The sequence below is a fragment of the Lethenteron reissneri genome, unplaced genomic scaffold (genome assembly GCF_015708825.2).
Source record: "Lethenteron reissneri isolate LAM-NWPU_2019-01 unplaced genomic scaffold, ASM1570882v1 scaffold_101, whole genome shotgun sequence".
Taxonomy (NCBI): Eukaryota; Metazoa; Chordata; class Hyperoartia; order Petromyzontiformes; family Petromyzontidae; genus Lethenteron; species Lethenteron reissneri.
Genome location: NW_026890684.1, coordinates 1,072 through 73,160, shown reverse-complemented (window position 1 = coordinate 73,160; position 72,089 = coordinate 1,072). Strand labels below are relative to the sequence as shown.

Below are 72,089 nucleotides of genomic sequence, written 5' to 3'. Positions count from 1 at the left end.
GAGCGCCTCCTCCGCAAAGGTGAACTGGCCAAAGTGCGAGGCGCTGGTGTCTGGGCCGCGGGGGACGATGCGCGCCGTGACGCTCCCAGGGGGGGTGGAGTGGGGCACGGAGGGCACCAATTACCTGGGGGTGTACCTGGGTAACCCGGCCACTGTGGCCAGGAATTGGATGTGGCGGAGAAGATTGGAGGGAGGTTGCAGGCGTGGACCCGTTTCGCTCCGCAAATGTCGTACAGGGGACGGGGTCCTCGTCGTTAATAACCTGGCGGCGGCCATGCTGTGGCATAAGGCCAGAGTCCTCCACCCCCCAGACTGGCTGTTGACGAAAGTACAGAGGGCTTTCACCGCCTTCGTCTGGCACGGAAGGCACTGGCAGAGGCCGGGGGTCCTCTGTTTGCCAGTGGAGGAGGGAGGCCAGGGCCTAGTGAGCGTCGCCAGCAGGGTGATGGCGTTCAGGGTCCTGGACATAAGGCGCCTGCTGTACGAGCCAGAGGAGCAGCCCTGGAAGGCCCTGGCCCTCGGCTTGCTGAGACAGGCCGGAAGGCTTGGGTACGGCCGCGAGCTCTTCCTGACGGACCTGGGGCTGGTAGACCAGTTCGCCGCTGCCGAGGGTATTATCGCAGCCTGCTAGTGCTTGGCGTAGTCTTGAATGGGAGAGGGCGCCCGCGGACTATGATGCAAACCTTTTTCTGCGGGAGCCGCTACTCGCTAACGACCTCTTCCAGGGCCTGAAGGGGGAACGCACCCTGGCCGCGCGGTTTGTTGCCGGAGGGGTGAGCAGGGTCAGCGACCTGGTGGACCCTAGCCGGCGAAGGTTGGAGAACGGCTCCGGAACTCTCAGAAGCGGCCGGGCTGCGCTCCATGCTCGCCGGGACCAAACTGTTGCGGGAAGTCCTGCGGGCGACGAAGAGACTCGGAGTGGGGCTGGGAGAGTCGGGCGACAGGGAGGGACCCTCCTTCCCCCAGCTGACCTTCTCCTGTGCCGTCCCCTCTGATCGCGAGGACGGGGGAAAATTATTAAAGATGGAGAACAGCAGGAGTGTCTCGCTGGCGGAAGTCCACAAGAAAAAGCTCTACACCGCCTGCGTAAATGCGCTGCACTTCCAGGACTTGGAGGAGCTGCCAGACATGAAGTGGAGGGGATATTTCTCTGGCTGACGGACGCTGGCCCCCAGTGGCGTGATATGTACCGGCCCCCCACTGCCAAAAGATGTGGCGACCTCCAATGGAGAGTAGCGCACTGGACTGTGCCGTCGGCGGTGTGGGTCAGCCGGGCCGTGCCGGGAGCTCCGGACACGTGCGCATTGAGTGAGTGAGTCTATGTGTGAGTGAGTTTATGGGTCTCTGTGTGATGAGTCTGTGGGTCTCTGTGTGGTGGGTCTATGGGTCTCTGTGTGGTGAGTCTATGGGTCTCTGTGTGTGAGTCTAAGGGTCTCTGTGTGGTGAGTCTACGGTCTCTGTGTGTGAGTCTAAGGGTCTCTGTGTGGTGAGTCTACGGGTCTCTGAGTGGTGAGTCTGTGGGTCTCTGTGTGGTGAGTCTGTGGGTCTCTGTGTGGTGAGTCTGTGGATCTCTGTGTGGGTCTCTGTGTGATAAGTCTGTGGTTCTCTGTGTGGTGAGTCTGTGGGTCTCTGTGTGGTGAGTCTATGGGTGTCTGTGTGGTGAGTCTGTGGGTCCTCTGTGTGGCTCTCTGTGTGATGAGTCTGTGGGTCTATTTGTGGTGAGTCTATGGGTGTCTGTGTGGTGAGTCTGTGGGTCTCTGTGCGAGTCTTTGGGTCTCTGTGTGGTGAGTCTGTGGGTATCTTTGTGGCGAGTCTTTGGTCTCTGTGTGAGTACCGGACATCACACAACTAAAAGCTTGAATAAAAAGTCGGGGTGAGGGGGGTGGGTGAGAATAACTTTTCACCATCAATATAACAACAGCAATAAGGACGGTACTACTACAGTGGCCGCCTTGCCCACAAACACACAAACTTCCGACTCCGACTCTTGACACCTCATCCTCCACCTCTTCTCCTCTTACACCTCCGTCCTCCGCGTGCCGCTCCGTCATCCGCGCCGTGACGGCCTCCTCGTCGCTGGAGGGAGCGGAGAAAGTAGGCGAGGGTGATGCGCCACGTACAGGGCAGCGCGTGAGCGTGCACGGACAGTGGAACTTATTCGCGCCCGTTTCGTAGACATAAACATTTCTAATTCGGGAAGACGTCCAGCGACCACCGAATAAACATCGGCGGGCGTCGTCAAGGGTGGGGATCGAACCCACGACCTCCTTCGTGCCAGGCGAGTGGTGGTCAACCATCTCTCAGTGTCTGGGATTGAACCCACGACCTCCTGCGTGCCAGGCGAGGTGTTCAACATCTCTCAGTGTCTGGCATTGAACCCACGACCTCCCTGCGTGCCAGGCGAGGTGGTCAACATCTCTCAGTGTCTGGGATTGAACCCACGACCTCCTGCGTGCCAGGCGAGGTGGCAACATCTCTCAGTGTCTGGCATTGAACCCCCGACCGCCTGCGTGCCAGGCGAGGTGGTCAACATCTCTCAGTGTCTGGCATTGAACCCACGACCTCCTGCGTGCCAGGTGAGGTGGTCAACATCTCTCAGTGTCTGGCATTGAACCCACGACCTCCTGCGTGCCAGGTGAGGTGGTCAACATCTCTCAGTGTCTGGGATTGAACCCACGACCTCCTGCGTGCCAGGTGAGGTGGTCAACATCTCTCAGTGTCTGGCATTGAACCCACGACCTCCTGCGTGCCAGGCGAGGTGGTCAACATCTCTCAGTGTCTGGGATTGAACCCACGACCTCCTGCGTGCCAGGCGAGGTGGTCAACATCTCTCAGTGTCTGGGATTGAACTCACGACCTCCTGCGTGCCAAAAGAGGTAGTCAACATCTCTCAGTGTCTAGGATTGAACCCACGACCTCCTGCGTGCCAGGCGAGGTGGTCAACATCTCTCAGTGTCTGGGATTGAACCCACGACCTCCTGCGTGCCAGGCGAGGTAGTCAACATCTCTCAGTGTCTGGGATTGAACCCACGACCTCCTGCGTGCCAGGCGAGGTGGTCAACATCTCTCAGTGTCTGGGATTGAACCCACGACCTCCTGCATGCCAGGCGAGGTAGTCAACATCTCTCAGTGTCTGGGATTGAACCCACGACCTCCTGCGTGCCAGGCGAGGAGTCTCAACATCTCTCAGTGTCTGGCATTAAACCCACGACCTCCTGCGTGCCAGGCGAGGTAGTCAACATCTCTCAGTGTCTGGCATTGAACCCACGACCTCCTGCGTGCCAGGCGAGGTGGTCAACATCTCTCAGTGTCTGGGATTGAACCCACGACCTCCTGCATGCCAGGCGAGGTGGTCAACATCTCTCAGTGTCTGGGATTGAACCCACGACCTCCTGCGTGCCAGGCGAGGTGGTCAACATCTCTCAGTGTCTGGGATTGAACCCACGACCTCCTGCGTGCCAGGCGAAGTGGTCAACATCTCCCAGTGTCTGGGATTGAACCCACGACCTCCTGCGTACCAGGCGAGGTAGTCAACATCTCTCAGTGTCTGGGATTGAACCCACGACCTCCTGCGTACCAGGCGAGCTGGTCAACATCTCTCAGTGTCTGGGATTGAACCCACGACCTCCTGCGTGCCAGGCGAGGTGGTCAACATCTCTCAGTGTCTGGGATTGAACCCACGACCTCCTGCGTGCCAGGCGAGGTGGTCAACATCTCTCAGTGTCTGGGATTGAACCCACGACCTCCTGCGTGCCAGGCGAGGTGGTCAACATCTCCCAGTGTCTGGGATTGAACCCACGACCTCCTGCGTACCAGGCGAGGTAGTCAACATCTCTCAGTGTCTGGGATTGAACCCACGACCTCCTGCGTACCAGGCGAGCTGGTCAACATCTCTCAGTGTCTGGGATTGAACCCACGACCTCCTGCGTGCCAGGCAAGGTGGTCAACATCTCTCAGTGTCTGGGATTGAACCCACGACCTCCTGCGTGCCAGGCGAGGTGGTCAACATCTCTCAGTGTCTGGGATTGAACCCACGACCTCCTGCGTGCCAGGCGAGGTGGTCAACATCTCCCAGTGTCTGGGATGGTGGGGGTGGTGGTGATGATGGTGGTGGCGGTGGTGGCGGTGGTGGCGGCGGTGGTGGCGGTGGTGGCGGTGATGGTGGCGGTGATGGTGGTGACGGTGGTGGTGATGATGATGGTGGTGGCGGTGGTGATGGTGGTGATGATGATGATGGTGGTGGTGGCGGTGGCGGTGACGGTGGTGACGGTGGTGGTGGTGGTGGTGTTAGTGTTGGTGGTGGTGTTGGTGATGGTGTTAGTGTTGGTGGTGGTGTTGGTGATGGTGTTAGTGTTGGTGGTGTTGGTGGTGGTGGTGTTAGTGTTGGTGGTGGTGGTGTTGGTGGTGGTGGGGGGGGGTGACGGCAGGTGGTGTTGGTGTGTGGTGGTTGGTAGTGTTGGTGTGGTGTAGTGGTGTTGTGTTTGGGTGGTGTGGTGGTGGTGGTGGGTTAGTGTTGGTGGTGGTGGTGGTTAGTGTTGGTGGTGGTGGTGTTAGTGTTGGTGGTGGTGGTGTTAGTGTTGGTGGTGGTAGTGTTGGTGTTGGTGGCTACCTGCACTCGGCAAGAGGACGGCATCTCTCTCGGGCACCAGGCTCGGGGAGCTCCCTCCTTGCTCGTCCGCTGGGGAACGAGAACATCGCGCAGAGTGCGGAGAGCAAACTCCAAATACACAGCAGCAGCAGCAGCAGCAGGCGTCGTCAGGGTCGTGATCGAACCCACGACCTCCCGTGTACCAGGCGAGGCAGTCAACATCTCATAGCCACCACAACGCCACCACAACGCTCACCGGCATCATCTCCGTAGCCACCACAACGCCACCACACGCTCACCGTCAACATCTCATAGCCACCACAACGCTGACCGGCAACATCTCATAGCCACCACAATGCCACCACAACGCTCACCGTCAACATCTCATAGCCACCACAACGTCACCACAACGTCACCACAACGCCACCACAACGCTCACCGTCAACATCTCATAGCCACCACAACGCCACCAGAACGCTCACCGTCAACATCTCATAGCCACCACAACGTCACCACAACGCCACCACAACGCTCACCGTCAACATCTCATAGCCACCACAACACTCACCGCCACGTTTGCCGGCACTCCGTGTGCCCCACGCGGTGCACACCACGAAGGGGAGGATCGCCAGCACCGCTATGGCCGCCATGAAGCTGATGGGGGCGCTACCGCCACCGGCGGGGAGCGTCGCCTCGTCTCCCGTAGACACCGCGGACGAGGGTCGGGAGGAGCGGGAGGTGGTGGTGGCGGTGGTGGCGGTGGTGGTGGTGGTGGCTACGGGATTGGGGACACACGCGGGGAGATACGGTGAGACGCGGGGAAACAGAGAGACACAGTGAGACAGATACAAACAGAGAGACAGAGAGAGACAGGGAGACACAGACAGAGAGACAGAGAGAGACAGACACAGACAGAGAAACAGAGAGAGAAACAGAGAGACACAGACAGAGAGACACAGTGAGACAGATACAGACAGAGAGACAGGGAGACACAGACAGAGAGACACAGTGAGACAGATACAGACAGAGAGACAGAGAGAGACAGGGAGACACAGACAGAGAGAAACAGAGAGACACAGACAGAGAGACACAGTGAGACAGATACAGACAGAGAGACAGGGAGACACAGACAGAGAGACACAGTGAGACAGATACAGACAGAGAGACAGAGAGAGAGACAGGGAGACACAGACAGAGAGACACAGTGAGACAGATACAGAGAGACAGGGAGACACAGACAGAGAGACACAGTGAGACAGATACAGACAGAGAGAGAAACAGAGAGACACAGACAGAGTGGGATGCTGAGCAGTGTTGTTGTATGAGGTTAGTGATGAGGTTTTGGTCTTCATCACTTTTCTGTCTGTCTTGTGTGCGTCTCTGTGTGTCTGTGTTTGTCTGTGTGTGGCAGTGTCTGTCCGTGTGTGTCTGTGTGTGTCTGTGGCTGTCTGTTTGTCTGTGTGTGTGGCCTGGCACAAGCGTCGTGGTGATGTCACCACCACTTAGTGGCAAATGGCGGTTGTTGTTGTCTGTGTGTGGCTGTGTGTCTGTCTGTGTCTGTGTGTCTGTATGTGTGTGTCTGTCTGTGTCTGTGTGTCTGTCTGTGTGTACCGTTCCGGCCTTCATAGGTGCTCGCTAACAGCACTTGCCCCTACAGTCTGTTAAGGCTATACGGGGGATCTTTATCTGCCTGTGTCTGTCTGTGTGTGTCTGTCTATGTGTGTCTGTGTGTCTATTCAACATCGCCTTGCCAGGCACACTGAGGAGAGGCTTGCGTAGCCCAAATGTGGTTTCAGGAAAGGGCGGTCCTGCACAGATGCCATATTTTCTGTCCGTCTGCTACAGCAGAGGTGGAGGGAATTCCAACAAGACCTACATCTCTGCTTTATTGACCTGGTCAAGGCCTATGATACCATCAGTAGGCCTGGGCTCTGGGTCATTGTTCGTGCTTTTGCAGTCCCTGACCCTCTGCTCACGATTATTAAGGACCTTCGTGATGGTGAGCGGGCCCGGGTAAAACTACGTGGCTGGGTGTCAGAGCCATTCCCTTTTTACCTTGGGGTGCAACAGGGATGTCCTCTAGCTCCCACATTATTGAACATCTATTTTGACCACGTAGTTCGTGAAGCCTTCGATGGCTGTACCAGAGGAATTTCCATCTGGTACAGATACAATGGGAGGCTGATTGATGCCCAGGTGCGGTCAAGGGATGGCTCCCTATTGCTCAACCATGTTATGTATGCCGATGATCTAGTAATTGCTGCTCACTCAGAGGAGGATTTGGAGGCGCTGCTGATGAACCTGGAGCGTGCCACTAAGAGGTGGGGCCTTACCATCAGACCCACCAAAACTAAGCACCTGCCTTGGTATTTTGTACCATTGGACACTCCACCCCCACATCACCATTTGGTGATAGGGCAGTTGTGGAGAGAGTGGAGAGTTTCCCATACCTGGACAGTGTGATCATGGCCGGCTCCGGTTTAACAGCAGAGATCTCACTCCGAATCAGTCGAGCGGCAATATCTTTTCATTGGTTGTGTAACGGTGTGTGGAAGCTACCTGGTCTGTCGCTCTGCACGAAGCTTCAGATCTTCTCGGCCAAAATCATTCCCTCCCTTCTCTACGCATACGAAAAGTGGACCCCCCTAATGGAACATATTCGCCGCTTAAAAACATTAAGGCTGGCCTGCCTACGATCCATCCTGGGTTTAACCAGGCTGGATTGTGTGAGGAGCTCATAAATCCTTGAAAGATCTGGACAAAGTCCCATCGGTGAGCTCCTCCGGCAGGCAAGGCTGCGTTGGCTGGGTCATGTAGACCGTATGCCCAGCCACCGCGTGCCTAAACAGCTTTTGTTCGGCCGGATAGAGGGGGCTAAATGGGTGCGGTACTCATCCACCCACTCACTCACCCACCTACCCACTCACTCACTCACTCACCCACCCACCCACTCACTAACTCACTCACCCACCCACCCACTCACTCACTCACTCATCCACCCACTCACTCACCCACTCACTCACTCACTCACCCACTCATTCACCCACCCACTCACACACTCACCCACTCACCCACTCACTCACCCCCCCACTCACCCACTCACCAACCCACTTACACACTCACCAGCTCACCCACTCACCCACCCACTCACCCACCCACTCACCCACTCACTCACTCACCCACTCACCCACTCACACACTCACCCACTCACTCACCCGCCCACTCACCCACTCACTCACCCACTCACTCACCCACTCACACACTCACCCACTCACTCACACACCCACTCACTCACACACTCACCCACCCACCCACTCACCCACTCACCCACTCATTCACACACCCACTCACTCACACACTCACCCACCCACCCACCCACTCACTGACACACTCACCCACCCACTCACTCACCCACCCACCCACTCACCCCACCCACTCACCCACCCACTCACTGACACACTCACCCACCCACCCACTCACCCACCCACCCACTCACCCACCCCACCCCACCCACTCACCCACGGCGCTGTGTGGTGGAGGGACGGAGACACACGACAGGGGAGACCACTCCCCTGTCTTCCACCGCGGGTAGTTGACTACGACTCTCACGCGGACGCAGTAGTCAGCGGCGCCTGCAGGCTGAGGCAGCGCGTGGCGGTAGCGACATCCCAGAAAGCGCTCCTGGCAGGAGCAAGCAGAGGGTCTCAGTGTGCTGGGTTACGTGGATGACACATCGGTGGTCTGGGCCACACGGCAAACATGCACTGAGCGCGTTTCTAAATCATCTCAACTCGCAAAACCCATCCATCCAAACACACACACATGTACATTGGCCACGTTCTGTTTACGTGACAACCCTCACGGTTGGCTGTGTCGGGTGGTCGCGGGTTTTAACGACACATCATTTATATATTTACGTGATCTAACCCAAAAACCTCTTATGGATGATATTGGTCGCGAAGCCTGCTACGTGTTAACCTGAGTATCATCATCAACAGTAGTAGCAGCAGCAGCAGCAATAGCATCATCAGTAGTAGCAGCAATAGCATCATCATCAGTAGTAGTAGCATCACCACCCACCCACTCAACACCCACTCAACCACCCACTCAACCGCCCACCCGCCCACCCACTCACTCACCCACCCACTCACTCACTCACCCACCCACCCACCAACTCACCCACCCACCCACTCACTCACCCACCCACCCTCCCACTCACTCACTCACCCACCCACTCACTCACTCACCCACCCACCCACCCACTCACCCACCCACTCACCACTCACCCACCCACTTACCCACTCACTCACCCACTCACCCACCCACCCACTCACTCACCCACCCACCCACCAACTCACCCACCCACCCACTCACTCACCCACCCACCCTCCCACTCACTCACTCACCCACCCACTCACTCACTCACCCACCCCACCCACCCACTCACCCACCCACTCACCCACTCACCCACCCACTTACCCCACTCACTCACCCACTCACCCACCCACCCACTCACTCACCCACTCACACACCCACCCACTCACCCACTTACCCACCCACCCACCCACCTCACTCACTCACTCACTCACCCACTCACTCACCCACCCACCCACCCACTCACCCACTCACTCACCCACCCACTCACCCACCCACTCACCCACCCCCCACTCACTCACTCACCCACCCACTCACCCACCCACTCACTCACCCACTCACCCATTCACTCACTCACCCACTCTCTCACCCACTCACTCACCCACTCACCCACCCACTCACCCACCCATCCACTCACTCACTCACTCACCCACCACCCACCCACTACCCACTCACCCACCCACCTAACCACCACCCACTCACCCACCCAACCACCACTCACCCACTCACCCACCCACCCACTCACCCACCCACTCACTCACTCACTCACCCACTCACCACCCCCACCCACCCACTCACCCACCCACCCACCCACTCACCCACCACTCACTCACTCACCCACTCACCCACCCACCCACCCACCCACTCACTCACCCACCCACCCACCCACCCACTCACCCACCCACCCACTCACCCACTCACCCACTCACTCACCCACTCACCCACCCACTCACCCACCCACCCACTCTCACCGTGCTAGTGACACCCCTCCTTGTGGAGACCTCGGCTTGCAGATGGTAGCGCACGTCACTCTGCGCCATCCTCCTCCTCCACACGCTGCTCATGGAGACCCGCACGGACAGCTCCCACGCCTTCCGCTCTCCCTCGCTGTCGTCGTCATCGTCGTCATAAAACTCATTGTCGTCGTCATCACCGTCACCGCCATCACCGCCATCATCATCATCAGCGTCACCACCATCACCGCCATCATCATCATCACCATCACCATCACCGCCATCACCGTCACTGCCATCACCGCCATCACCGTCACCGCCATCACCGTCGGCCCCATCACCGTCGGCCCCATCACCGCCATCACTGTCACCGCCATCACCATCATCATCGTCATCAGCGTCACCGCCATCACTGTCACCGCCATCACCCTCATCGTCATCATCACCGTCACCGCCATCAGAGTCACCGCTATCACGTTCATCATCATCATCAGCATCGCCACCATCACCGTCACCACCATCACCCTCATCATCATCGTAGTTATCACCGTCACCGCCATCACCGTCGGCCCCATCACCGTCGCCACTATCATCCTCATCATCATCCTCATCATCATCCTCATCATCATCATCACCCTCATCATCATCATCGTAGTCATCATCGTCGTAGCCATCGTCGTCGTCATCTTCGTAGTCCTCACCCTCCTCACCACCACACTCCTCCCCCTCCTCACCACCCTCCTCCTCCTCACCACCCTCCCCCTCACCACCCCCCTCCTCCTCCAGCGTCACGTTCTTGTGCAGCATCAAGGTGACAGTCGGAGCACTCAGCACGGCTGAGACACGGGGGGGGGGGGGGGGGGGGGGGAGAGTCACGGGTGGGGAGGGGTGAGGGAGATGACGTCATCTCACTCACCTGGTGAGATGACGTCATCTCACTCACCTGGTGAAGATATGACGTCATCTCACTCACCTGGTGAAGAGATGACGTCATCTCACTCACCTGGTGAAGAGATGACGTCATCTCACTCACCCCCCTAGCCTGAACAGACTGTTGGTGCCAGAGCAGCACACAGAGACACCCACACACAGACACACTCACACAGACACACACACAGACACACACAGACATACACACAGAGACACACAGACACACACAGACACACATACAGAGACACACACAGACACACACAGACATACACACAGACACACACAGACACACACACAGACACACACACGGAGACACACACACACAGACACACACACACAGACACTCACACAGACACACACACAGACATACACACAGAGACACACAGACACACACACACACAGAGACACACACAGACACACACACGGAGACACACACAGAGACACACAGACACACAGAGACACTCACACACAGAGACAACAACAACAACCGCCATTCGCCACTAAGTGGCGGTGACGTCACCACGACGCTTGTGCCAGGCCAAGTGCACCATGAGGCTGCCACGTGAAGTGTCGAACGCCCGCTGGCAGGAGGTCACGGGGCAGACCCAGCAGGTGCCACGGGTCGACTGACCGAGATGACCGAGATGACTGGCTGATGCACCACCTGTGCCCCCTACTGTACCAACTTGCTGTGCTTTAGCCACCCGGCGCTCCGCTCGTTGTTGTGAGCGTCGCTCCTCCACCCTCCGTTGTTGTTGGAGGGCGACTGCCTCCAACTGCCCAGTAGCGTCCTTCACGAGCCTCCTCCACAGAGGCCGATCTTGACACCGCTGGTACCAGTCATCGGCAAGTCCACTCAGCTCCACGTCCTTTTGTACCACATCACCCCATCTCTTCTCTAGCCCGTGCCGCACCCGTTTAGCCCCCTCGATCCGGCCGAACTAAAGCTGTTTAGGCATGCGGTGGCTGGGCATGCAGGCTACATGACCCAGCCAACGCAGCCTTGCCTGCCGGAGGAGTTTACCAATGGGACTTTGCCCAGATCATTCAAGGATTTGTGAGCTCCTCACACAATCCAGCCTGGTTAAACCCAGGATGGATCGTAAGCAGGCCAGCCTAAATGTTTCCAACCGGCGAAGACACACACAGAGACACACACACACAGACAGACACACACAGAGACACACAGAGACAGAGACACACACAGAGAGAGAAACATAGACAATGCCACTCACTTGTCTTCAAGGGTAACACCTCAACCACGACCCAGGGTGATGATGATGGTAGTGATGGTGGTGGCGATGGTGGTGGTGGTGATGATGATGGTGGTGATGTTGGTGGCGATGAGACGGTGGATCTGACGCGAAGGTGATAGCGGTCGCCAGGATGTCGCAGCGCTGAGGAGACATCGCACCGTGTCTCTGCGGTGGCAGCGCAGACGGTCCGCCAGCGGGCTCGTCCATAGCTGCACAGACAGAGACACGGGGAGGAGGAGGTGGTGAGGAGTGGGTGAGTGAGTGAGTGGGTGAGTGGGTGGGTGAGTGGGTGGGTGGGTGAGTGGGTGGATGAGTCAGTGAGTGAGTGGGTGAGTGAGTGGGTGAGTGAGTGAGTGGGTGGGTGAGTGAGCAAGCGGGTGAGTGGTCGAGTGAGTGGGTAAGTGGGTGAGTGAGTGGGTGAGTCAGTGAGTGAGTGGGTGGGTGAGTGAGTGGGTGAGTCAGTGAGTGAGTGGGTGGGTGGGGTGAGTGGGTGAGTGGGTGAGTGACAGAGTGGGTGGGGTGAGTAAGTGGGTGGGTAAGTGCAGTAGTCAGTGAGTGAGTGGGTAAGTGAGTGAGTGGGTGAGTGAGTGGGTAGTTGAGTGCGTTAGTCAGTGAGTGAGTAGGTGAGTCAGTGAGTGAGGGTTGTTGGGTGAGTGAGTTATTCAGTGAGGGTGAGTGGGGTGAGTTAAGTGGGAGTGGGGTTGAGGGCATTAGTCAGTGAGTGAGTGGTGAGTGAGTGAGTGAGTGAGTGGGTGAGTGAGTGAGTGGGTAGTTGAGTGCGTTAGTCAGTGAGTGAGTGGGTGAGTCAGTGAGTGAGTGGGTGGGTGAGTGAGTTAGTCAGTGAGTGAGTGGGTGAGTGAGTGGGTGGGTGAGTGCATTAGTCAGTGAGTGAGTGGGTGGGTGAGTGGGTGGTTGAGTGTGTGAGTGGGAGAGTGAGTGGGTGGGTGCATGAGTGGGTGGGTGAGTGAGAAAGTGGGTGGGTGAGTAAGTGGGTGGGTGAGTGGATGGGTGGGTGAGTGGATGGGTGGGTGAGTGAGTGGATGGATGAGTAAGTGGGTGGGTGAGCGAGTGGGTGAGTGGGTGAGTGGATGGATGGATGAGTGAGTGGATGGGTGCGTGAGTGCGTGGGTGAGCGATGTGAGTGGGTGAGCGAGTGAGTGGATGGTTGAGTGAGTGGATGTGTGAGCGAGTGGGTGAGCGAGTGGGTGGGTGAGCGAGTGAGTGGATGGGTGAGTGAGTGGATGGGTGAGTGAGTGGGTGGGTGAGCGAGTGAGTGTGAAGTACCGGTGAGGACGCTTGACACCGAGGTTGAGGCACACGTATATTTATTTCACAATACGACAGTGGGCATATAACACTCGAGGGGGTATCGGCCCCCTCACCCGTATAACTCGGGATACACCCCTTGATAACTCTGTCCTAGCCCCGAGTCCTCCACTAATGGGCTAGGGGAGGCTATCTGGCCCGACACTGGTAAGTCGGGCCCGGTACCCGGAGTTCCAGACCAGCTCTTACAAGAGCACCGGCTCTGGCTTTCGGGACCACGCCACTGGCTCAGTCCTGTCCGGCCCTGAAAAGGACATCGAACTAGGGGAGTCCAGGGCTCTATCTAAGACGTCTTCAGTCTTCTTCCTTTAGCTTAAAACATAACTCTCGAGCCCTTTGAAACATCCCCTTTTATACCCAACCCCTCCCTGAGGGGTGGGGCCCCGGGGGATCATAACGTTCGAACCAGCCCCCCCCAGGGTGTCTGGCTCGGACGTCGTAGAGGGCACCTCCTCGTGCACTTACGTAGCCCCGCCCACTGTGTTTGTTTTCCATAGGCTGCCATGCATAACGGGCCCTCTCTTTAACACCCCTACAAGTGTATGGTTGAGTGAGTGGGTGGGTGAGCGAGTGAGTGGGTGGGTGAGTGGGTGGGTGAGCGAGTGAGTGGATGGTTGAGTGAGTGGGTGAGTGGGTTGAGTGAGTGAGTGGATGGTTGAGTGAGTGGGTGAGTGAGTGGGTGAGTGAGTGAGTTGGTGAGCGAATGAGTGAGTGGATGGTTGAGTGAGTGGATTGGTAGGTGAGTGAGCGAGTGAGTGGGTGGGTGAGTGAGTGGGTGGGTGGGTGAGTGAGTGGGTGGGTGGGTGAGCGAGTGAGCGAGCATCTCACAGTTTGCTGTCCACCCTGTAGGCAACGTCCAGGAGCTTTGAGCTGCTGCTGGTGGCGACGTCCACTTGAGCGTCGTGGTCCCAGCGGAGTTGCGTCAGCAGGTCGCGAGACTCCACGCGGACATTCAGAGGGGGAGTCGCAGCTGGGGAGATGGGCAGTGTGCGCTAACCACTGCACCACCACTCCCCACACACACACACAGTGCGCTAACCACTGCACCACCGCTCCCCACACACATACACCACAGTGCGCTTACCACTGCACCACCGCTCCCCACAGTGCGCTAACCACTGCACCACCACTCCCCACACACACACAGTGCGCTAACCATTGCACCACCGCTCCCCACACACATACACACAGTGCGCTTACTACTGCACCACCACTCCCCACACACACACACAGTGTGCTAACCACTGCACCACCGCTCCCCACACACACACAGTGCGCTAACCACTGCACCACCGCTCCCCCCCCCACACACAGTGTGCTAACCACTGCACCACCGCTCCCCACACACACACAGTGCGCTAACCACTTCACCACCGCTCCCCACGTCCACCACAACCTGGTACCCGATGTATCAACCACCTCTGGCTGGGCTCACCGTGTGTACACGTGACGAGGACGGAGAGGAAGAGTAGGCCAAGTCTCGAGAAGAGTTCTTGCACCGCCATGACACCCACCTGGGACCCACGTGTTTCAGTTTCTCAAGTCACGTGGTGCAGAGAAATTCGATTCCCGGTTCGATTAACTTTACTTGCGTCGATTCTTAATGGGATAACATTAGGAATCGATTCCTGTAGCGTAGTGGATGTATAGAGTCGATTTCTATTGGGATAACATGGGAATCGATTTATAGTTTATTAAGCTAATGGAATCGATTTCCGTTGGGATCACATGGAAATAGACTATCGCGTGTGTGTGTCCATGTGTGTGTGTCACTCCATGTGTGTGTGTGTACTTGTGTGTGTGTGTAAGTCGATGTCTGTGTGTGTGTACTTGTGTGTGTGTGTAAGTCGATGTCTGTGTGTGTGTACTTGTGTGTGTGTGTACTTGTGTGTGTGTGTAAGTCGATGTCTGTGTGTGTAAGTCGATGTCTGTGTGTGTGTACTTGTGTGTGTGTGTACTTGTGTGTGTGTGTGTAAGTCGATGTCTGTGTGTGTAAGTCGATGTCTGTGTGTGTGTACTTGTGTGTGTGTGTAAGTCGATGTCTGTGTGTGTGTACTTGTGTGTGTATAAGTCGATGTCTGTGTGTGTGTACTTGTGTGTGTGTGTAAGTCGATGTCTGTGTGTGTGTACTTGTGTGTGTGTAAGTCGATGTCTGTGTGTGTGTGTACTTGTGTGTGTGTGTAAGTCGATGTCTGTGTGTGTGTACTTGTGTGTGTGTAAGTCGATGTCTGTGTGTTTACTTGTGCGTGTGTGTAAGTCGATGTCTGTGTACTTGTGTGTGTGTGTAAGTCGATGTCTGTGTGTGTGTACTTGTGTGTGTAAGTCGATGTCTGTGTGTGTGTACTTGTGTGTGTGTGTCACTCCATCTCGGTCAGTCGACCCGTGGCACCTGCTGGGTCTGCCCCGTGACCTCCTCCTGCCAGCGGGCGTTCGACACTTCACGTGGTGGCCTCAAGGTGCACGTGGCCTGGCACAAGCGTCGTGGTGACGTCACCGCCACTTAGTGGCGAATGGCGGTTGTGTGTGTGTGCGTACAACGAGCGGAGCGCCGGGTGGCTAAAGCACAGCAAGTTGGCACAGTAGGGGGCACAGGTGGTGCATCAGCCAGTCATCTCGGTCATGTCGAAGTGTGCGGTGCAGGGCTCTGTCTGGGACAAGTGTCTGCGGACACGCCTGGCTTGAAGCGATTGCATTCAGAGCCTTGACCCTCCAGCGAGGTAACTGAACGCCGGTTGCGAGTGCACACATCGCCGAGCCACTACGGTGCAGCTGCCGTGCGCATCGAGGCATTCCGGCAAAGCGACTGAACCCTCGACAGAGCGCGACGTGCAGAGCAGATTGTCAGCACCACCACCGACGATGATGTCAATGATTCATCGCGGACAGATCGCAGAGTGAAGTGCGCTTCTCATAAAGACGTCAATAACGCAGCTTAAAGTTTGCACAAATGTCTTTTATTACAAAGTAGTACAAGACGAGAGACCGAGAGTGTGTAGTGACTCCGTCCTAGCGGCTGGCGCCGCCGCCGCCGGCCCAGGCGATGCATCGCCGGCGCCGCACCAGCCGCACGGTGCGCGTCAGGACGGCCGTCTGCTCGGCGCTTGCCAGGCCGGCGGCCGCCAGCGCCGTGTGTTGCTCACGCGCCAGTCGGAGCAGCGCCGTCAGGAGCCTGCCAGAGAGGGGGGGGGGGGGGGCGGTCACGTCAGCGTCGTCACGCACGGAGCGCTCCACACGCACGGCACTGGCACACGCGCACCGACTCGCACAAACACTAGCGCACACACGCACACACACACGGCACTGACACACGCACCGACTCGCACGCAAACACAAGCGCACACACGCAAACACACACACACGCAAACACACACACACAAACACACACACGCAAACACACACACGCAAACACACACACGCAAACACACACGGCACTGACACACACACCGACTCGCACACAAACACAAGCGCACACACACAAACACACAACACGCAAACACACACACACAAACACCACACACACAAACACACACACGCAACACACACGCAAACGCACACACACACACACGCAAACACACACACACGCAAACACACACGCACACACGCAAACACACACATGCAAACAACACACACACGTAAACACACACACACACGCAAACACACATACACGCACGGCACTGACACACGCACCGACTCACATGCAAACACAAGCGCACACCCGCACACACACACAAACACACGCAAACACAAGCGCACACAAACACACACCCGCACACCCACCACACCCACAAGATCCCCCGTGTAGCCTAACAGACTGTTGGGGCTGAGTGCTGTTAGCGAACGACACGCGAGGGGGTGGGTCTCTGTGGGTGAGTCTGTGGGTCTCTGTGTGGTGAGTCCGTGGGTCTCTGTGTGGTGAGTCTGTGGGTCTCTGTGTGGTGAGTCTGTGGGTCTCTGTGTGGTGAGTCTGTGGGTCTCTGTGTGGTGAGTCTGTGTGGTGAGTCTGTGTGTTGAGTCTGTGGGTCTCTGTGTGGTGAGTCTGTGGGTCTCTGTGTGGTGAGTCTGTGGGTCTCTGTGTGGTGAGTCTGTGTGGTGAGTCTGTGTGGTGAGTCTGTGGGTCTCTGTGTGGTGAGTCCGTGGGTCTCTGTGTGGTGAGTCTGTGGGTCTCTGTGTGGTGAGTCTGTGGGTCTCTGTGTGGTGAGTCTGTGTGGTGAGTCTGTGTGGTGAGTCTATGGGTCTCTGTGTGGTGAGTCTGTGGGTCTCTGTGTGGTGAGTCTCACCTCTCCGTTTCCTGACGCTCCGCCTCGCGCAGCATGGCAAACTGCTCGGCTTGCCGAACTCGCCGACGCAGCTCCGTCTCCTCCCCCTCCCGCTCGCCGCCGGGCGCCACCACCGCGGCGGGGGGACCCACGGCCGCGATGGCGCCGTCTAAGGGCGGCGCCCGGAGCCGGTCGGCGTTGTCGGCGGGTTCCGTGGCGCGCTGCTGCTGCTGTTGCTGTTGCTGCTGCTCCACCGTCGCCAGCATCTCCGGCCTAGTCAAGGTGAGGCACCGGCGCCGGTGGAGACGACGGCGCTGAGGGGGGGGGGGGCGGGTTGGGGGGTTAGAACGGGGCGCCGTGTCGGTGGAAGCGTCGCGGTGGAAGCGTCGCGGTCGAAGCGTCGCGGTGGAAGCGTCGCGGTCGAAGCGTCGCGGTCGAAGCGTCGCGGTCGAAGCGTCGCGGTCGAAGCGTCGCGGTCGAAGCGTCGCGGTCGAAGCGTCGCGGTCGAAGCGTCGCGCTTCTGTGATTCTCTCCGAACCCGCCGACGCCGTCGCGATTCTTTATACCCAAACACCCGAGAACGTCAATTCGTGCCGCGGCCACGAAACCTTCGGGTCGAGATCCCCCCCCCCCGCCCCCCCCCCCCCCCCCCCGCCCCCCCCCCCCCCCCCCCCGCGGTGCGTCTCTCTCACCCGAGCGGCGACGCCGTCCGGGTCGGCTGCCGTGGCCACCGCCGGCGCCACTCGGCGCGGCTCCTCCGCGTCGCGCCGGGGCTCCTCCTGCGGCTGCTGGCGCCGCGGTTGCGGCAAGACGACGCAGCGCGGCACCACGAGGCAGCGGCGCCGCAGTCGCCGCGGCGTGAGGAAGGCCGAGGTGGTGGCCCTGGAGGTGGGGCCCCGGGTAGCGGCGGGCGCCGTCGCTCGTGTCCGTGGGCTGACGGCGAAGCCGAGGGGAGGGGGGGGGGCACAACAACAACAACAAGAGGCTGTCACTCTCTAAACTAGCGCTGGGCGATTTGGGGGAAATACCTAATTGAGATTTTTCTGACAGATATTGCGATTTGATTTGATATAAAACAATTTGTTCAAGTCAAGCTTCAGTTCAATATTCACTGTGTAATAGATTTACAACGTGTGATGTGGCATTGCCACATGATACCGTCAACATATGAACTGATACATATATTCTAATGGAAGGATGAGAACTTAAAAATATGAATTGCTTCCAACATGTATTTATAAAAAAAAAATTTAATAGAACAATCAAACATAGAACAATTGTGAAGTGAAATCAATAAAGTTATAATAATAAGTAAGAAAACAATTCCAATAAGTAATCGGCATTTTACAAATCGCAAAAAAAAATCGATTTCCTAATCGCATTGCTTCAAATTGCGATTTCAAATTGATTAATCGTTCAGTCCTACTCTATACCAGTGGCTCTTAACCTCAGAAGAGGGGCATCTTGCACAGCCCCAGGTTAAGAACCACTGCACTAAACGCTTTGTTCCCAAATATGTTATTAGGGGAAACCTCAAGGACCCGGAGAAAAATCCACGCAAGCACGGGGAGAGATGCGTCTCTCTCCTCACTCTACACGAGACACACGGGAGGAGGGGAGGGGGGTAAAGACGTGTCGCTCACCACCACACAGCCAGGCAGTGGTTCACTAGTCCCCACAATCAGCACTACCAGGCTGGGGCCTGCTTGGCTTGTGAGACACACGGGGGGAGGAGGAGAGGGGGTAGAGACGTGATGCTCACCTGATCGGCATCCACCTGGCCGGGCACGTCTGCCATGATGTCTTCTGTGGTCTCCTGCGAGCTCATCTTGGTGTTCTCTACACAGACAGTACATACAATGGCCGTGAGACACCGATATAGGCGGATGGTGTAGATAGACAGAGACATGCAGCAGACTGAATGAACATTTCCACTTGAGGAGAGACAAAGGCGGCCGGGCGTGGTGCTGGCCACCCACCCTTCCTGCTAGCAGCACTTGCCCCTACAGCCTGCTACTACAGGCTACACGGGGCATCTTTGTCTTTGCCTTCATAGCTGCTGCTGCTACTCGCTAACACCACTTGCGCCTACAGTCTGTGCGAGGAGCGGCTTTGTCTGTGTACCGTACAATGATTCGCGTCTGCTAACCGCTATTAAAACATAAATAACAATTTCGATTTAAAGCTTTCGTGACTGCAGGGATTCATCTTCTTGGTTCTTTTGGTAAAGTCACGTAGAAGGGAAGTAATAAAATAATAAAAATAACACATAATAAAATATTTTATTGTTTTATAAATTATAGAAATAAAGCAATACAATATTTAATTGGTTTATAATTTATTTTATGAAGTTTACATTTTATTATTTTATTATTTCCATTCTACGTGACTTTACCGAAAAAAACAATAAATTATTTAACATAATAAAGTCTTTTTTTACGTTTTATTATTATTTCCATTCTACGTGACTTTACCGAAAGAACCAATCATTTATTAAACATAAAGTATTTTACTATGTTTTATTTTTATTTTTTCCATTCTACGTGACTTTACCTAAAGAACCAAGAAGATAAATAACAATGTTTAAAGCACGGCAACGTCACAATGAAAGCTTATAGCCCACGAGTAACACAAACAAATCGTTGCAAGTGCACCCATGTGAACGTGAGAGGGCGAGACATGATGGGTAGTCACCAGGCCTCGCCTCACGTCGGGGGACCACGGCCTCGCCTAGCGACTCCGGCCCAACGAGCCGGGCCTGAGATCCAGGCGAGCGCCCAGGCTGAGGCCTAAACAACCCCCTCACCAAGCTCCCAAAATGAATCGTTAAATAATTATTAACTCTTTAACGATTATTTTTTGCAAGCGAACGAAATCTAATTTTCTAATCGATGCGGGAAAGTCACGAAGGTTAAAAGAATAACATTAATAAAAGTAATAATAGAAATAAAATAATAAATCACGACGTGTCGTCATCAGCTGGGCCCGTCACAGCTACATTCGCTGTATTTCTACTAAAACTTTTATTAAGTTTTAATTTTATTTTTTACCCTACGTGAAAAAAAAACTTAAAGAGTACACACACACAACATTTACACACACAACATTTATACACACAACATTTATACACACAACATTTACACACACAACATTTATACACACAACATGTATACACACAACATTTATACACACAACATTTACACACACAACATTTATACACACAACATTTATACACACAACATTTACACACACACATTTATACACACAACATGTATACACACAACATTATACACACAACATTTACACACACAACATTTACACACACAACATTTATACACACAACATTTACACACACAACATTTACACACACAACATTTACACACACAACATTTATACACACAACATTTATACACACACATTTACACACACAACATTTATACACACAACATTTATACACACAACATTTATACACACAACATTTATACACACAACATTTACACACACAACATTTACACACACAACATTTATACACACAACATGTATACATACAACATTTATACATACAACATTTATACACACAACATTTATACATACCTAGTTGAAAACCCCACCGTTTCTGCGTGTCTCTCCGTGTGATGATGGAAGCTTCTGTCAGCTGATGGGAGCTTCTGGAAGTCTCTAGAAGTCACTAGAATTCGCTGTAAGTCACTAAAAGTCGCTAGAATTCGCTGTAAGTCACTAAAAGTCACTAGAAGTCTCTAGAAGTCACTAGAAGTCACTAGAATTCGCGGTAAGTCACGAGAAGTCGCTAGAATTCGCTGGGAGCTACAATAAGATGCGTCACCTTGAATCGAAATGTTGAGAAAATGGCGGAACGCGTCACCTGGCTTCACACAAAGATGGAGCCCCGCCCACCCACTCAGCCAATCAGCAGCCCCCCTCTCACACACCCACGCCTCAGCCAATCAGCAACCGTCTTACTCAGCCACTCAGCCAATCAGCAACGCCTCACACACCCACGCCTCAGCCAATCAGCGACCGTCTTACTCAGCCACTCAGCCAATCAGCAGCCCCTCTCTCACACACCCACGCCTCGGCCAATCAGCAATCGGCTCACTCAGCCACTCAGCCAATCAGCAATCGTCTTACTCACACACCCACGCCTCAGCCAATCACCAACGCCTCACACACCCACGCTTCAGCCAATCAGCAACCGTCTTACTCAGCCACTCAGTTGTCAGCTCCCCCCACCAAACGCTTGGATTACGTACAGTGCCGAGTCTCTCGCACTCTGTGTGTCTGTGTGTGTCTGTGTGTGTCTCGCAGAAGAGAAATAATAAAATAATAAAAATACAACAAAGTCGCGTACAAGGGAAATGATAAAATAGTAACAATTAAACATAAAGTCGCATGGAAGGGAAATAATAATATAATAAAACATAAAGTCGCGTAAAAGAGAAATAATAAAATGATACAAATAGAACAAAGTCGCATAGAAGGGAAATAATAAAATAATAATTCACTATAAAGGCACGTAGAAGGGAAATAATAAAATAATAACAATTAAACAAAGTCGCATAGAAGGGAAATAATAAAATAATAATTCACTATAAAGTCGCGTAGAAGGGAAATAATAAAATAATAAACAATCAAACATAAAGTTGCGTAGAAGGGAAATAATAAAATAATAAAAATACAGCATGATAAAATAATTATTTTTATACGTAATCAAATAATTATTTTTATTATGTTTTGTTTTATTACGTAGAATGGAAATAATAAAATATTTTATTATGTATAAAAATAAAACATAATAAAATAATTATTTTTTTAGGTCGCGGGTTCGATCCCCGCATCCTCCACGCAAACAATAGTTTTCAAAAAGGAAACTCCGTTTTTACTTTCACGAGCAGAGACCCCGTTGCGCTGAAGGTGATGAACGTGTTTCAGTGCGACAACAACAACAAGCCGCCAAGAGGCTTCCTCGGGGTGCAGCTCTCAGCTGGCGCCTCTCACCAACAATAACGCTGGCGCGTTACATTTAAAATTTGATTAAAAAAATATATTCCCCGTGAAGGATGCGGGGATCGATCCGGCGACCTAAACATCGAAGAGTTTAGTGTTGTAGTGGCGTGCTCACGCTACCAACGACACTAAACTCTTCTTGGCATCGCGAGCGTCCTAGTGTAGTTACTAGTGTGCCAGTTGTGTGTGTGTTAGCGAGCTCTGTGTTCATTTTATTATGTTTTATTTTTATTATAAAACATAATAAAACAATTATTTTATTATGTTTTATTTTGATTTATTTTGTTTTATTTTGATTTTTGTATTATTTCCATTCTACGTAATAAAAATAAAACATAATAAAATAATTATTTTATTATGTTATAATTTTATTATAACATAATAAAATAATTAATTTATTACGTATATTGAAATAGACGACACTTTTGTCATCTGGCCACATGGCCGGCCTGCTCTAGACCAATTTCTCGACCACATCAATTCCATACACCCAGCCATCAGATTCACCATGGAAGTCGAAAATGATGGCAAGCTACCCTTTTTGGATGTCCTAATCAAAAGGAGACCTGATGGTTCAATGAGCCACTCTGTCTACAGGAAAGCCACCCACACGGATGCTTATCTAAAACCGGATTCCCACCACCATCCATCCCAGAAGAATTCCCTCATCAAGACTCTATATCATAGAGCCCAATGCATCTCCGACCATGAACACATTTCCAGTGAACTCAAACACGTACGCCAAGCTCTTAAGGCAAATGGTTACTCCGACTATACAATCCGCAAAGCCATCACTCCAACCATCAAGAAGGATCCTGTTGAGGAGCCTTTCAAGACCATCACCTTACCCTACATTGCTGGAGTCACAAAAAGATCTCCAAAATCCTGATTAAACACAAGATCCAGGTCCGATTCAACACAGTACATAAAATCCGTGATCTGGTACCGTCTGTAAAAGATGTGGTTCCAGACATACAGTACCCTGGCGTCTACAAACTAAGTTGCCTCTGTGGTAGCAGTTACATTGGGGAAACCAAACGACATGTCTCGGACCGCATCCGTGAACATAAAGCTGACCTGAAACACGGTAGGACAAACACCTCAGCCGTGGCAGATCACTGTTACAACTCAGTGGGCTCACATGATATCGACTTCTCCAAGACAGAGGTTCTCTGCAAGCCATCTGGCTATCATGAGAGATTCGTTCATGAGGCGATCCACATATACAAACACAGAGACAATTTTAACCGAGAAGATGGATTCTGGCTCAGCAATCATTGGAAGGACGTAATAAACCATTTCGATACACATTAGGGTGTGTAGAATAATACATAGTGTTATATTAAATGTATAAGATATAGGTTGGTTTACAGCAATACAGTATATAATTTAATGTTGGGTTTATCTATGGCAGTATATAGTACGGTATATGCTCGTGTGATATAAGAGAATAAGGTTTAGATGGAAGCATATTATAGAATTTTCACGAGGTAGAATTGTAATGTATTACTTGCTGTTAGTAACTCAGCTTATTATAGAGTATAGTAAGTATACTGATGGTGTGATGCAGTTTATACTTTAGTTTTTTATGTAGTTTATACTTTAGTTTTCTACGTGGTTGTTGAGTAACTGCAGCTACATATCATTAACATTCCTTTCCTTTGTTACTGCTAATCCCTGCACCCCCCTTGGTTGCTGCTGATCCTGCATAATGCATGGGCATAATATGACTTTGACACCCCCCCGCCCAACGCCTACGCATTTTCCATGAATATGCTAAATTCCTCTTCACATGCACATTCTTTTTGTTAAGGCGCTCTTCAACCCCCAATGCAGCTTATATATAAGCTCCTAGTTTGGTAGTGTCTCATTCTTCACCTGAAGACGGCTGCTTGCGTTGTAGCCGAAACGTCGTGAGAATTGTTTTATTATGTTTTATTTTTATTATTTTATTACTTCCCTTCTACGTGACTTTACCGAAAGAAACAAGAAGATGTTATGTTTTATTTTGATTTTTTTATTATTTCCATTCTACGTAATAAAAATGAAACATACTAAAATAATTATGTTAGTATGTATAATAAAATTATTATTTTATTATGTTTTATTTTGATTTTTGTATTATTTCCATTCTACGTAATTAAAATAATTATTTTAGTATGTATAATAAAATAATTATTTTATTATGTTTTATTTTGATTTTTTTATTATTTCCAATCTACGTAATAAAACATAATAAAATAATTATTTTAGTATGTATAATAAAATAATTATTGTATTATATTTTACTTTGATTATTTTATTATTTCCATTCTACGTAATAAAAATAAAACATAATAATATAATTATTTTAGTATGTATATTTTTGGAATATTTTTTATTTCTCGTCACATCTCATTCGCCTGAACAGGGGCTTCAAAACAGCAAAATCGAGGGCGACGAGAGGTCAAGCTGGTTCACCAATGTGAACATGTCACCAACAATAACGCTGGCGCGTTACATTTATAATTTGATTAAAAAAAAATATTCCCCGTGGAGGAGGCGGGCATCGATCCGGCTATCTTAATAACGGAGTGCTCAGTATAATTAGCAGCATGCTCACGCTACCAACTACGCTGATCACTCCGTAGCATCGCGAGGGTCCTAGTGAAGTTGGTAGCGTGCAAGTTGTGTGTGTTAGCGAGCTCTGTGTTGAATAAATGTCAAAACAAATATTCGCCTGTGGAGGATGCGGGCATCGAACTCGCCACCTCTCTCAAAGTTCCCTCGGAGGATGTGAGAGTCACGTGGGGTCTGTGGTGCAATGGATAACGCTGCTGCCTGCGGATCAGAATATTGTAGGTTCGATTCCTGCCAGGCTCGATATATATTTTTTATAATAATTTTTTTTAAAAATATTGAACGTGGGGAACGTCTTCTCGAGTCCCTTATCTGAGACACCCTCTCATCAAAATCGAGGGCGACGAGACGTCAAGCTGGTTCACCAATGTGAACATGTCACCAACAATAACGATGGACGTAATATTTAAAATTTGATTTTAAAAAAAATATTCCCCGTGGAGGAGGCTAGCAGCGATCCGGCGACCTAAACATCAGAGAGGTCAGTGTACTTAGTGGCGTGCTCACGCTACCAGGTACGCTGATCTCTCCGTAACATCGAGAGGGTCCTAGTGTCGTTGGTAGCGTGCAAGTTGCGTGAGTTATCTTCTTGGTTTTTTCGGTAAAGTCACGTAGAATGGAAATAATAAAATAATAAAAATACAACTTAATAAAATAATTATTTGTGTATGTATAATAAAATAAACAATTTATTATGCTTTCTTTAGATTTTTTTTATTATTTCCATTCTACGTAATAAAATTTAAAACATAATAAAATAATTATTTTAGTATGCGCTACTCGCCCAGGGCGTGAAGGTGTCACGCTCTGGGCTCCTACACGGTGACGTTCAGCCACATCCATGATGAGTTCGAGATTTGAAGCTTTCGTGACTGCAATGATTCATACTCTTAGGCTTTTTCGGTAAAGTGACTCATTAAAGCATAAAACCCACGACGTTTCGATCTCAATACATTAACATAATGTATTAATGACGTCACTTAGAGTCGCCACTCGTTGTGGGAGGGGAATGTCTTGTACCCCGGGAGTGACGTCATGTCACCTGCTGCCGCGTGACGTCATAAGCTGCAGCTTCGCGCGTGCAGTGAAATCCGAGGTGAGAAATTCTCATCGCTGTTGTTGTGGTTGTTGTGGTGGTGGTTGTTGTGGTTGTTGTTGTTGTTTACCAAGGTAGAGCCTCGCTCTCTCTCGTAGGGATGCCACTAGAGCAGCAGCAGCTTGTGAATCGATGTCCAAGTTGGAACTTTACAACGCGGGGCCTAGACACGCGGGGCCTTGCCTCCTGCCCTCGCCTGGTCGCGTTTGCTTTAATTCCCTCCCTTAAGTTTAATTTGTCTTCACGCGGCTCGCTACTTTGTCACTTTGGTTTACTGTAGATATTAACGCAGTTTTTTTTTCAGTTTTTTTACAGCCCAAGCCCGCCTGAGCTGCTGTACCGCTCTTGTTTACAGAAGCTACCTGCCCACAACACAAGGTATGGGGGGGGGGGTGTCAACGCGTGTCTCGGTGTTTTTACTTAAAACTTTCGTAACTGCAGCAATTCATATTCTTGGTTCTTTCGGTGAAGTCACGGAGATTAAAAAAAATAACAGATAATAATGTTAAATAAAATTTAAAAATTGCAAATAAAGAATAAACCCACGACGTTTCGATCGCAACACAAGTGGTCTTTATTTTATTTTATTTCATGATCTGTTATTTTTATTTTCCTATCTACGTGACTTTACCGAACGAACCAAGACTACGTGTGTCAATGTCTGTCTGTCAAAGACGCTGAATGTGGAGGGGAAAACCGGGCAGTGTGTGACAGTGTAAAGTATATTAACTCTGTTGAACACGGAGGTTGTAACAAAACAATAGTTTATTTTAGTTTTCCTCTGGAACTCTTTATAAGAGTGGAAACAGGAAGTTAGCACAGCACACACACGTGCAGCAGCTGACGTCAGATCTGTTCATCCCATCATTCAAGGACATCTGAGCCTGGCTTCACACCGCTAAGTTGCGATTGAACACATTCCTGCTGCTGCGGAGGGAGCTGCTAGGAACGTCGGGTTGCTCGGTCAATGGCCTGCAGGGTCAACGGCGGCGTGGTGTATTCCGCAAATATGCCGACTGTGAGGGCGGGCACAAGCCGGCGTGATTAGGTTAAACGTTGAGTTTTATAAGGGCACCACGGGGTGACCAGCCCCTCTCCACCCAGCCCCTCCCTTCACGACGGACACAATAATCCCCTGTGGGCTGGTGTAATCAGGAGGTTCCTACCAGTATTAATTTACGCATTTCTGCATAACACAAATAGGATTGTTTTCAACACCCTTTGCTATGTCAGCCGAATTTAGCTCTTATAATTATTTATTTTGTAGCCAGACAGCCGAAATTGTGTGCTCGGAGTTTTGGGTTCCCATTCATTTTGAAGATACGAGGGCTTCCAGGCATATTTATGACCATTCACCCTCTCATTGTGTGCCATAACAGCCCGTGTGATGAATTTGGGAAACTTTTTCACTGCATCATAAATATCTATGAATAAGTATATACGTGTAAGACACGTGTGACTGTGTATATGCATTCCGCTGTGCCTCGATACTGACGTGTAGATGGTGTTGCTTCCTCTGCAGAATTGGTCTGATGGAGCAAAGGCACTCGGCGCGGCTTGGTGCAAAAAGGCATCAATGCGACCGGTGTGCATACAGCACGGATTGTCCTGCAAATTTTACACGGCACCAGAGAACTCACACGGGAGAGAAACCCTTCAAGTGCAGTGTGTGTGGGAGGGCGTTTGCACAGTCATCTGATCTTGTAATACACCAGAGAACTCACACGGGAGAGAAACCCTTCAGGTGCACTCCGTGTGGGAAGGCATTTGCACATTCATCTACTCTTGTAAAACACCAGAGAACACACACGGGAGAGAAACCCTTCAAGTGCAGTGTGTGTGGGAAGGCATTTTCACAGTCATCTGCTCTTGTAATACACCAGAGAACACACACGGGAGAGAAACCCTTCAAGTGCACTGTGTGCGGGAAGGCATTTGCACAGTCATCAAATCTTCATGTACACCAGAGAACACACAAGCATCAGAAGATCCACCAGGAGTGGAGTCTGAAATCAGCTTGTGAAAGTCAAAGTGCTGCAATGAGCCCATCCCTCATCAAACAAGAACCGGAAGAAAATCCCAGCTTGGACACTTTTAAAGGTAACGAGGTGAAATATGAAGAGGTGAAGGTGAAATTTGAAGAAGTGATAGTGAAGAGTGAAGAAGTGAAGGTGGAATATGAAGATGAAGATTCAACTCCAAAATGGGACCTTCACATCGATGGAGGCAACGTGAAGCTGGAGGAGAATTCTGACTGAGGCAGAGCGAGGCAACTCCCAGCAGTTTGTGGAAGTGGAGGTGTGGGTGGACTTCCGAAACAATATAAAGTTAAATGATTACCCGGTAGATGTGTAAGCCAGAGATGATGTCGCTCCAATAGATGCACCTTTGTCACAGGCCTTTAATGACAAGAATGTGAAGTTGAACACTCAGTTCCTAGGTGCAACCTGCAGAGTAAGGGCGGCCAGTCTTTGTGGACCTGTGTGTTGGGTCGATCTCTCACCAGGAGCGAGAGCCAATAAGCTCCCAAGCATTCACGATGTTCTCATCATAATTGCTGTTGCATGGCGCTTGTCTGAAACACTTGAAGAGCATCTCCAAGTAGCAGCTGCCCCTGTGTGACAAGAGCCTGTCAGTAGGGGCGATGATTGATGTGTAATCTCAGCTGTGTCGTTTGTAGGTAATCTTGACTTGAAGCTTTCGTGACTGCAGGAATCCACACTCTTTAGTTCTTTCGGTGACGTCACGTGGGTCGAACAATGATAGATCACGGCGTTTGGATCGCAACACAAGCGATCGTCATCAGGTGTGACAACCACCATCACCATCACCACTTTCACCATCACCACCATCACCACTTTCACCATCACCACCATCACTATCACCACCACCATCACCACCATCACCATCACCACTTTCACCATCACCACCACCATCATCACCACCACCATCACCACTTTCACCATCACCACCACCATCATCACCACCACCATCACCACTTTCACCATCACCACCATCACCACCATCACCACTTTCACCATCACCACTATCACCATCACCACCATCATCACCAACTGAGGTAGACGCCAACTTCAGCAGTTATTGACGTGGTCCCACCTGATGGCGATTGCTTGCGTTGCGATCGAAACGTCGTGATCTATTATTTGTAGGTAATGTTTAGAATTTGCTACGTTTTGACCCAGACGCCAGCATGCAATGGACTACTCGTTTTGAATGACACAATAGTATGTGTTAAAATAGCTTCTTGTTAATACGATGTTACCTGATGCAGTATGTTTCGCTGCAGTAATTCAATTTTGTTAATATGCCTGTCAATAATTTAGAATGAATACTTGTCTGATTGTGCATGTACATGTAACATTTTGTCTGTGAGGGTCAAACATGAAGTGTTCAAATCTAGAGTGATTAAGTGTGTGTGTTTAGAAGTAACCTGTACAGATCACTCGGGCGAGATCATTCATCAGTTACAAGGCATACCACTTAAAAGTTACACGTAGAGGAGATACATTCTCGACAACACGAATTATAATTTTGCATTCACGCAAGCACCCGATGCTCCGTTTTGAAGTTTTAAAATGAAACGTCTTCGAATTGTGTTGTGTTTTGAATTGTATTTCTTAATTAAAAGCTTACATCGTTTTACATCTGGAAGACTTCGTTGAAAAGGACATTCCGTGTGAATTCCTCTCGTCATTTCGCCGCGGACTGTCACCTGCTTGGGATCGCGGGATCGAGAGAAGGCGACACGGAGCTGCTGGCCGTGCGACAAGATTGCGGATCGATTTCACGGTCGAGTGTCTGTCCCTGCGCCTCCGTTGTCCATGCAGGCGGCGCGTGGAGCAGAGGTCACACACGGGGTTTGATTCCTTACCCGTACCCGGCCGCACCAGGGTTGAAAACGGCCGGGTATGGGTAGCCGGGTATCGGGTAGGGTACGGATATCGGGTACCCGGTTGCGACCTCTGGGATGAAGCCATGTTGCAGGCGCGGGTGGGTTGATTCTAGGAACTTGAATTGTGAGAAGAGACAAGACGTTGGGAAATTAGTGACAAACGGTGACTCACCAGTGACTCACGTCCTTCCCGTACCCGACCGCACCAGGGTCGAAAACGGGTACCCGTACCCTACCCGATACCCGGCTACCCGTACCCGGCCGGGTATTGGGTAGGGGTATCGGGTACCCGGTTGCGACCTCTGGGATGAAGCCATGTTGCAGGCGCGGGTGGGTTGATTCTAGGAACTTGAATTGTGAGAAGAGACAAGACGTTGGGAAATGAGTGACAAACGGCGACTCACAAGTGACTCACGGCCTACCCGTACCCGGCTGCACCAGGGTCGCAAATGGGTACACGTACCCAGCTGGGTACGGGTACCCGTTCCCTACCCGTACCCTACCCGAAATGAGTGACAAACGGCTACTCACCAGTGACTCACTGCTACCCGTACCCGGCCGCACCAGGGTCGCAAACGGCTACCCGTACCCGACTGGGTACGGGTAGCCATGTATAGGGTAGGGTACGGGTATCGGGTACCCGGTTGCGACCTCTGACCTGGAGGTTTGAAGCGCCCCGTGCATGTAAAGGATGGACAGTGCAACGTCCATCACGGATGAAGGTTGTGCGCTTGTAATTATAGATGTGAAAGTCACGTGGGTGAAACAAATTAGAAATGAAAACAGCGAAATGAAATGACGTTTCGGGTGCAGCACAGGTGTGCTGAGCTTATAACGAATTGGCACGCTTTGTTTACGTGACAAACTTTGCTAATTGGCGGGCGGTGACGGGGTGGTTTAACGAGACATGTATATTAAAAAACACCGTCAGAAAAGATTGTGTTAACAGTTCAAAGAGAGTTGTTTTTATTGTCAAAACTTGTTTAAACAAATCAATACTGTGGCTATTCCAGGGAATTGCGCATTCGAATTGAACGTTCCCATGCGCTGTATGCACCTGGTACCAGTTTACATGAAAGGCAGTGAGTGCTACAAAATATAAAGCACATTGCAAAACGTACAGGTGGTTTTGGGCTCCGTATGCAAACTCAAACATTGGATATATTTTTTCCGAGTGGTTTATCCAGAAAAACAATTCCTGAAATTGTACTTTAAAGGTTTTTGCTTTTAATCAAAGCTCAATAATATCAACAGCCCTTGTTCAATCCACTCCAAGATGCAGGCGGTGACCAGACGGGTACTTCACCAGTGGTCAGCGCCCAAACAATCAGCAGTTCGGACGTCACCCTCAAACTCGGGTTTCTGAATCCATAGCACAATCACGTTCCTTCACAGCGGCCAGCTAGGAACTTGGTTGGGCAGAAAGCTCGCGGTCACGTGACGTACTTCAACCAATCGGGAAGCGTGCTACACGGTGGGAGGGGCTATGCACGACAGACACATAATCCCTGGTGGGCGGTGGGGAACTGTTATTCCTACCTGTAACAAAAAATTAACCCGTAAAAACAAAGTTTTTCACTATAAATCCTTTATATGCGTGGCGGCTAGAGTCCTCTCGTCCTCTGGCTTGAGATGGCTGCCACCTATGGGTCAGATGATTGCCTGCCACCATTAAGCAATTGGTAATTAAATATTTTTAAAAAAATTCCCTAAACAGTGTAAAATTTTGGAAAAAATGTTTCACGAACATTAATTGTCACGCACAACGAGTCTGTGCAAAATGTCAGCTCGATTGGATGACGGGAAGTGGGTTAAAAAACGACTGAAAGATTTGCACGGTCGTAAGCAAGCAAGTTAACTTAATATAAAGGATTTTAAAAAACCCACTGCATATATACGCTTAAGACAGTTCCATGAACACGAAGTGTAGACAGGTGTTGTTCTCTCTACATCTGCTACCAGCAGCAAAGTCTATAAAACTTTGCAGAATGGAACATGTCACAAATCAACTTTATTTAGGCATTTTTGGGGTTTTTATCAAGTAGGTGAGAGCAGACAGGCCCCGTACAACAATCTTCTGGAGTACGAGAACATCTGATTTTGCAAAAACCTTCCCACTTCGTGTTCATCCTTCCAATAGATGCAAATTTGAAACGATCTTTGAACAGTCGAGCAAATGCAACACAACAAAAAAGCACATTGCTCTGAACATGGCTATCTCCTCTGCATGGAAACAAAACGTGTTGCATATTTCAACTCCAGATGACTTAAACGGCACGTTTTATCTTTAGACGTGACTTTACCGAAAAAAACAAAGAATAATTCCTGCAGTCACGAAAGCTCCAAAATTAAGAAGGAACAAAACTGACAAGTCAGTCACTTCTTTCTTGGAAGAGACAAGTTCCTGCCTTGGGTAGTAAAGCCAAGATGCTGCTTTATATTCTATTGACTGCATTCTGTAAAAAAAAAAAACTATGCAAGCAAGCTCAAAGGAATTTCGATTTAAAGCTTTCGTGACTGCAGGGATTCATCTTCTTGGTTCTTTCGGTAAAGTCACGTAGAATGGAAATAAAATAATAATAAATAAAAACAGACTCTGTCTTCTCGACAGACCTGTTCTTCACCTGAGGACGGCTGCTTGTGTTCTGGCCGAAACGTCGTTCTTTCGGTAAAGTCACGTAGAAGGGAAATAATAAAATAATACAAATAAAACATCATAAAATAATTCTCACGACGTTTCGGCCACAACGCAAGCAGCCGTCCTCAGGTGGAGAACAGGTCTGTCGACCGTGACTTTACTGAAAGAACCAAGAAGATGAATCCCTGCAGTCACGAAAGCTTTAAATCAAAAGACACCAGCTTATTTACCCCAAGGGCTTTTCATACAAAGTGCATCCCACGGCCCACACAACCTCCCACCATCATCCATCTATCGCTACCCCCCTCCTCTCCTCACTCCAGCCCCTCTTCTTCTTCTTCGATGTCAGAGCATGAAGACAATTTTGGCATCTTGCTCCTGGGCACCTCCAGGCTGCTACTGCCTCCCCAGCTGCCAGCACGAGGAAGGGCAACGGCTTGGCGAGCGTGCGCTCGCAAATTGTATTTGGCAATGCTGCTTTTGCGATACCGATTGCCGACAGAGGACAGATTCCTGCCAGAGGGCCGCAGCGCTGGGAACACTTTGGCACGGATGCCGTCCTTGGTGTCGATGCCGTCATCGTCGTCGTCTTCGGAGCTGAGGTGGACTGTCTCTTCACTGGACGAGCGCTGCAGCGTCGTCTCGCTGGAGATCGTGGTGGACACGCCATGCTCTTCGATTCCACTCAATAGCAGTCGCTTTTTGGCTTCTGGGACTCCCAGTTCATCCAAGTCCTAAAATCCAGCGAAATACAAAAAATATGCACACACACACACACCAACTTGTGTTCAGCGATACAACATTGATAATTGTTTTTTTACCCTTCTATCTGGCAACAAAACTGACACCTTTTTACAAGGAGTCATGTTTGCATAGACCGCAATACCTTGCAGTCATAATACAAACAAAAGACATAACTCTGATAATGTGCACTGTCCCTGAAGTTGATTGGTCCACACCCGAGACAAGTATTGTGGTCTATACAAACATGACTCCTTGTAAAAAGGTGTCAATTTTGTTGCCAGATAGAAGGGTAAAAAAACAATTATGATATTTTTACTGGCAAATGAGGTTCCCATAGTGTACGATACAACATTCTTCAAATTTCTGACGACGTGTATTCCTCAGAGTAATGTACAAAATCAGTCGGTAGTACTGGTAGGAACCACCTGGTTCCACCAGCCCACAGGGGATGATTGTGTCTGTCCGTCGTGCATCCAAAAATGGGAGGGGTGGGGCTGGGTGGGGAGGGGAGGGTGGGGAGGGGCTGGGTGGGGAGGGGAGGGTGGGGAGGGGCTGGGTGGGGAGGGTGGGGAGGGGCTGGGTGGGGAGGGTGGGGTGGGGCTGGGTGGGGAGGGGCTGGTCACCCCGTGGTGCCCTTATAAAACTCAACGTTTAACCTACTCACGACGGCTTGTGCCCGCCCTCACAGTTGGCCATTGACCGAGCAACCCAACGTTCCTACCCACTCCCTCCGCAGGAGGAATGTGTTTTTTTTGTACCCACTACTGGATCAGGACTCCTCAGTCTCCTCACTCGAGCTATGTGACCACGATCCATCTATCAACGACACACGAACTAATCTTCTCACAACTCGAATCTCTGTGGTGGTCATCCTCTTGGTGATGTGTGCTCTACTTTGGATGCCACTCCAACACCGGTCTTGTTTCCCAGCCACAATGCAGTCCAGTGATGTGCCCTTGCCCAAGCCCATCTACTTTTTTGCAGTTGTCAATGTTTCTTATTTGCATGTTTCGGTATCCACGTGTAATGGGTTCCGGAGACACTTGTAGAGGTAACTTCTTTATTACAATACAACACTCCAACAGTCCTGATACTCTGTTACAGCCTAGGTACACAGCCTAGATACACAGCCTAGGTACACAGCCTAGGTACACAGCCTAGGTACACAGCCTAGGTACACAGCCTAGGTACACAGCCTAGCGACACAGCCTAGGTACACAGCCTAGATACACAGCCTAGCGACACAGCCTAGGTACACAGCCTAGGTACACAGCCTAGGTACACAGCCTAGGTACACTGCTCTGGCTACGCTCTGGGGTCCTCCGGCTACAACTACCCTAGGGGAGGCTACCTGACCCGACCCAGCCAAGGTGCGGGTCTGGACTCTGGCTTCCTCGGAACTCGCCCTCACAAGGACGTAGAGCCGGGAGTCCCAGAGTCCCACCACTGGCCCTCACAGCGCCCCGGCCCTTACAAGGACAAGCGGGACGAGGGGGTACAGGGTCCTAAGCTGGCTGGCTGGCGGGTCTTGACCTGCGACTGGCCCCAATCGGCCAGGGAGCTGCCCTTTTATGCCTCGTGCCCAACGAGGGGTGGGGTTGTGTGTGCCTCCAGATATCCCACAGAGCGCACACAGCCCCCCCCCCCCCCCCGTTGGTGGCGCCAAGGGGTTTAACTGTCTGGGGTGCCTGGGATCCTAGCGCCTGGCGCCAAGGGCTTCTCTGCCTAGGGTCCCAGAGCCCCCTCTTGTGGCACGACAATCCTCACTACTCACCACTCACCCTCACCACTCACCCTCACCACTCACACTCACCCCTCTCCCTCACCACTCACCCCTCTCCCTCACCACTCACGCTCACCACTCACCCTCACCACTCACCACTCACCCACACACGTATTAACTCTTTACAAGTTTAATTCCAACCTTCCATCTTCTCCAAGCTTCTTTGTGCATTTTTTATGTTGCAGAAAAACTTGCACAACTTAAAAATAAATCCCAATCCTGTAAACGTTAAAAAACACGCGTAGTTTGCATAGAAGCGTCCGTAGGAACTTGCCTGTAGAGTAACGTCCATCAGCTGTTGGACACTCGACAATCCACGTGAAGTGAAATTCTCCAAAAACTCCAAGCAGTCGATTTGTTTCAGGAAGCTTGAGACACGAAAAAACAACAACACACAAGCACGAACAAGTACTTTGTACGGCTGTATTACATTAACTTGCACATTTTTACTCCGTCAACATTGCGATTAGAAATAACATGTGAAGCAACACTTACATTGCTTGTACTGTATATCCCTATGGAAAATAATGACATTTTTTATTGGAAATCCAAGTGCAAAAATCAGCCCAAACTGCATTACGAACTTTGCGTTTCGATTTAAAGCTTTCGTGACTGCAGGGATTCATCTTCTTGGTTCTTTCGGTAAAGTCACGTAGAAGGGAAGTAATAAAATAATAAAAATAAAACATAATAAAATAATTCTCACGACGTTACGGCTGCTTGCGTTGTGGCTGAAACGTCGTGAGAATTATTTTATCATGTATATTATATTATTATATTATTTATTATGTTTTATATTTATTATTCTATTACTTCTCTTCTACGTGGTGACTTTACCGAAAGAACCAAGAAGATGAATCCCTGCAGTCACGAAAGCTTTAAATCGAAAAATGACGACGATGTTTAAAGGTGGCGACGATGATGCACCTAAAGGGCACTTACTTGTAAAGAGCGTTGCCAGGCTTGCCGCTGTCCGGCAGGGTTCCAAGCCGGGCCCGTGGGTTGTCTCCGTCCGGTGGCCGTGGGGGACCATTGGATCCACTCGCTTCACCCGTCACAACATCCTGTGCAACGCCTGCAACCAGTGGATGAGCATTCGCAATAAAACCATTTACACCTCAAGACATATACGAGTAATATTGAATTCATCCTCTTGGTTCTTTCGGTAAAGTCATCACGTAGAAGGGAAGTAATAAAATAATAAAACATCATAAAATAATTCTAACGACGTTTCGGCCACAACGCAAGCAGCCGTCTTCAGGTGGAGAACAGAGCTGTCGGAAAGACAGCGTCTGACAGACCTGTTCTTCACCTGAGGACGGCTGCTTGCGTTGTGGCCGAAACGTCGTGAGAATTATTTAATGTTTAATTTTTATTATTTTATTACTTCCCTTCTACGTGACGACTACCGAAAGAACCAAGAAGACTGCGTATCACTTTGTGGCAAATTGTGTCACGTCTTTCAATTCTACCGCGTGCCGCCACGTTCCGTGCAGAGAAATGTGCTGTGCCGAGCAGGGAGAGCTTGCGTCACCTGATGAGGAACCTTCGCCGGCACTGGAGGGTCCCTGGCTGCCGGCCAAGACTTCCTGTGAACACTCGCTGCCGTGTCGGCTGAGGTTGAACGGCCTTCCACGCAATTCCGTCACGTATCTGGGAGGGAGAAAAAACCCAAAAAATTAACCCTCTTGATGTGCAAATTATTTTGTCAAGGCGCCCTTCCCCCCCCTTCCAACCCAGCGTATATACATGCTCCAAGCGCGTGTGCTGTTTCATTCAGACGCTGTCGCCTCGACAGACCTGGTTTTCACCTGAGGACGGCTGCTTGCGTTGTGGCCGAAACGTCGTGAGAATTATTTTATTATTTTTCTTTTTATCTTTTTATTACTTCCCTTCTGTTGCTACCATTTAATTACAGCAGCAATCGGGAACTTCTCTCGTACGAGCAGCGATTGTCTATTTCGTGTTCACGTACTGTTGTTGCTGCAGGTTGCGCAACACATTGACATCCGTGGGCAGCGTTCGGATCAGCTCCAGGTTTTCCTTGATTTTCTTTAATATTTCAAAATGTTCTCTCCCGTGCACCTACATACATACAGACCGCAGAGCAAATTCTTTAAAACATCAAATGCTTATTGTGACATGTTATTGCGAGGAATTTAAACGAAAGCAGGTAACTTACCAGGAGGCGAAATATGTCTTCTTGGTCGGATGGCCAATTGCTGCCGCAGTTGCTTGCAGTCATCAGCATGTCGTACACCACTTTCACGCAGCCTGAGGATTTGGTTAAGTGGCAAAAAGCGGACAGGTAAGGCGAGTACACGCAGGGACAATTTCTTTCAGAATAATACATTGAAATGATGTCATCATGGGACCTCCTTTGCCAGTAGCAAAATATACCAATAGGGTTTTTCCCCTTTTTTTTTTTCTGGCAACAAAACTGACACCTTTTGTAACGAATCATGCTTACATTAACCACAATACCTGCAGTCAAATGCAAACAAAAAACACAACTCTGATAATTTATGCATTGTCTTTGAAACGGATTGGTCCACACCAGAGACAGCTTTCTTTAGAGCTTAGTCTCATATGGTGTTCGACCAGATGACGCCAAAAGGCGTCATCATGGGACCTCCTTTGCCAGTACCAAAATATACTCATAGGGGTTTTCACCTTTTTTCTGGCAACAAAACTGACACCTTTTGCAAGGAATCATGCTTACAATAACCACAATACTTGGCGTCATCTGGTCGAAAACCATATGAGACGAGACTCTAAAGAAAGCTGTCTCTGGTGTGGACCAATCAGTTTCAAAGACAATGCATACATTATCAGAGTTGTGTTTATTGTTTGCATTTGACTGCAGGTATTGTGGTTAATGTAAGCATGATTCCTTGCAAAAGGTGTCAGTTTTGTTGCCATAAAAAAGGGGAAAACCCCTATTAGTGAAATTATATAATTTACAAACACCTCAAATATGTCTTAATAGCTAGACAGCACGTGTGTGTGAACAAGGGGCAGTCAAAGTGATCACCTTGGGAGCTTGGATCAGAAGCCGCCTCTCCACTCGCTCGCTGACTGCTGCCAGAAGACACCTTAGGCACTTGTGGGGTGTGCTTAACTGGCTGAGCCTGTGGAGACTGACAAGTCTGGGTTGCTGCCTCTGCCAAGGCAGGAGGATACTGTCGCACAGACTGAGCTGCATTCTGCCTGGTGTGTGAAGGAGCCTTCCAATTGTTTGGAGACTGCTGCTGCTGTTGCAGCTCCTCACCGTCCTGATGCATGCACTGCTCGTCCATTTTGATATCTTCGAGATTTGAAGCTTTCGCGACTGCAAGGATTCATACTCGGTAAAGTCACGTAGGTAAAAAATGAAATTAAAATAAAAGAATAAAAATCACAAATCCTGCATAATGCCCGGGCATAATTAGTACTATTCACATACCTGCATTTCCCATATCCCCTCCCTTTGATGCTGCTAATCCTGCATAATGCCCGGGCATAAGTAGTACTAATCACATTCCTGCATTTCCCATATCCCCTCCCTTGGATGCTGCTAATCCTGCATAATGCACGGGCACAAGTAGTACTAATCACATACCTGCATTTCCCATAAATATGCTAAATTCCTCTTGATATGCAAATTATTTTGTCGAAGCGCCTTTTCCCCCCCCTCCCAACCCAGCTTATATATATGCTCCAAGCTCGTGTGCTGTTTCATTCAGACGCTGTCTCCCCGACAGACCTGGTTTTCACCTGAGGACGGCTGCTTGCGTTGTGGCCGAAACGTCGTGAGAATTATTTTATTATGTTTTATTTTTATTATTTTATTACTTCCCTTCTACGTGATGACTTTACCGAAAGAACCAAGAAGAAGAGAAAAATCACAACGTTTCGGAAGCAACACAAGCTTCCGTCTTCAGGTGATACAGATATTTGGCTGTGACAGTTTCACCTGAAGACGGAAGCTTGTGTTGCTTCCGAAACGTCGTGATTTTTATGATTTTATTTTTATTAATTTTTATTTCATTTTTTCACCTACATTTTTACATCTCTCCCCGGCGAAGCACACACTCTTGTCTCGCAGCAGAATCGGCCCAGTACCTGGCCACTAAAACAAATGGCCAGAAAACAAATGCATTAAAACTATTTTTTTATGGGCAGCCATTGTAAGGCATGTCTTTACTTAACCAACCAAAAGAGAATTTCAAGAAATTACAGGAAAAGATAAAATAGTTTTAAAACATTACAATGTCTCTTCAACCACGACTATAGAGACATGGTAATCGCAATAATTGTACACTTAGACATTTTCAATGTTCAGCCCTATAAAACTGGCAGCAGACATTGTATGTAGCTAGGGTTCTCAAGTTTCGTACACAACAGGATAAACTCCACACCCTCGAAATGGCATTGCTGTTGCATTAGCATCTGTGCCACCCATTCACTAGACTGACCAGTGGCATTGTAGCTAGGTAAATACAACTCTCACAGCAACTGTCATCATCAGAGGCATTAGCGATCCGATTAAAATTCTCACGGCGTTTCGACTGCAACACAAGCAATCATCATCAGGTGTGAAATCCACGGCAAGAAAATTTGAAAAAAATTAACCCGTAAAAACAAAGTTTTTCACTATAAATCCTTTATATGCGTGGCATCGGTTTTATTTTATTATTCATTTCTGTTTTTCTTGAGTAAGAGTTTCATTTTTATCACATTGGTATTTTAAATTAAATATGAAAAAAAAAATTCCTAAACAGTGCAAAATTTTGGAAAAAAAATTCACGAAAATTAATTGTCACGCACAACGAGTCTGTGTGCAAAATGTCAGCTCGATTGGAAGTGAGTTAAAAAACGACCGAAAGATTTGTACGGTCCTAAGCGCGCAAGCAAGCAAGTGAACTTAATATAAAGGATTTAAAAATACAACTCTCACAGCAAGTGTCATCATCATCAGAGCCATTAGCGATCCGATTAAATTTTCCAAAACAAGTCGTTGATTACAAGGGTAGTTATTCGGGCGAAACAGCGATTTGATAACCTGTACGATACTTTCGGAAAATATAAAGATTACAGAATAACGTTATTCTAAAACAATATATATTAAAAACACTCCCTTGGGGCAAACTGTGCGAGACCCCAAGACTTTGCCCAACAGTTGGCCGACAGAGTTGTAAACGGATAAATAAACGAGCCCGTAAGAGAAACCAAATACTGTGATAACATTTAATGTTAAATTTTTTCCCACACAAATTAGTGCACAAGAACCTGAAACTTTGAGAGCAGGTTCACAGGCCGTTCGCACAGCCCAGCTGGAAAATTAGCTTTGGGATTAAATGGACGTTCCAACGTTAATTATCTTCCGGTGTGGCGAGCCTAATTAACCACAAACATCCAATTAATTAATCAATCAAGCGCTCGTGATTTCCTCGGCTACCCAGTGAATGCTTGTCTTGTTAATTAATTTATAAAACCGCACGTGTATTTAGTTTCTGTATCTCCAATCTGCTCACGTCACACCAATTATAACGAGGGTGCCAATTTTATGTTTAAAAAATTAACTCGTAAAAACAAAGTTTTTCACTATAAATCCTTTATATGCGTGGCATCGGTTTTATTTTATTATTCATTTCTGTTTTTCATGAGTAAGAGTTTCATTTTTATCACATTGCTTTTTTAAATTAAATATGACATTTTTTTTTCCCTAAAAAGTGGAAAATTTTGGGAAAAAAATTTCACGAAAATAAATTGTCACGCACAACGAGTCTGTGTGCAAAATGTCAGCTCGATTGGATCACGGGAAGTGGGTTAAAAAACGACCAAAAGATTTGCACGGTCGTAAGCAAGCAAGCAAGCAAGCGAACTTAATATAAAGGATTTAAAAAGCAATCACAGATGACGTTACCCAGAGTTAAATGAGCAAAAGGCAAACATCTATGAATCATCGTGGCCAGTCGAGCTTGCCACTCACTCTTAGCTAAATAAATGACAATCTCCAACGATATTAAGAGGTTCATCTTCTTGGTTCTTTCGGTAAAGTCACGTAGAAGGGAAGTAATAAAATAATAAAAATAAAACATAATAAAATAATAAAACATAATAAATAATAATAAAAATAAAACATAATAAAATAATATTTTATTATGTTTTATTTTTATTATTTTATAACTTCCCTTCTACGTGACTTTACCGAAAGAACCAAGAAGATGAATCCATGCAGTCACGAAAGCTTTAAATCGAGATATTAAGAGGTCTTTAACATTCCTATTCAATCTAGGATTGTCTTGATAATTGTTTTTTTACCCTTCTATCTGGCAACAAAACTGACACCTTTTTACAAGGAGTCATGTTTGCATAGACCACAATACCTGCGGTCGTAATACAAACAAAAAACACAACTCTGATAATGTATGTGCACTGTCCTTAAATTAAACACAATTGCATTTTTAAAAAATTCAAATAAAGCCCGAAGTCAACTCACGTCACACACGCAATTTGTAATTGAATGAGCACGTTGCTTAATTAATTGGCCTCAGGTCAACCCCTCAGGCTAATTAACAGCTGACCTAATTAACGACGTCTTAATTGGCCCGCTACTAATTAACAGCTGACCTAATTAACGACTCAATTTGGCGGGATTATTTCAACGAGAGATAATTAAATATCGTAGTGAACGCGTTGAACTTTAACAAGCACGGGTTGATCATCATCATCATTATTATTCTATTTTATTTGTCGAGATTTTTTGTTTACTAATCTTGGAGCTCACTCACAACTCACCCTCACCACTCACTCTCACCACCCACCCTCACCACTCACCCTCACCCCTCACCACTCTCTCACCACTCACCCTCACCACCCACCACTCACCCTCACCACTCACCCTCACCCCCACCACTCTCTCACCACTCACCCTCACCACCCACCACTCACCCTCACCACTCTCTCACCACTAACCCTCACCACTCACCCTCACCACTCACGCTCACCACTCACCCTCACCACTCACCCTCACCACTCACCCTCACCACTCACCCCTCACCACTCACTCTCACCACTAACCACTCTCTCACCACTAACCCTCACCACTAACCCTCACCACTCACCCTCACCAATCACGCTCACCACTCACCCTCACCACTCACCCTCACCCCTCACCCTCACCACTCACCCTCACCACTCACCCTCACCACTCTCTCACCACTCACCCTCACCACTCACCCTCACCACTCACGCTCACCACTCACCCTCACCACTCACCCTCACCACTCACCCTAACCACTCACCCCTCACCACTCACTCTCACCACTAACCACTCTCTCACCACTAACCCTCACCACTAACCCTCACCACTCACCCTCACCAATCACGCTCACCACTCACCCTCACCACTCACCCTCACCACTCACCCTCACCAATCACGCTCACCACTCACCCTCACCACTCACCCTCACCACTCACCCTCACCACTCCAATCGTCGCAGATGCAATTATTCATTTAAAAGAGGAGTGGTGCTGGTGGTGGAGGGACGTAGGGGAGGACCACCCACTCACCTTCAGATACTTTCCCCGCAACTTCACGGCAGCGGGGCTCGCAATGCTCACAACAGGTCGCTGCTGTCGGCAGGCAACGCAGCAGCAGCTGTAGTAGCAGCTGTAGCAGCAACAGCAGCAGCAGCAAGCAGCAGCAACAGCAGCAGCAGCAACAGCAGCAGCAGCAACAGCAGCAGCAGCAACAGCAGCAGCAGCAACAGCAGCAGCAGCAACAGCAGCTGTAGCAGCAACAGCAGCTGTAGCAGCAACAGCAGCAGCAGCAACAGCAGCTGTAGCAGCAACAGCAGCTGTAGCAGCAACAGCAGCTGTAGCAGCAACAGCAGCTGTAGCAGCAACAGCAGCTGTAGCAGCAACAGCAGCAGCAGCAGCAACAGCAGCTGTAGCAGCAACAGCAGCAGCAGCAACAGCTGTAGCTACAGCAGCAGCTGCTACAGCGTCTCGGCCTCGACTTGTGTAGCCCCTCCCCCTCTCGCTCTCGAGTCACATGACGTCATCCGTCCCTAGGCGGACGCGCTCATTGGCTACAGGATGCGCGTGCGTGACGTCATCACCCAGTGGGGAGTTCGCCGATTGGCTTACGTGGCAATGGAGGGGTGGGGGGCGATTTTGTTGTGTGGTGACGTCACCCCCACGGCGGACCAATCGGAAGAGCGGAAAATTCTCGAGGGGGCGTGGCCCCCACGGAGGAGGACCAATGAGACGCGCGTATCGATTTTCTCTGCACGTGACTTCGGGTCAGAGGTCACGTGGTGTGAATGGCGACGTGGAAACTCTCCACACGTGACCTCCTCCTCCTCTTCCTCCACCTCGCCACGTGCAGCCACGGTGAGTGGTGGTGCAGTGGTTAGCGCACTGTGTGTGTGTGTGTGGGGAGTGGTGGTGCAGTGGTTAGCGCACTGTGTGTGTGTGGGGAGTGGTGGTGCAGTGGTTAGCGCACTGTGTGTGTGTGGGGAGTGGTGGTGCAGTGGTTAGCGCACTGTGTGTGTGTGGGGAGTGGTGGTGCAGTGGTTAGCGCACTGTGTGTGTGTGGGGAGTGGTGGTGCAGTGGTTAGCGCACTGTGTGTGTGTGGGGAGTGGTGGTGCAGTGGTTAGCGCACTGTGTGTGTGTGGGGAGCGGTGGTGCAGTGGTTAGCGCACTGTGTGTGTGTGAGTGGTGGTGCAGTGGTTAGCGCACTGTGTGTGTGTGGGGAGTGGTGGTGCAGTGGTTAGCGCACTGTGTGTGTGTGGGGAGTGGTGGTGCAGTGGTTAGCGCACTGTGTGTGTGTGTGGTGAGTGGTGGTGCAGTGGTTAGCGCACTGTGTGTGTGTGAGTGGTGGTGCAGTGGTTAGCGCACTGTGTGTGTGTGGGGAGTGGTGGTGCAGTGGTTAGCGCACTGTGTGTGTGTGGGGAGTGGTGGTGCAGTGGTTAACGCACTGTGTGTGTGTGGGGAGTGGTGGTGCAGTGGTTAGCGCACTGTGTGTGTGTGGGGAGTGGTGTGCAGTGGTTAGCGCACTGTGTGTGTTTGGGGAGTGGTGGTGCAGTGGCTAGCGCACTGTGTGTGAGTGTGTGGGGAGTGGTGGTGCAGTGGTTAGCGCACTGTGTGTGTGGGGGGAGTGGTGGTGCAGTGGTTAGCGCACTGTGTGAGTGGGGAGTGGTGGTGCAGTGGTTAGCGCACTGTGTGTGTGTGTGGGGAGTGGTGGTGCAGTGGTTAGCGCACTGTGTGTGTGTGTGGAGTGGTGGTGCAGTGGTTAGCGCACTGTGTGTGTGTGGGGAGTGGTGGTGCAGTGGTTAGCGCACTGTGTGTGAGTGTGTGGGGAGTGGTGGTGCAGTGGTTAGCGCACTGTGTGTGTGGGGGGAGTGGTGGTGCAGTGGTTAGCGCACTGTGTGTGTGGGGAGTGGTGGTGCAGTGGTTAGCGCACTGTGTGTGAGTGAGTAGGGAGTGGTGGTGCAGTGGTTAGCGCACTGTGTGAGTGGGGAGTGGTGGTGCAGTGGTTAGCGCACTGTGTGTGTGTGTGGGGAGTGGTGGTGCAGTGGTTAGCGCACTGTGTGTGTGTGTGGAGTGGTGGTGCAGTGGTTAGCGCACTGTGTGTGAGTGTGTGGGGAGTGGTGGTGCAGTGGTTAGCGCACTGTGTGTGTGTGGGGGGGAGTGGTGGTGCAGTGGTTAGCGCACTGTGTGTGTGTGGGGAGTGGTGGTGCAGTGGTTAGCGCACTGTGTGTGTGTGTGTGGTGAGTGGTGGTGCAGTGGTTAGCGCACTGTGTGTGGGGGGAGTGGTGGTGCAGTGGTTAGCGCACTGTGTGTGAGTAGGGAGTGGTGGTGCAGTGGTTAGCGCACTGTGTGAGGTGGGGAGTGGTGGTGCAGTGGTTAGCGCACTGTGTGTGAGTGTTGTTTTCCCATCTGCCCAGTTGCGCCGTATCTACTGAATGTGCGTTTGGAGTCTCAAGACCTCCTGGCGACGCTTTGCTGGGACCCCGTTGAAGTGGCTCCTGTGGGGGGTGGAGGAGAGAGACCCCCACCTGTTGACCCTTCAAGCATCAACTCCACCACCACCACCAACTCAACGTTCCTGAATGTCACCTACAGAGTTCAGAGCAAACTGTGAGATGCTCACTCACTCACTCAGCCACTCACCCATTAAGGCACTCACTCACCAACCCACTAGCTCACCAACCAACCCACTCACCCACCAACCCACTCACTCACCCGCCAACCCACTCACTCAGCCACTCACTCACTCAGCCACTCACTCAGGCACTCACCCATTAATTCACTCACTCGTCAACCCACTCACGAACCCACTCACCCACCAACCCACTCACCCACTCACCCACTCACTCACCCACTCACTCACCGACCCACTTATTCACCAACCCACTCACCCACCCACTAACCCACTCACCACACTCACCAACCCACTCACTCACCAACCCACTCACTCACTCAGCCACTCACTCACCCACCAACCCACTCACCTACCAACCCACTCACTCACTCAGCCACTCACTCACTCAGCCACTCACTCAGCCACTCACTCATTAATTCACTCACTCACCAACCCACTCACTCACCCACCAACCCACTCACCCACCAACCCACTCACTCACTCACCAACCCACCCACCCACCAACCCACTCACCCACTCTCTCCTCACCACCCTCACCACTGCTCCCTGTGTCTCTGTCTGCGCAGCTTCAGACGCGCCCTCTGGCAGACCGTCTGTGCTGCCACCAAAGACACGTGCTGTGACGTCTCTTCAGCGCTGGACGATGCCGGTGGCCGCTATCTTCTCCGCGTGAGATTCTCCGTCTCGTCCTCGCCACCGCTGTCCTCACCCTGGGTCGCGCTTGAGGTCGTGCCCTTGAGGGAGAGTGAGTGTCACGAGATTGTGCATATGCCTACGTCTCTGTGTGTGTTTCTCTGTGTGTGTGTGTGTCTCTCTGTATATGTATGTGTGTGTCTCTGTGTCTCTGTGTGTGTGTCTCTCTCTGTGTGTCTCTGTGTGTATCTGTGTGTGTCTCTGTGTGTGTGTGTTTCTGTGTGTGTGTGTCTCTGTGTGTGTCTCTGTGTCTCTGTGTGTGTGTGTCTCTGTGTGTGTCTGTGTGTGTCTCTGTGTATGTGTGTCTCTGTGTGTGTGTGTCTCTGTGTGTATCTGTGTGTGTCTCTGTGTGTGCCTCTCTCTGTGTGTGTGTCTTTGTGTTTGTGTCTGTGTGTGTGTGTGTGTCTGTGTGTGTGTGTCTCTCCGGTTGGAAACATTTAGGCTGGCCTGCCTACGACCCATCCTGGGTTTAACCAGGTTGGATTGTGTGAGGAGCTCACAAATCCTTGAAATATCTGGGCAAAGTCCCATCGGTGAGCTCCTCCGGAGACCATGTCTCTGTGTGTGTGTGTCTCTGTGTGTGTCTCTCTGTGTGTGTCTGTGTGTGTGTGTCTCTCTGTGTCTGTCTCTCTCTCTCTCTCTGTGTCTCTGTGTGTGTGTCTCTCTGTGTGTGTGGGTGTCTGTGGGTTTCTGTGTATGTCTGTGACTCTTTTTGCCTGTGAGTGTGTTTCGGCTCACAGGGGGAGACTCCACTCACTCACTCTGTAGAACAGGGGTAGAGCATACAAACTACACTCACTCACTCTGTAGAACAGGGGTAGATCACACAAACTCCACTCACTCTGTAGAACAGGGGGAGATCATACAAACTCCACTCACTCACTCACTCTGTAGAACAGGGGTAGATCATACAAACTACACTCACTCACTCTGTAGGACAGGGGGAGATCATACAAACTACACTCACTCACTCACTCTGCAGAACAGGGGGAGATCATACCAACTCCACTCACTCACTCTGTAGAACAGGGGGAGATCATACAAACTCCACTCACTCACTCTGTAGGACAGGGGGAGATCACACAAACTCCACTCACTCACTCTGCAGAACAGGGGGAGATCATACAAACTCCACTCACTCACTCTGCAGAACAGGGGGAGATCACACAAACTCCACTCACTCACTCTGTAGAACAGGGGGAGATCATACAAACTCCACTCACTCACTCTGTAGGACAGGGGGAGATCATACAAACTCCACTCACTCACTCACTCTGCAGAACAAGGGGAGATCATACAAACTCCACTCACTCACTCTGCAGAACAGGGGGAGATCATACAAACTACACTCACTCACTCTGTAGGACAGGGGGAGATCACACAAACTCCACTCACTCACTCTGCAGAACAGGGGGAGATCATACCAACTCCACTCACTCACTCTGTAGAACAGGGGGAGATCATACAAACTCCACTCACTCACTCTGTAGGACAGGGGGAGATCACACAAACTCCACTCACTCTGTAGGACAGGGGAGATCATACAATCTCCACTCACCCACTCCCCCCACTCTCCCCCCACCACTTCCCCCCACTCTCCCCCCCCCACTCTCCCCCCACCACTCCCCCCCACTCTCCCCCCACCACTCCCCCCACTCTCCCCCCCCTACTCTCCCCCCACCACTCCCCCCACTCTCCCCCCACCACTTCCCCCCACTCTCCCCCCCCCCACTCTCCCCCCACCACTCCCCCCACTCTCCCCCACCACTTCCCCCCACTCTCCCCCCCCCCACTCTCCCCCCACCACTCCCCCCACTCTCCCCCACCACTCCCCCCACTCTCCCCCCCCCCCCACTCTCCCCCCACCACTCCCCCACTCTCCCCCCACACTTCCCCCCCACTCTCCCCCCCCCACTCTCCCCCCACCACTCCCCCCACTCTCTCCCCACCACTCCCCCCCACTCTCCCCCCCCTACTCTCCCCCCACCACTCCCCCCACTCTCCCCCCACCACTCCCCCCCACTCCCCCCCCCCCACTCTCCCCCCACCACTTCCCCCCACTCTCCCCCCACCACTTCCCCCCACTCTCCCCCCCCCACTCTCCCCCCACCACTCCCCCCACTCTCCCCCCACCACTCCCCCCACTCTCCCCCCCCCACTCTCCCCCCACCACTCCCCCCACTCTCCCCCCACCACTCCCCCACTCTCCCCCCCCTACTCTCCCCCCACCACTCCCCCCCCCTACTCTCCCCCCACCACTCCCCCCCACTCTCCCACCACCACTCCCCCCACTCTCCCCCCCCCCACTCTCCCCCCACCACTCCCCCCACTCTTTCCCCACCACTCCCCCCACTCTCCCCCCCCCCCGAGAGAGCGACGCGCGCGCTTCGCAGTTGCCACCGTCACCGCGACAACAACAACCCGCGGGGGCGGCAGCAGCAGCAGCAGCAGCAGCATGGGCCTCCTGCCGCACAGAGTCATGGCCTCCCGCCACCCGCGTCCCCAGCGGCTGTGGCTGCTGGCGCCGCTGGCGCTGTGCGTACTACTCCACCACCAAAGCGCGGCCTTGACTCTGTGCGGGAGCCAGCTGGTCGACGCCTTGGCGTTTGTATGCAACGGGCGAGGCTTCTACGCGGCACCACCAGCTGGCGTGCAGCGGCAGCGGCAGCAGCTAGGCGGCATCACAGAAGCGTGCTGCCTGCGCGCCTGCTCGCTGCTCGTGCTGGAGCGCTACTGCGCACAGCCGCAGCTGCTGCACAAGAAGCAGCAGCTGCACAAGAAGCAGCAGCAGCAGAAGCAGCTGCAGCAGCTGCACAAGCAGCTGCAGCAGCTCCACAAGAAGCAGCAGCAGCAGAAGCAGCAGCTGCACAAGAAGCAGCAACAGCCCACGCGACTGGGCAGCACGCCGTGAACACAACAACAACAACAAGACGTTGAAGTAAATGAAAATGTTTATTCCTTCTGTGAAACACTAACAAGTACATTAATAAATGAGCGGAAGCCCTAAAAAAAGAGGGGGGCGAGGAAAAAAAGAAAAACAATAGTGACACGTGGAGTTGTATAGAGTGAGGAGGAATTAGGTAAGACGGAGCATTGAAAAAAGACAAAAAAAAACGACACGATGAACGAAATCAATTTGCTGAACACACCGAGCATTTTGTTACGTTGTGATCGTAAAGACACCAAGAAGACGAGGAGGAGAGTGGCAGAGGCAGGGAGAGAGGACAGGAGGGGGGAGAGGCAGTGAAAGCGGCAGCAGCACCCACTCAGTCACTCACTCACATACTCACCCACTCGCTAACCTACTCACCCACTCACTCACCTACTCACCCACTCACTCACCTACTCACCCACTCAGTCACTCACTCACATACTCACCTACTCAGTCACTCACTCACATACTCACCCACTCGCTCACTCACCTACTCACCCACTCACCTACTCACCCACTCACTCACCTACTCACCCACTCACTCACATACTCACCCACTCACCCACTCAGTCACTCACTCACAAACTCACCCACTCACCCACTCAGTCACTCACTCACCTACTCACCTACTCAGTCACTCACTCACATACCCACTCACTCACCTACTCCCCCACTCGCTCACTCACCTACTCACCCACTCAGTCACTCACATACCCACTCGCTCACTCACCCGCTCACTCACTCACCCACTCAGTCACCTACTCACCTACCTACTCACCCACTCAGTCACTCACATACTCACCCACTCGCTCACTCACCTACTCACCTACCTACTCACCCACTCACCTACTTACCCACTCACTCACCTACTCACTCACCCACTCACTATCCTACTAGCCCACTCACCTACTCAATCACTCACCTACTCACTAACCTATTCACTCACCAACCCACTCACCTATTCACTCACCTACTCACTCACCTATTCACTCATCTACTCGCTCACCTACTCATCTACTCACTCGCTCACCTACTCACTCACCTACTCACCAGATTGCCGTGGCCACGTGCCGCTTGCTCCCTTCTGTCACGATTCTTGACCGTCAGCCATCAAAGTCCGCGAACAAATGGGCGACAACAACACAAAAATAATAATAACACACACTTCCATCGACATATCTAAAAAGGTCGAGCGAAAATTCGCGTTTGTGGCCGGTGTCCCATGCTGTGATCAAAGCCCGGCAAGTGGCGTTGGTGGCCACGCTGCTGCTGCCTGTTTAGCGAGCGCTGCGGCAGGCAAGCGGCGAGGGTTGGTGGGTCACTGAACAAACGCTGCGAATCTCCCTTCAACGCGGGCGTCGAGGAGGAGGAAGTCGCGCTTCCTTGGCTCGTCGTGAGAAAGGCGGTACAGCCAATGGACTGACCTCCTCCGTCTGTTACCGTCTGTAACGGACGGGGGGGGGGGGGGCAGGGGGTGTCGCTACCATTAAGGAGCGTGGGTTTTACTTCGGGTGCTCCACTTTTCTCCCGCTTGTATGACGGACGCCCACATTTAATTGTCTTAAACAAATCTTAAGATGAAATAAGTATAACCCGTAAAAACAAAGTTTTTCACTATAAATCCTTTATATGCGTGGCAGCTAGAGTCCTCTCGTCCTCTGGCTTGAGATGGCTGCCACCTATGGGTCAGATGATTGTCAGTATTAAGCAATTGGTAATTAAATATTTAATTTGTTTTCCCTAAACAGTGTAAAATTTTGGAAAAAAAAGTTCACGAAAATTAATTGTCACACACAACGAGTCTGTGTGCAAAATGTCAGCTCGATTGGATCACGGGAAGTGGGGTAAAAAACGACCGACAGATTTGCACGGTCGTAAGCAAGCAAGCAAGTGAACTTAATATAAAGGATTTAAAAAAAGAAGCCGATCACGCGGCGAGCACCCTCGTGAGAAAGAGCAGTTGGACTCAGCGTTGTTATTGCACGTGTACGACACACCGGCTACCTGAGGCAGTGCAACAAGTGGATTGCAGATACAGCTGTGATGTGGAATTTGAGTGTTCTCCCTGAGTATCTATCGATTTTGGTCCAGGCACTGTTTACCGCGGGTGCTAAAACGTTCACCCTGTATTTATGTATTCATGTTAGACAATCATTGGTGACCGGGTTGAGGTTATAAACCTTCTTACACCTGAGAACTTGCTTTACTCACGGGTGGCTCATACTCAGATTCGAACCCAGGCTCCCATCGGTCCCGGGGGCTTGAGTCATTAACCCCCCTCTCCTCCCCTCCCCTCCCACCGGTGCACTCGGCCAGAACGCCGTTGCAAGTTTATAGGACGGGGAAATCGGTTTGGTTGATCATTGACCTTTCAGCCATCAAAAGGTTGCAGCAAATCCTCAGCGCCAAACAAGCGACACAATTTCAGTTGATTAGAAGGGCCGCGGTGGGGGTGGCGTGTAGTGGGAGGGGGTTGTGGGAGGTTACCTCGCCACTGATCCAGCAGTGGCTATGAGACGTTAACTCCCTCGCCACGTGTGCAGGAGGCCGTGGGTTCGATCCCGACCCTGACGCCTGCTGCTGCGTATTTGCAGTTCGCGTGCCTCTCCTTCTCCCCGTGGTCGCGTGGATGTTTCTCCCGGGTCCTCCGTTTAAACAACATCGTGCTGTACTGGCAACGTTAACAATCGCACGATAAGTAAAAACCACACAGCCGCAGCATCGCCCCAAACAGCGGAACCACCGCTGACTAAACCCGCGTGCGCGTGTCAGACTCGCGCAGTGAGAACGGTGGCGACAAATACCAACTGCGATCACGCTGGTCAACACACTTTGTCTGGCACGAGGTATTCCAAGGGTTTTAATGTAATTTGGACTTTTGCAGCTGTTCTATACTAATTTCAGGGTGCTGATTCCAAATCTGGCATCAGTTTTTGTCTATCACATCAGGTTTTTGAAATATCAAATATTGCATTTTCAATAAAAACTGCGGAAGAAAAATATTAAATAAATGTGGATATCTACATAAAATGATATTCTAAACACTATCCTAAACATACAGCACCATATTTTAACACTAAAGCAGTCACTGACTCGCAACCACTTGCAATCATAAGTGACAGAGTTAATTTCGAGTAAAATCAATGAAAATGGGGTATGCCGATAGCATAAAAATGAGATGTTATAAAGCAAATCTGAGATCAGATTTGGAATCAGCACCCTGAAATTAGTCTAGAACAGCTGCAAAAGTCCAGGCCAGAAAAACATGTTGTTTTTTGTTGACCAGTGTAATTATTTGATTTCTGAGATGCCGAATCGGAGCCATAGAGCACAGGGTTTTTGTTTTATTGTCGTAGTTTTGTAATGGCTTCGTTCGTGGTGCGTGCCCGTCGTCGTGGTAATGAACACGGCGTGTTGTGTTCACTAAAGACAATTCCGCTCGTGCACAATGTTACAGGAAGCGCAGTTTGAAGTAATTCGGTACAAACTAATTGAATTGAGTCCACGGCCACGTGTATTGGCGTTTTTTTGTTAGTTTTGTTAACCAGCCGAGATCCCATTGTCATCTGCAAGGGGTGGGGGAGGGGGGTAAATCCCCAGATCGAGCGCGTTTGTACGCCACAGAATTCGCAAGTACGCGACGGAGTTAGGCAACAGAACTGCCTCTCTCCCGCGGAGACTTGTTTTTTGCTTCGTTACTCGCACATCCCTCTGATCCTCCGAGGGCGCTGGGTCCACACCAACATCTCCCAACCGCAGCCGCTCCGATTCTGCCTTTTATTTTTTTGTGTTGCCGTGAATTTCCGTGGCTTATTTTTTTTGATTTCCCAGCGGATAAAGGATATTTCCCCCCACCGCCCCCCGTGTCAAAGTGTATAACAGGAGCACTTTTCTAATAAAACATTTTTTAAAATAATAATAATCTGTAATTGTGGAGTGCTTTGATGTTGTCTGCCGGCCGTGTCGCCCTTGAAAAGGAGGGCTTGTCAGCTGGTCCGGGCTTTCTTCGTCCAGTGAAACTTCTGAACTTCTGAAAAAAATAGAGCTTCGAAGTTCATCGGATTTCTCAAATTTAAAATAAATATTCTGATTCGTATAACTATAGACACACAACGTACGGAGGAGCGCTGTGTCCATGCCCTGCTGCTGGATGAATGCCTCCCCCTCGCCGTGGGCACTGTTTGACCATACTTCACCACGCTGGTCACCGCGGGGATGCGGTGAAAGGCAACCACGATGTGGTTCAGATGTGACTCACCGCTGATGTCAGCAGTGGCCGGGAATTGAAACTCAAGTTGCTGGATTTGCAGCGGAGTGCTGTAAACTAAACTAAAAAATAGTTAAGTTTAGTTTGTGTACATTTGTAAGTGATTCGATTACCTTTCCTCTACTTAGGACTCCTATTGTGTGTTTGTGTCGTTTGTTGTTGGCACGTTCTGACCTGCCCCGACTTGACATCTGTCTAGAAGAGCTTTATCGCTCATCGGATTCCTCCAGTATAAACATTCTGATGGTGTGCGCTAACAACTGCGCCACCGCTCCACGCCGAGCGCTCATGCTGCCAGCTCGTGCATTGTGCGCACACGTGGTGGTCACACACAACAACGCGTCTCATGAAGACAAAACACTCAGCACGTTCGTCAACAATGTTGTGGCCTTCAAATAAAACAAATTAGATGTTGGCCAATGGAATTTGCTGATATCACACACACACACACATACTCTTAGGTTGATTTTCTTTCGGTAAAGCCACGTAGGTAAAAATTTTAAATTAATAAAAGTAAAATAAAATAAAAATCACGACATTTCAGTTTGTACAAACTGAGTTGCAGTGGTGATGGTGGTGGTGATCATGGTGATGATGGTGGGGATGATGGTGGTGATGGTGGTGATGATGGTGGTGGTGATGGTGGTGGTGATGGTGGTGGTGATCATGGTGATGATGGTGGTGATGATGGTGGTGATGGTGGTGATGATGGTGATGATGGTGGTGGTGATGGTGGTGGTGATGGTGGTGGTGATGATGATGGTGGTGGTGATGGTGGTGATGATGGAGGTGGTGATGTTGGAAGTAGAGGTCGTGGTGTTGGTGGACGTTACAGTGGTGGTGGTAATAGTGGAGGTGGTGGTGATGGTAGTGATGGAGGTGGCCTCACCACCACCACCATCACTCACCACCATCACTCACCACCATCACCCTCACCACCATCACTCACCACCACCACCCTCACCACCATCACTCACCACCACCACCCTCACCATCACTCACCACCATCACTCACCACCATCACTCACCACCGTGATGATGATGATGAGAGAGATCGAACCCACGACCTCCTGTAGACCAGGCGAGGTGGTCAACATCTCATAGCCACCGTGATGATGATGATGAGAGAGATCGAACCCACGACCTCCTGTAGACCAGGCGAGGTGGTCAACATCTCATAGCCACCGTGATGATGATGATGAGAGAGATCGAACCCACGACCTCCTGTAGACCAGGCGAGGTGGTCAACATCTCATAGCCACCGTGATGATGATGATGAGAGAGATCGAACCCACGACCTCCTGTAGACCAGGCGAGGTGGTCAACATCTCATAGCCACACGGAGCCATCGGAACGGATAATTTAATCGATGATAATCGATCATCAGAGAGAGGGAGACACGCAAAACGATGATTATAATCGATGGGAATCGATTAGCAGAGAGAGACGCGCAAACCAACGATTAGAATCGATGAGAATCGAAGAAACGATTCCCGGTGACGTCATAACCCGGAGACCATCGCCAAGTTCAAGATGGCGGCACCCAGGTTGGAGGTTGTTGTTGTGGTGGTGGTTGTTGTTGTGGTTGTGGTGGTTGTTGTGGTGGTTGTGGTGGTGGTTGTTGTGGTGGTGGTTGTTGTGGTGGTTGTTTGGTGGTGGTTGTTTGTGTGGTGGTGGTGGTTCTTGTTGTGGTGGTTGTTTGTGTGGTGGTGGTTGTTGTGGTGGTTGTTGTGGTGATGGTTGTTGTTGTTTGTGTGGTGGTGGTTGTTGTGGTGGTTGTTGTTTGTGTGGTGGTGGTTGTTGTGGTGGTTGTTGTGATGGTTGTTGTTTGTGTGGTGGTGGTTGTTGTGGTGGTTGTTGGGTTTAACGAGGCTGCATTGTGTGAGGAGCTCACAAATCCTTGAAAGATCTGGTCAAAGTCCCATCAGTGAGCTCCTCCGGCAGGCAAGGCTGCGTTGGCTGGGTCATGTAGCCCGCATGCCCAGCTACCGCATGCCTAAACAGCTTTTGTTCGGCCGGATCGAGGGGGCTAAACGGGCGTGGCACGGGCTAGAGAAGAGATGGAGTGATGTGGTACAGGAGGACGTGGAGCTGAGTGGACTTGCCGATGACTGGTACCAGCGGTGTCAAGATCGGCCTCTGTGGAGGAGGCTCGTGAAGGACGCTACTGGGCAGTTGGAGGCAGTCGCCCTCCAACAACAACGGAGGGCGGAGGAGCGACGCTCACAACAACGAGCGGAGCGCCGGGTGGCTAAAGCACAACAAGTTGGCACAGTTGGGGGCACAGGTGGTGCATCAGCCAGTCATCTCGGTCATCTCAGTCAGTCGACCTGTGGCACCTGGGTCTGCCCCGTGACCTCCTGCCAGCGGGCGTTCGACACTTCACGTGGCCTCGGTGCACGTGGCCTGGCACAAGCGTCGTGGTGACATCACCGCCACTTAGTGGCGAATGGCGGTTGCTGTTGTTGTAATGTGTGTGTGTCTGTGTGTAATGTCTACACACACACACGCTCACCTCTCCCCCACTCTCCCCCTCCCAGGCCGAAGGACTTTGTCACCACCATGGCCACCACGGCCCTCCTGTCTGACGCTCCACGCCCTGCTCCTGCTGCTGCTGCCCCTGCTGCTGTCCTGCTGCTGCCTGCTGCTGCTGCCCCTGCTGCTGCTGCCCCTGCTCCTGCTGCCCCTGCTGCTGCTGTCCCTGCTGTCCCTGCTGCCCCTGCTACTGCCCCTGCTGTCCCTGCTGCTCCTGCTGCCCCTGCTGCCGCCGCACCACCGCTTGGCTCCCTGCCGCGCCGCTGGTGGTCCGGCTTTGTGGGCGCTCTCGGAGACTGCTTCTTCACCACCAGCACCGCCACCGCCGCCGCTGCCAACACCGCCGGAGGGGGGCGGCAGAGAGAGAGAGGAGGCTTCTCGGTGGGGGAGGGTGGGGGAGGTGGTGGTGTTGGTGGTATTGGCGGTGGTGTTGGCGGTGGTGGTGGTGGCGGTGTTGGCGGTGGCGGTGGTGGCGGTGGTGTTGGCGGTGGTGTTGGCGGTGGTGGTTGTGGTGTTGGCGGTGGCGGTGGTGGCGGTGGTGGTGGTGTTGGCGGTGGTGGTGTTGTTGGCGGTGGTGGTTGTGGTGTTGCCGTTGGTGGCGGTGATTGCGAGCAATCTGACAAGTTGGCGGTGGCGGTTGTGGTGTTGGCGGTGGTGGCGGTGGTGGCGGTGGTGGGGATGTTGCCGTTGGTGGCGGTGATTGCTACCCACACTCACCACCCACACTCACTACCCACACTCACCACCACCCACACTCACCACCCACACTCACCACCACCCACACTCACCACCCACACTCACTACCCACACTCACCACCACCCACACTCACCACCACCCACACTCACTACCCACACTCACCACCACCCACACTCACCACCCACACTCACCACCACCCACACTCACCACCACCCACACTCACCACCACCCACACTCACCATCACCCACACTCACCACCACCCACACTCACCACCCACACTCACCACGCTCACCACCCACGCTCACCACCACCCACACTCACCACCCACGCTCACCACCACCCACACTCACCACCACCCACACTCACTACCCACACTCACCACCACCCACACTCACCACCCACACTCACTACCCACACTCACCACCACCCACACTCACCACCCACACTCACCACCACCCACACTCACCACCCACACTCACTACCCACACTCACCACCACCCACACTCACCACCCACACTCACCACCACCCACACCCACCACCACCCACACTCACTACCCACACTCACCACCACCCACACTCACCACCCACACTCACTACCCACACTCACCACCACCCACACTCACCACCACCCACACTCACTACCCACACTCACCACCACCCACACTCACCACCCACACTCACCACCACCCACACTCACCACCACCCACACTCACCACCACCCACACTCACCACCACCCACACTCACCATCACCCACACTCACCACCACCCACACTCACCACCCACACTCACCATGCTCACCACCCACGCTCACCACCACCCACACTCACCACCCACGCTCACCACCACCCACACTCACCACCACCCACACTCACCCACACTCCACCCACACTCACCATCACCCACACTCACCACCACCCACACTCACCACCCACACTCACCACGCTCACCACCCACGCTCACCACCACCCACACTCACCACCCACGCTCACCACCACCCACACTCACCACGCACCCTCACCACCCACACCACGCTCACCACCCACGCTCACCACCCCTACCCCAGGCACGCTGTGGAACCTGTCGTGCCACGAGTCTCTGAGGGCTGCGCTGGTGGCGCTTTGCCTCCCGGCGCTGGTGGAGCACGTGCTGGTGCCAGGGAGCGGCTGGAGGAGCAACTTTGGAGACTCGCTCTCCTCGCCCTCCTCACCCTCCTCACCCTCCTCACCCTCCTCACCCTCCTCGCCCTCCTCGCCCTCCTCACCCTCCTCACCCTCCTCACCCAGCTCGCCCTCCTCACCCAGCTCGCCCGCCTCGCCTTCCGCGGCGTTCTGCAACGCCTTGGCGTGCCTACGGTAAGGGGCGGTGATTTCGTGGTGGACGCGACGGGGAACGCCGCGGTTGACACGACGTCATGCGGTGGACGCGACGGGGAACGTCGGGGGTTCACGTCACGGCGGTGACATTGCAGGGAGTTGAGCTCGGCAGATCCGGACCGACGGCTGAGCACGTGGAAGGGCGAGGGGCTGGTGGACTGCGTGCTGCGCTTCGTCCGCTCGGCACTGAGAGGGCGCAACATCGAGACCAAGGTGACCCCCACAGCGCGATGGGTAGCGGTGGTGTAGCGGTTAGCGCTACGCTGCTCTATGAACCCGGCGGCGGGTCCAAGTGTGTCGAGTCCAACTCGGTCGCAGACGTTGTCTTGGGAGCAACACTCTTCAGCAACACAACACAAGCTACACTTGGGTGTTGACCGCGTGACTAGAGGCTTCTTCAACCCGATGCGGATCTTCATCGCCAGCAACACGAAGAACCCCGAGCCCCTCACTCTTTGGTCTGCATCAGCAGCAGGCCACGCTTTCCCGCCCGTTGACAGACACTTGCGTGGCGTCCGAAACGTCGTGATTTAATTTAGTTTTAATTTTATTTTATTTTTCACCTACGTGACTTTACCGAAAACACCAAAGAGTATGAATCATCGCAGTCGCGAAAACTTCAGATCTACAACCCCTCGCCCCGCCCACCTTCTAGATCTTTCCGGCTCTTTCCCGAAGGCTCCCCGAAGGCTCTTGTAGACCACGTGACCGCCCAGCGGCCCCCCGTCCACCGGTGGCCCCCTCCAATATCATCCGGTCACGTGTCGGCAGGTCAACCGGCGTATCGTGCCCCAACGTAACCCTGGCTGGCTGACGCTCCCTCTCGCTCCCTCTCGCTCCCTCGCCGGGAGCCCGCACCGCACGCTGTACACGGTGCCTCCGCGCTGACCAGCGCTCACCCAGGCCCCGCTAGGGCTGGCGGTACTACGCCCAGTGAGCGGGCTGCACGTAATGCCAACACATCATCCGCCGTGGCTTCGTAAGCCCGGCACCACACAGTGACAATCACAGTCACGACACAAGCAAGAACATCTGCTGGACTACATTGTGACGGACCAGTGCATGCGGGCCCATGTCCTTGACACCAGGAGCTGATTTGCCCACTGACCATTGACTTGTCATCTGCAAGATGCGCCTGCCATTCTTCCACTCCGGTGGGGGGTGTACACCCAGGACCCCATTTAAACCCATCGTGGCATGGCCTCAGCTAGCTGATTAAAGTTTCAAGCAAGAATTTCATCATCGCTTGCGGCTAGGGTTGGCATCGCCCCCCACTCCTCATGTCGAGGGGAAATGGGCGAGGTTTAGGACTGTGGCTCATGCAGCTGCAATGGCTACTTTGGGTACACGGTCCATACCTCCTCAGAGACCCTAGCTGACAAAAGAGGTGTTCAGGCTGGCTGAGAAAAAGCGACAGGCCCTCTCTCATCGTCTACAGCATCCCACGTCAGAGAATGAGGAAGCTTACCGCAGCCTTCGCTCGGAGGTTCGGAGAGCCGTGAGGCGCTGCAAGGATGGGTGGTGGTCGTGGGTTACTGAGGAGATGGAGTCTGCCTCAATGGCCTGCGATCACATATCGCTGTTTATTTCCATAAAAAGTAACCTGCAGCGCCATACCTATTACCATCATTAGGGAAACGAACGGTGATCCAATCTCCGACCCCCAGGAACAGGTTTGCAGATTTGCTGAGCATTTTTGTGAGGTCCTGGGGGAGGGGAAATACCCCAGCCTGGAAAACATCATGGCACAAAGTGGGGATGACCCTGCTGAGGCTGCGGTGCCTCAAATATTGGAAGAGGAAGTCACCCCCTGTGAGTGCCTGGCTGAGGTGCCATCTGTTGAGGAAGTACTGAAAGCATTCCATAGCCTGAGACCAGGAAAGGCACCAGGCAGAGATGATCTCCCAAGTGTTGTGTGGTTATTCCTGACACCACTGGAGACTTTAAATCCACACGGAGACGGAGCTTCATGTAAGGGCTTGCGCCAGTTGTTTTATTAAACACTCTTCACACGACTCTGCTTACACTCTGAGTACTGCTGCACAATCACTGCCTATGCTGCACACCTGACGCCTTCGCCCGTCATGGTGCAGGCGTCGGACCTCTGGCTGCACGTGGAACTGTCTCCCATTACTCCACGCCCCGCCACGGCTCCCCCTCGTCTGCCCCGGGCGGGGGCACGCCGCCATCACCGCCCGGCGACGAGGTTGGGCTTCTAACCCTCGAGCCTTCCTCCTTCGGCGGCGGCTGGGCTGTTCCCGCTGCAGGCACACGTTCCCGTGTCCTATCACACTCCACACCCCAGGGGAAGGGTACTGGGGATTCCTAGCACACCGGTAGGTTACCCTAGCCTGGTGCTAAAAATAGTGTAGTGTATAGTAGTGTGGTGTGTAGTGTATAGTGTAGTGTATATTGTATAGTAGCGTAGTGTATAGTAGCACCACCAGCACCACCACCACCACCACCTCCCTCCTTCACCACCAGCACCACCAGCAACACCACCACGGGGAGTGTCGGCGAATCTCCAGGCGGGCTACATCAGTCCGGCCGTCATGTCCACGTAGTCCTAGCGCACACAGACAAGCAGACCCCCCATTGTGTGGCCTCAAACAGGCTGTCGGAGCAAGTGATGTTCGTGGGTAGAGGTGGAGAGAGATGGGGGAGAGGTGGGGGAGAGATGGGGGAAAGATGGGGGAGAGATGACAAAGACCAAGATCCCCGTGTAGCCTGAACAGACTGTAGGGGCAAGTGCTGTTAGCGAGTAGCAGCACCTATGAAGGCTACCGGCGCTGTGGCACACGAGGGGGTGGGTGGCCAGCACCACGCCCGGCCGCCTTTGTCTCCCCGGCGGCGATGTTTAATACACATACCACGTCAGGTACTCGATTGAGGCTGAGTCGACCTAGTGGAGACCCGGGACCAGAACAGATCATCGCTATCACTGGTGTGAAGAAGATCAACGTTTAGTCCTTTTAAAATAAACATGTCATCATGGCCAAAGCCACCGCCGCCACCACCACCGCCACCACCGCCACCACCACCACCGCCACCACTGCCGCCACCACCACCGCCACCACCGCCGCCACCGCCACCACCACCACCACTTCTCTTCCCTCTACGGCATCCTGCGAGCGTGGTGGCAAGCGGGAGGTCGCAGGTTCGACCCCTACGGCCTGACGACCCCCACGTCTCCATCTCTCTCTCTGCCCCGTGGCCCATGTCGCCCCCCCCCCCTCCCGGACGGGGCAGCGGTCACCTCGTCACGGCGGCCCCCGTTGGCCACGAGGATCCGCCCCAAGTCGTCCGCCAGCCGCGCGAACGTCGGTCTGTCGCTGGGGACGGTCGCCCAGCACTCGCTCATCGTCACGTGTCTGCGCACGGCGACACGCGAGTCAAGTTCAACACGCGCCGTGCGTGTACACCGTGCGCACGGCGTACACGCAATGTGCACAGACATGCAGCTACTACATTTACAATCATAGAGTAGTGTATAGTGTAGTGTATAGTGTAGTGGATAGAGTAAACCCACTACTGTATTTACAATTATAGAGTAGTGTATAGTGTAGTGTATAATGTAGTGGATAGAGTAAACCCGCTACTGTATTTACAAGTATAGTGTAGTGTATAGTGTAGTGTACAGAGTAAACCCACTACTGTATTTACAATTATAGTGTAGTGTATAGTGTAGTGTACAGAGTAACCCCACTACTGTATTTACAAGTATAGTGTAGTGTATAGTGTAGTGTGTAGTGTATAGTGTAGTGTATAATGTAGTGTATAGAGTAAACCCACTACTGTATTTACAATTATAGTGTAGTGTATAGTGTAGTGTATAGTGTAGTGTATAGAGCAGGGGTCCTCAAACTTTTCAAACAGGGGGCCAGTTCACTGTCCCTCAGATCGTTGGAGGGCCGGACTATAGTTACAAAAAAAACTATGAACAAATTCCTATGCACACTGCATATATCTTATTTTGAAGTGAAGAAACAAAACGGGAACAAATACAATATTTAAAATGAAGAACAAGTACGTTAAATCAACAAACTTGCCAGTATTTCAATGGGAACTATGGGCCTGCTTTTGGCTAATGAGATGGTCAATGTCCGGTTCCATATTTGTCACTGCTAGTCGTAACAAGTGATGCAAGTGTGCAACCATTAGTCTAGATCTGGTTGGAGATTTCAAATGTTTCATTCTGGAAAAAGTCTGTTCACAGACATAAGTGCTGCCAAAGATGGTTGCCATTTTGAGTGCATGGTTCCTGAGATGAGGATATGTCTCAGAGGGGAGAGATGCATATCAAGAGGAACTTAGCATATTTATGGGAAATGCAGGAATGTGATTAGTACTACATATGCAGCACGGACATATGTAGTACTAATAACATTCCTGCATTTCCCATAAATATGCTAAATTCCTCTTGATATGCAAATTCTTTTGTCAAGGCGCCCTTTCCCCCGCTTCCAACCCAGCTTATATATGCTCCAAGCTCGTGTGCTGTTTCATTCAGACGCTGTCTCCCCAACAGACCTGGTTTTCACCTGAGGACGGCTGCTTGCGTTGTGGCCGAAACGTCGTGAGAATTATTTTATTACTTCCCTTCTATGTGACTTTACCGAAAGAACCAAGAAGATGAATCCCTGCAGTCACGAAAGCTTTAAATCGAAAGATATCCTCTCCTGTAGTTGTTCCATTGATGCTTTGCAGTGCAGCAAGCTCTTCTGTGACTTCGAAATAGTCATTCGTCCCACGAATAAAAATTAGAAGTTGTGCAGAATCACGAACATCATTGCTTTCGTCGAGTGCCAAGGAAAAATAGGAAAGTTTTTTTTGTGGAGTTTTGCAAATGCTGATGCAAATTGTCTCCCATTTCTTCAATCCTCCGTGTAATTGTAGGTCCTGAAAGACTCACTGTACTAAATAAATCGGCCTTCTCTGGACACATCTCTTTGGCAACATTCTTTAACAAATTCTCCCTCCACGAATGGTCTGCCAGTGCACGCTATTAGCTTGGCAACTTAAAACTTGCTCGCAGTGATGAAATATTAGCTGCTTCTGCTTCACAAAAGTATTTTGCTGAGTTGCCAATGTATTTTTCAGTTTTAATATTTTATCTTTTCTCACTTCTCCGACCAAACAAGCATATTTATCTTTATGTTGAGTTTCATAGTGTCGACGTAAATTGTATTCTTTGAACACAGACACTATATTCTGGCATATCAGACACACAGCTCTTTCCTTGTACTGCATGAAAAAGTAATCATAAGTCCACTGTTCTTTGAATATCCTACACTCCGAGTCAATTTTTCTCTTTCTTGACATCATTGTTTCCTAGGGAGTCAAAATTGCTATTAGTAAAATACCAATATATATACAGCGCTACAAAAACAATATACCAGCAATAACTTTGCCCACACAGAGACTTACAGACTGTACTGCCCATCAATGCAGTCTGATTGGGGGGAACTCCGCCCCCTCTCCCTCTTCCACCAATGACCGTCCTTCTCATGTATAAAAAAAGTAACAGACAGGCAGCGGCGGCAAAAACACCCAGCGGGCCGGATAAATGTCCTCGGCGGGCCGCATGTGGCCCGCGGGCCGTAGTTTGAGGACCCCTGGTATAGAGTAATAATAACAACAACATCAACGAACGACGCTCCTGTAGGTAACATGACGTCATCGTCGTAGTCGTCGTTGCGATCTCCGATTCCTACTCACAGCTCGTCGGAGCAGAGGGCAGGCCGCTCCATGCGGTAGCCGTCACCGAGCAGCTTGAAAAGCTTTTCCACGGGGACGCCCGGGTACGGAGAGCCCCCCAGGGTGAAGATCTCCCACAGCAGCACCCCGTAGGACCACCTGCACACACATACGCACAAACACGCGCACACATGCAAATGCATGCACAACCACACACACACACGCATACACATGCATGCTCACGCACGTACACAACAACAACAACCGCCATTCGCCACTAAGTGGTAGTGACATCACCACGGCGCTTGTGCCAGGCCATGTGCACCTTGAGGCCACGTGAATTGTCGAACGCCCGCTGGCAGGAGGTCACGGGGCAGACCCAGCAGGTGCCACGGGTCGACTGACTGAGATGACCGAGATGACTGGCTGATGCACCACCTGTGCCCCCGACTGCCAACTTGCTGTGCTTTAGACATCCGGCGCTCCGCTCGTTGTTGTGAGCGTCGCTCCTCCGCTCTCCGTTGTTGTTGGAGGGCGACTGCCTCCAACTGCCCAGTAGCGTCCTTCACGAGCCTCCTCCACTGAGGCCGATCTTGACACCGCTGGTACCAGTCATCAGCAAGTCCACTCAGCTGCACGTCCTCCTGTACCACATCACTCCATCTCATCTCTAGCCCGTGCCGCGCCCGTTTAGCCCCCTCAATTCGGCCGAACAAAAGCTGTTTAGGCAAGCGTAGATAAGGGAGGGAATGACTGGCCGAGAAGGCCTGAAGCTTCGTGCGGAGCCGGTCATAAGCACACTGCCCAGGTATGGGAAACTCTCCACTCTCTGCACAACTGCCCTATCACCAATTGGGAGTTGTGGGGGTGGAGTGTCCAATGGTACAAAATACCCAGGCAGGTGCTGATGGTAAGGCTCCACCTCTTAGTGGCACACTCCAGTTTCAGCAGAAGCATCTCTAACTTCTCCTTTGAATGAGCAGCAATTACCAAATCATCGGCATACGTAACATGGTTGAGCAATAGGGAGCCATCCCTTGACCAAACCCGGGCATCGAATAGCCTCCCATTGCATCTGTACCACATGGAAATTCCTCCGGTACAGCTACTGAATGTTTCACGAACTACGTGGTTGAAATAGATGTTACATAATGTGGGAGCCAGAGGACATCCCTGTCGCACCCTAAAGTAAACAGCGAATGTCTCCGACTCCCGGCCACGTAGTTTTACCCGGGCCCGCTCACCATCATGAAGGTCCTTAATGATCGCGAGCAGAGGGTCAGGTACTCCGAAAGCACGAAGAACAACCCAGAGCCCATGCCTACTGATAGTATCATAGACCTTGACCGGGTCAATAAAGCAGAGATGTAGGTATTGTTGGAATTCCATCCACCTCTGCTGTAGCAGACAGACAGAAAATATGGCATCTGTGCAGGACCGGCCTTTCCTGAAACCACATTGGGGCTCCTCAAGCCTCTCCTCAGCGTGCCTAGCAAGGCGATGTTGAATAATCCTTGCCAGGACCTTTCCCGGCACACTGAGGAGTGAGATGCCCCTGTAGTTGTTACAGTCTGTGCGGTCCCCCTTCTTAAAGAGTGGGACCACCAGGGCATCCTTCCAATCCTGCGGAACCCATCCATTGGTCCAGACTGTCGTTATGATGTCATGTAGGGCAGTCTGTGCACAAACGCCACTCTCCCTCAGCATGTCGCTTGGGAGATGATTTTTGCCCGGTGCCTTTCCTGGTCTGACTCTGGATCGCCTTCAGTACTTCCTCAACAGATGGCACCTCAGCCAGCAACTCACAGGGGGTGACTTCTTCCTCCAATATTTGAGGCACCGCAGCCTCAGCAGGGTTATCCCCACTTTGCCCCATGATGTTTTCCAGGCTGAGGAATTTCCTCTCCCCCAGGATCTCAAAAATTCTCAGAAAATCTGCAAACCTGTTCCTGGGGGGTCAGAGATTCCCCTAATGATGGTAATAGGTGTGGCACTGTAGGTGACTTTTTTGATGGAGTTAAATAGTGATTTGTGATCGTGGGCCACTGAAGAAGACTCCATCTCCTCAGCAACCCGTGACCACCACCCATTCTTGCAGCGCCTCACGGCTCTCCGAACCTCCGAGCGAAGGCTGCGGTAAGCCTCTTCATTCTCTGACGTGGAATGCTGTCGACGATTAGAGTGGGCCTGTCGCTTTTTCTCAACCATCCTGAACTCCTCCTCTGTCAGCAGTGTGTCTGCTGACGTCACGCTCCCCCCCCCCCCCCAAACCCTCCGCGTAGGCCGTGTGTTAACCCAAGTCTCAGGCGAAGCCGGGTAGTAAAGCGAGTATTTGTATAATTGGCTAAGATGTGATTATTGCTGTGTTTTGTGATACTATTATTCTTCTCATTTCTTTCTTATTTTTTTTATTTTCTCTCTATTTTACTTACGACTGACCTTCATATATGACCAAATACCCATCCCAAACGGCGTTAAAACACAAAAAGAACCAATAAAAAAAAACTTCTCGCAGTGATCTCGCAGTGATCTTTGTATCTCAAAACCCCCTGGCTGGAGGTGAGTGAGGGGACCAAAACAATGTACGCGGTTTTTCCAGATCGTGGGGGGCCCGCGCCCTTAACCCCCGAGATGTGGAAGGGTCGACCGTATACAGCGGTAGCAGGCAGTGTCAGGGTCTGGATGGAACCCACGACCTCCTGCGTACCAGCCGAGGTAGTCAACGTGTCACAGCCACTCACACAGGCAGTGTCAGGGTCTGGATGGAACCCACGACCTCCTGCGTACCAGCCGAGGTAGTCAACGTGTCACAGCCACTCACACAGGCAGTGTCAGGGTCTAGATGGAACCCACGACCTCCTGCGTACCAGCCGAGGTAGTCAACGTGTCACAGCCACTCACACAGGCAGTGTCAGGGTCTAGATGGAACCCACGACCTCCTGCGTACCAGCCGAGGTAGTCAACGTGTCACAGCCACTCACACAGGCAGTGTCAGGGTCTGGATGGAACCCACGACCTCCTGCGTACCAGCCGAGGTAGTCAACGTGTCACAGCCACTCACACAGGCAGTGTCAGGGTCTGGATGGAACCCACGACCTGTGTACCAGCCGAGGTAGTCAACGTGTCACAGCCACTCACACAGGCAGTGTCAGGGTCTGGATGGAACCCACGACCTCCTGCGTACCAGCCGAGGTAGTCAACGTGTCACAGCCACTCACACAGGCAGTGTCAGGGTCTGGATGGAACCCACGACCTGTGTACCAGCCGAGGTAGTCAACGTGTCACAGCCACTCATACGTCGCTCCGCTGTGTGTAGACGCGGTGCAGCAACGCCTCCGGTGCCATCCACTTCACCGGCAGGCGTCCCTGGAGGGGCGACAGGTGACGAGGGGAGGTCAACGACGCACAGCCTGACCCTTGACCCTTGACCCACCACCACCACCCTTTTATCCACCACCACCCTCTCCCCTACCTCCCTCTCTTTTCTTTTTACGATCAGAGGAAACAAGAAGATGCTCGGTGTAGTCGGCACTTTGCTTCGTTCATCATTTCGTAATTTTTTTCAATGTTTTGCTTATGTGCCCCCCCTCTTCTTTTTTTCAAATGAAAGATTTCATGAAAGATTCTCTCTCTTCTCTCTCCCCCCCCCCCTTCCCCGGGCATGACCACCGCCACCACCACCACCTCCTCCACCGCCACCACCGCCACCACCTCCACCACCGCCACCACCACCACCTCCACCACCCGCCTCCACCGCCGCCACCCCCGCCGCCACCACCGCCACCACCGCCACTCACGGCAGCAGTCTTGTGCTGGTAGTAGTAGTCACGTTCGCCGCCACGTCGCGGGTGAGGCCCAGATCAGCGATTTTCACCGAATAGCCGCCACCAACTCCGCCGTCAACGACGAGGACGTTCCTGGCCGCCAGGTCCCGGTGAACGCACTGTGACACCGACACACACGTGCGTGGGTAGGTGTGTGTGGGTAGGAGATGTGTGTGGGTAGGGGTGTGTGGGTAGGAGATGGTGTGTAGGGTGTGTGGGTAGGGGTGGTGGGTAGGTGTGTGTGGGTAGGGGTGTGTGGGTAGGGGTGTGTGGGTAGGGGTGTGTGGGTGCCGGACGGGCAACTCTGTCATGGACAGTGCTGTGGGGGGGAGGGCCAATGCCGATTGGCCTCTCCCGTCATGGCGTCTGCGACCACCACAGTGGCTAAACGGGGGCTCTGGACGGGTGCAATGGGTTGGTAACACCCTCCACCTTCAATTAATTACCACTAAACCACAAATTAAATATGTAACTAATAAGTTTGTGGCGCAGGCCATGGGGGGGGGGGACAGGTGTCTATGACGTCTCCTGGCCAAACCCCAATTGTCGGAACCAGGAGATTGAATCTTCACCCTTGGGGCTTCTCCAGAAACAACGAAAAACCACTTCGTGTGGCGAGGTGGAATGTTCGAACACTCACTGCGGAGGAGAGGCTGCCACTCCTTTGTCGGGAGCTGGACCGGTACCCGCCTGGATCGTTGTGGCATTCAGGAGGTCCGGTGGACCGGTCCTGGCTCCTGCCACCATAAGGGGTGGACAGTCCTTTACTCGGGCAGGAGACTGCCAAACAACAGGGTCTGGCTCTTCTTCTGAACAAAAAAATGAAGGGGGCGTGGGAGCATGGCGGTGAGGTGTGGGAAGCTGTAAGCCCCAGGCTACTGTGGGCTCGCCTTCCCATCAACCGGAGACGAGGAGTGGGTGGTCGTGGTTACTTATGCCCCCACCGAACACGAACATCCGTGGAGGGATGCAGGCAAAGCCGATGAGTCAAATGCCTTCTATGACCTCCTGTCACAGGTGCTGGCTAGATTGGCCACTCGGGATAGAGTCATCTTGTTGGGTGACTTCAATGCCTGAGTTGGTCATGATGCTGGCAGCTGATCTGGAGTGATTAGAAGGCATGGGCCAGATCAGCTCAATAACAACGGTAGGAGGCTGCTAGATTTTTGTGCAGCCCATGGGCTTGTAATTACCAACACGCTCTTTCCGGCATTGGCGCATCCACACAACATCATGAATGCATGACGGGTCCAAGCAAAAACATCTGCTGGTCTACATAGTGACGGACCAGCGGATGCGAGCCCATGTCCTTGACACCAGGACCTACCGTGGAGCTGATATGCCCTCTGACCATCGACTAGTCATCTGTAAGATGCGCCTGCCATTCTTCCACTCCGGTGGTGGGTGTACACCCAGGACCCCCTTCCAACCTAAAGTGGCCTGGTCCTCAGCTGATGAAAGTTGCAAGTGAGAATTTCATCATTGCTTGCAGATGGGGTTGGCATCGTCCCAACTCCTCCTGATGTCGAGGGTTAATGGGCGAGGTTTAGGACTGTGGCTCATGCAGCTGCAATGGGTGCTTTGGATACGCGGTCCAGACCTCTCCAGAGACCCTGGCTGACAGAGGAGGTATTCAGGATATTTGAGAAAAAGCGACATGCCCACTCTAATCGTCGACAGCATCCCACGTCAGAGAATGAGGAGGCTTACCGCAGCCTTCGCTCGGAGGTTCGGAGAGCCGTGAGGCGCTGCAAGGATGGGTGATGGTTATGGGTTGCTGAGGAGACGGAGTCTGCCTGAGTGGCTCACGATCACAAATCACTATTTAACTCCATCAAAAAAGTTATCTGCAGCGCCACACCTATTTCCATCATTAGGGGAAAAAACGTTGATCCAATCTCCGACCCCCAGGAACAGGTTTGCAGATTTGCTGAGCATTTCTGTGAGGTCCTGGGGGAGGGGAAATCCCTCAGCCAGGAAAACATCATGGCGCAAAGTGGGGATAACCCTGCCGAGGCTGCGGTGCCTCAAATATTGGAGGAAGAGGTCACCCCCTGTGAGTGGCTGGCTGAGGTGCCATCTGTAGAGGAAGTACTGAAGGCGATCCGGAGTCTGAGACCAGGACAGGCACCGGGCAGAGATAATCTCCCAGCGAAATGCTGAGGAGGGGTGCGTTTGTGCACAGACTGCCCTACATGATATCATAAAAAAAAGTCTTGACCACTGGACGGGTTCCGGAGGATTGGAAGGATGCCCTGGTGGTCTCCCTCTTTAAGAAGGGGGACGACACAGACTGTAACAACTACAGGGGCATCTCACTCCTGTGTGCCGGGAAAGGTCCAGGCAAGGATTATTCAACATCGCCTTGCTAGACACACTGAGGAGAGGCTTGCGAGCCCCATTCGGTTTCAGGAAAGGGCGGTCCTGCACAGATGCCATATTTTCTGTCTGTCTGGTACAGCAGAGGTGTAGGGAATTCCAACAAGACCTACATCTCTGCTTTATTGACCTGGTCAAGGCCTATGATACCATCAGGAGGCCTGGGCTCTGGGTTGTTCGTGCTTTCGGAGTCCCTGATCCACTGCTCACGATCATTAAGGACCTTCATGATGGTGAGTGGGCCCGGGTAAAACTACGTGGCCGGGAGTCGGAGACATTCGCTGTTTATTTTGGGGTGCGACAGGGATGTCCTCTGGCTCCCACATTATGTAACATCTATTTCGACCACGTATTCGTGAAAACCTTCAGTAGCTGTACCGGAGGAATTTACATGTGGTACAGATACAATGGGAGGCTGATTGATGCCCAGGTGCGGTCAAGGGATGGCTCCCTATTGCTCAACCATGTTATGTATGCCGATGATCTGGTAATAGCTGCTCACTCAGAAGAGGAGTTTGGAGGCACTGCTGCTGGAACTGGAGCGTGCCACTAAGATGTGGGGACTTATCATCAGCCCCACCAAAAACTAAGCACCTGCCTGGGTATTTTGGTACCATCGGACACTCCACCCCCACAACTCCCAACTGGTCTTGGGGCAGTTGTGCAGAGAGTGGAGAGTTCCCATACCTGGGCAGTGTGCTCATGACCGGCTCCGGTTTGACAGCAGAGGTCTCACTCTCCGAATCAGTCGAGCGGCAATATCTTTTCATCGGTTGCATACCGCTGTGTGGAAGCTACCTGGTCTGTCGCTCCGCACGAAACTTCAGGTCCTCTCGGCCCACAGCCATTCCCTCCTTTCTCTACGCTTGCGAAACATGGACCCCCCTAATGGAGCATCTTCACCGGTTAGAAATATTTAGGCTGCCTGCCTACGATCCATCCTGGGTTTAAACCAGGCTGGATTGTGTGAGGAGCTCATATATCCTTGAAAGATCTGGACGAAGTCCCATCGGTGAGCTCCTCCGGTAGGCAAGGCTGTGTTGCTGGGGCCATGTCGCCCGCATGCCCAGCCACCGCATGCCTAAACAGCTTTTGTTCGGCCTGGTATTGAGGGGGCTAAACGGGCGCAACACTGGGCTAAAGAAGAGATGGAGTGATGTGGTACAGGAGGACGTGGAGCTGAGTAGACTTGCCGATGACTGGTACCCAGCGGTGTCAGATCGGCCTCTGTTGAGGAGGCTCGTGAAGGACGCTACTGGTGCAGTTGGATGCAGTCGCCCTCCAACAACAACGAAGGGCAGAGGAGCGACGCTCACAACAACGAGCGGAGCACCGGGTGGCTAAAGCGCAGCCAATTGGTACAGTAGGGGGCACAGTGGTGCATCAGCCAGTCATCTCGGTCATCTCAGTCAGTCAACCCGTGGCACCTGGGTCTGCCCCGTGACCTCCTCGACATTTCACGTGCCTCAAGGTGCACATGGCCTGGCACAAGCGTCGTGGTGACGTCACCGCCACTTAGTGGCGAATGGCGGTTGTTGTTGTTGTTCTAGATTTGAAGCTTTCGTGACTGCAAGGATTCATACTCTAAGTTTATTCAGTAAAGTCACGTAGGTAGAAAATGAAATTTAAATTAATAAAAATAAAATAATAAAAATCACGACGTTTTGGAGGCAACACAAGTCTCCGTCGTCTGGTGGGACCGTCACAGCCAGACTTGCTGTATCAAGTGAGGCAGGGATTCCAAGATGCAAGTTCTTAACTTGTATTTAAGATTTTATTATTTTTTATTAATTTTAATTAAATTTTTTACCTACGTGACTTTACTGAGAAACGAAGAGTATGTTGTTGTTGTTGAGTGGGTAGATGTGCGTGCGTGTGGGCGGGTGTCGTCGCTGCACCTTCTTAGAGGTGAGGTACTCCATGCCGCGTGCCACCTGGCAGGCGAAGGCCACCAGCTGCAGCATGGAGAGCGTTTCGCCCTTCACCTCGTCGCCACCACCACCGCCACCACCGCCACCACCGCCACCACCGCCGCCGCCACCGCCCCACCACCACCGCCACCACCGCCGGCTCCGTAGCCGCCACGCGCCGTGCACTCTGCGCCGGCGTGCGGTGTGCACGCAGGAAGTCGCGCAGATTCCCCTTGGCCGCAAACTCAACGATCACGAGCAGGGGGCCTGGGAGAGTTGGGGGGGGGAAGGGGCACAGTGAGATGTTAACTACCTCGCCTGGTCTACAGGAGGTCGCGAG

The 72,089-nt window shown here is 51.7% G+C and overlaps 2 protein-coding genes across 3 annotated transcripts; one reads left to right on the top strand and one right to left on the bottom strand.

Annotated features, from left to right (window-relative positions):
- Window positions 1-32,672: 32,672 nt before the first annotated feature.
- Window positions 32,673-42,933, bottom strand: LOC133361403 (uncharacterized). 2 transcript variants are annotated; one of them, XM_061580333.1, is made up of 8 exons: window positions 42,840-42,933; window positions 38,317-38,613; window positions 37,465-37,556; window positions 37,258-37,367; window positions 36,817-36,935; window positions 36,225-36,357; window positions 35,557-35,650; window positions 32,673-33,489 (listed from the first exon to the last, which is right to left on the bottom strand). In XM_061580333.1, the coding sequence occupies exons 2-8, from the start codon at window positions 38,579-38,581 to the stop codon at window positions 33,070-33,072; spliced, it is 1,233 nt and encodes a 410-aa protein (XP_061436317.1). In that variant the 5' UTR covers window positions 38,582-38,613; window positions 42,840-42,933; the 3' UTR covers window positions 32,673-33,069. The 2 variants fall into 2 exon arrangements, with proteins under 2 accessions (XP_061436317.1, XP_061436318.1); XM_061580334.1 differs by having other exon boundaries at window positions 38,554-38,613; window positions 42,840-42,876.
- A 5,678-nt stretch (window positions 42,934-48,611) lies between these two features.
- LOC133361402 (insulin-like growth factor II) lies at window positions 48,612-60,158 on the top strand. Its single transcript, XM_061580332.1, has 3 exons — window positions 48,612-48,886; window positions 58,035-58,152; window positions 60,033-60,158. The coding sequence occupies exons 1-3, from the start codon at window positions 48,612-48,614 to the stop codon at window positions 60,156-60,158; spliced, it is 519 nt and encodes a 172-aa protein (XP_061436316.1).
- Window positions 60,159-72,089: the final 11,931 nt, after the last annotated feature.

Coding starts and splice junctions, on each gene's coding strand:
- LOC133361403 (XM_061580333.1), bottom strand. CDS start 38,581: ATGGACGAGCAGTGCATGCATCAGGACGGTGAGGAGCTGCAACAGCAG. Junction 37,557..38,316: donor TTCTGATCCAAGCTCCCAAG/GTGATCACTTTG, acceptor CCAAATCCTCAG/GCTGCGTGAAAGTGGTGTAC. Junction 36,358..36,816: donor CGGCGAAGGTTCCTCATCAG/GTGACGCAAGCT, acceptor CACTGGTTGCAG/GCGTTGCACAGGATGTTGTG.
- LOC133361402 (XM_061580332.1), top strand. CDS start 48,612: ATGGCCTCCCGCCACCCGCGTCCCCAGCGGCTGTGGCTGCTGGCGCCG. Junction 48,887..58,034: donor TGCGCACAGCCGCAGCTGCT/GCACAAGAAGCA, acceptor GTGACATTGCAG/GGAGTTGAGCTCGGCAGATC. Junction 58,153..60,032: donor GGCGCAACATCGAGACCAAG/GTGACCCCCACA, acceptor GTCATGGTGCAG/GCGTCGGACCTCTGGCTGCA.